Here is a 72,089-nt window from a genome sequence, read left to right as displayed (position 1 = left end):
GAAGAAAATGGACTGAGCACGCGGATATTTATAGACAATTTGCGATGGTTTTTGTTTAAACCGTCGCTAATCTGAAACCATCCCTATTAGCTCCGGATCTTAGTAAACCGTCGCTAATTTAAACAACAGTCGCAATTTTGAAAAATCGTCGCTAATTTGAAAATACGACGGTTTTATGAAACCATCGCTATATTCAGTGACGGTTGAAGAAAAACCATCGCTAAATAAACAGTTCCGCTTACTTCTTCTAGTAATACGACAAGGTTGTCTTATGCCCTAAAAATGTATATAGACAACGATTTTATAAATTGTTATCGTAGATACTAAAAAAATCGTTGTCTTTCACCGACGTTAATAGACAACGATTTTTAAAACCGTTGTCTTAGCTACATAAAAACGCGCTCATAGATTCTTTGTCATAGCTACTAAAAAACCCGCTCATAGACAACGGTATAAAAATCGTTGTCGTAACCCATAAAAGACAACGGTTCTAACAAAAATCGTTGTCTTAGCTAAATAAAAAACAAGCACAAAGACAATGGTTTTGAAAAACGTTGTCTTGACAACCAAAGACAACAGTTTTTAAAAAACGGTTTTTAAAAAACTGTTGTCTTTGACAAGGAATAAATTCACAAAGACAACGGTTTTTGTTAAAACCGTTGTTAAAAGGAAAAAAGACAACGATTTTTGATAAAACCGTTGTCTTTTAAGTGTGGTTGAATTTGGAATATCTTGTAATGTATGCATATTCATGAAAAGATATTTTAAGCAAAAATATTTTCACTATTGCATCTAGATGTATATGTATTACTTCTTATCATGGTTAAGGTTTGCTGAGTCAATAGACTCACTATGTGTGATCGATGTAGGTAAGCATGAGATCGATGTTAATGGAGGTCTTGATGGTTTATCTAGATGGACTGAAAGTGCGTACAACCCGAGGACCGTCGCTAGTTTTCCGCACTTATGTTTATGAGTTATGCTAATGATTTAAGTTACTTTTAAGACTTTATGGCTTATGATGCTTTTGAGAGGTTTTGAGAAGATATTTGAGTTAAGTTTATATTCTAAAAAAAGTTAGTTTAGGTTGGTTGACGTTTTACGATTTATGTTTTGAATTACGTTCTTTTTTATTTTCAAATAACAGTTGGTGGGTTGATTTTAAATGGTGCAACTTATTCATATTTTAAATGTTTAGTGTTTTGGACAAATGAATTAGAAAGAAAAATAATTTTCTAGTATATTTTAAACAAAAACGAGTAGTGTCAGTTTCGTCTGAAATCATATCAAAAAAGGATTTGAGCAAAATTTTCTTTTCCAGATCTGGATCCATATAATATCCAAAACTTTAAACAATCTCAATGATTCAAGCATGAGTGACTCTGATACCACTTGTTGGAAAAACGCATAAACCGCAGAATCTATTACATTAAATTATTAAGAATTTGACTGGAAAACTTAAGTGGAAGCGTACCTGAAGCCATATTTCTTAATTCTTTATAACGTGCCGTGATTTTCCAGATCTACGCGCTCTTTTCTTGAGAGAAACTTTTAGTTTCTCTTCTAAACTATTTTTTTAATGGAGAAGAGAATATGAAACATGATAAACCGAGATCAAGGGACCATGATATATATATATAGATAATATTTATCATTATTTTCTGATATTTCTGTTTTAGCCCATAATGAAAACAGAAATTACACTTTTGTCTCTACACATTAAAGGTCACAACCTATTAGATACATTAAAGCCCAATAAACTGGAACCCTTAGTTGATCACTTTATTCTTGTTTTAACTTAATAGACAACTCACGACACGTAATTACTCACATATAAGTCCGTATAAATGAAATTGATCTAAGAGCACAAACCTTTAGAAATCCTTAATTTAGGAATTTATACGTTCAAGAATTCATGTATAAAAAACTCAGTACTGTAAGTATATTGAGAATGTGAGGGAACAAGTAAAAACTGTAAGAATGGTGGTTCGGAAAACAAAAAACCGATAATATAAGGTTTCGTTTCAAATAGATCAGAAGTTTCTGATTAGTATTACAAAATACGTAAAATTACGAGAATAAATATGCCACATAAAATATAAAAATACATTGCTGACAATCCTAAAATCTGTGTCAAAAAATTTTTTTGAAACTAAAAATACACAGAAAAAGGTTGTCGCCATATTCTTGTGCTGTGAGAAAAAATCAAGCAGATTGCGTAGCAGCAGCAGAAGCAGGGACGCACAAGGGTGGATTCTGTTTGCCAGTCAAGCTAGGCTTTACGTTGCTACACTTGGTGGTGATAGGGCCGAGTCTTCCGTCGTATGTAAGATCGATGTTGCCCACCTGAATATTTTCACAAGGCTTATTCCTGCTGCAGATAAGTGTCACCGCGACAGGATCATTTGTCGTGCCCCTGATTTTGTCAATTTTTACGTTGCTGATCTTAACGAGGGATGGGGTCTGTATATAATCAATAAAGGAAAAAGTGAATTTTAGCGTGATGCGCGTTTGTTAAATAAGTTGGCGATGGAATGAGATGAATTACGTACGTCGAGTTTGCACAGGTTGTGTGGGCAATATTCTTGATCTATGACAATCGGGTACGTAACGTTGGTCATGATAAGATCTTCGAATTGCAGATTGGTGACCTGCAAAGTTGCAGGAGCCGATGGCCAAGTTTTGATCCTAACCCCAGTTCTGCGTGCCGAGGAAGGTGCAGTTCTTGACGTAGATCCCCACAACATCCTTCTCTGTCGTAAACTTGCCCAAGCTTCCGACGCTGATACCGTGACCAGGCCCACAGATCACGTTTTGGACGTGGACTTGCTCGGTTCCATCACCAATTGATACACAATCGTCTCCGGTTTTTATAACTGAGTCAGGTGACGTTCACAAGTTTGGAACGTGCTATATGGATGCCGTCGGTATTTGGGCTTTCTCCGGGTGCAGAAATCGTGAAGCGGAGGAACGTGACGTTGTAGCAGCCTATCACGTTTACGTGGAAGTTCTTGCTGTCCTTGGTGGTCACGTCGCGGATGGTTGAGTTGGTGATGAAATTGAAGCTCAAGTTCTGTATGCATTCAGAAAATTAAAACTTGTTGAACAATGTATCCTCTCTGTGATTTTTATAAGCCCTAAAGACACTGAATAATAGCCATCAAATTAGGTGTGATGCGTCAATAGAGTGTCTCAGCTTACAATTTATAGATGTTTTTGATCATTAACGAATAAGTGGGACGCATGGACTCTACCATATATAAAAGACAACATAGAACACTGTTTTCAAATTTAAGACCAGGCACGAGCTAGCCATCTCACCAATGGAAGTTTTACGCAGTTTTGGTTCTTGTGACAGTCATTCCTCTTCCAGGCTTCATGTCCTTGGCCGTCAAAGACTCCACCGCCTGAAAGAGTGAAATTATCGAGATAATTGATGGTCACCCACTCCCCTTGTTTGTTAGGCATTTGAGTTGGATCCAAAGGAGCTTTCAAAATGCCTTCGACCTTAAGCTCAATAGAAGCCTTATTAGGTCCATCCAATTTTGCTTGCTTCAAAGACCATGTCCCTTTTGGGATCCAAACTGTGCTTGGAGTTGGTGATGCACATGCTTCCTTCCAAGCAGCCAATAAAGCCTGCATTAAAATCAATTTTTATGTCCTCTTTATCACCAATTCGTTCATTTTTTCATACAAATTTAGTATCTAGAGCGATCCGATATTTTTGTATATACCTGACTTATATCTGCATTCGCCTTTGCACCAAACGTCCTCACGTCGAATACTTTCGTCTGTGCGTTGGCAATGCATGCCAAGAATGACAAAAAGAAGAGAACTTTGCAAATGAATGTTGGAGCCATTTAGTGTTTTGCTTTTTCCTGCTTCTTTTGTACAACTATATGTCTTTCCTTGAATATTAAGCAAATTTATAATTATATTGAGGTAAAGTGGAGAGCCACAAAACATGCCCTACCATTCATGTAATATGTGTTTTTAGGATTCTGAGAATATTTATTGGTCGAATATATTTTCTATTTGGGTCTTGTTTATGTTATCCACCAATAAAATATTGATGGGCTCAAGTTCCATGAATTAGGCTATATATGGTTAAAAAATTTGTGGTGCCAAGTTTTCTTGTTATTAAATATATATGTTATAAGTGATATTATGGATATTAATGTTAGAGTAAATTTCATGTAAGCCAGTTGTTGGCTAGGTAATTTATTGACTCATTTGTAATAAACAATCTTTATTTTAATATAATATCTTATTTCATGTTTTGTTATTTTTTATCTGTATAATCATGTGATCAATATAGATAAAAACCTTGATTATACTTTAATATAAATGAATCATAATTCGATGTTAAAACACATTTGTAAACACTGTATAACTAAATTCGTTCCTAGTCGATTTAGCCACCTAAAACATGGATAAAGGTCGCTTGATCTCGAAAATAACATATGTGATATTGTGTACCGCGTTTCTTGGTAAGGGCATATAGATGTCTAAACATGCATATGTGAAGTCATATGATGATTATACCGAACTACCGTCCTTAGAACTTTCCAAGTGGTTATCTATAAAGTCCCAAAAATTCGTGTTTGAAAATTTGCGAAAAAATTAAAAATTTTCTCTTTAACTAATTAAAACGCCTCTTTAAATAAATAAACTGATAAAAAGATTCAGTGTTTAAATATTCGAAATAGCAGCGGAAGTAATTTTTGTTTGCAAAATAACTATTTAAAAATAATCCAACAAAAGATAAAATGTTTTAGCATAAAAAATGGTAAATGCTGAAATGAGGTCCTCGGGTTCCACTACTGCTGACCCAAGATGGCTCACTGGTCCCCCCCTTCGATCCCGACCTCATCAGTACCTACAACAATCAAGTCTAGTGAGTCTAAAGACTCAACATGAATACATCGTAAATAACAAGTAAATATAGTAAAATTTCATGCAACATGAAATTATCATGAGACTGGCAAAACGTGTAAATATCATGACATGAGTAATTATAATACGTGCATAACTGAACTAAAAATCTTAAGTAAAATGTTTGCTCGGGAGAGCCCTGAAATAAAATGGCATATCATAATTTTCTGTTGAGATTATGTTCTACGCTAGTGGCCCATGAACTGAACTGAACTGAACCGGTAAGTGACCACCGGGTGAAGTAATAATCGTCTGATCAGACTAATGCCACAGTATACTGGGTGGAACTGAACTGAACTGAACCAGTAAGTGACCACCGGGTGATACAATAATCCCATGATAGTGAAATGGCCAAAAGCAATATCGCATAAATCTAAAAAATGAATATTTTATATTTTTATGCATGTAACATAATTAAATGGCCTAATTAAATATCTTGTAATATTTTACCACATGGATTGGATCGTTCCCAAGCTCGCTGCGACCTAAATCTAACATGAAAAATATGCAAATGATTTAACTTGACCAAACTTTGTAATTGACTCCAAAAATGAGACAATTACGCCCAATGACTTAGTATTTAATCATGACTCCGTGCCAAATCGAACCACACCGAACCCTCATTTAGTCATGATTGAAATACACCTAAAATGATAAAATAATGCTCCTAAAATGATACAAGTCGAAATTTTGGTGAATGGAGAACAAAACATGAAACGCTCTTTCGAGAGTCAATTTGGCACATCGCACCGTAATTTCTCGTACGACCTCTAAACTTGACCAAATCACAAACGGTCAAAAACATGACCTTCCTGACTCGATGAGGTACTGTCCAATCCAAGACCATAGGCTAAAAGCCAACTAAGAACTCGAAACACACCTCTGAACCGCAGCACACTTCCTGTCAAAAAAAAAATTACAGCAGCTGCGCTGCGTTTCCTTGCGTCGTTCTCAAGACTATTGGCCAATGGGGGTTGCACCACTGACCAAAGCCTCTTACCAACATCCTAGGGTATGATTTGAACCATGGCTAAGGGCCCTAGGCTAGCCACAATTCAACCCAACCCTATGACACCCGAAACTTGCATTCGAGAGCCCCAAAAATCTGTACCGTGATGCTTCGGTTTACTTGACGTTTTTCATCGTCCCAGTGGCCATTTAATTGACCATGGCATTATCTAAACATGCAAAGGGTATGGTATGAACCGTGGCTAATGGCTAAAGAGCCAACCAAGATCCACGCCAACCACCAAAACCGAAAGTACACACACACATGCGAAACCAAAAAAACACGAACCCATGAACACTTGCGTTGTTTTGTTTTAAAACGGAGAGGACCTTGAACCAAGCCATGAAAGGACATCTTGGTCACGTCCCAGACATGTCAAGGAGAGGTTCTAATCATGGCTATAGCCCCTAGGGCAGCCAAGACCAGAAAACTTCTCCTTTGACAGCAAGACAGAAAATCGAATGCAAAGGGACATGCTTGGGGAGTTGCTGTATTTTATCGATTCCAGCAGGCATGGGACTTGGACGAATGGACCAACATGATACCAATACACCCTAGTACATGCCTAGGTACAGCCTTGGGAGCCTGGACATGAGTCAACCACCTGTACCCACAAAAACAACCAAACCGTGAGGTAGCAATGAAGAGGGCCGAAAATCTGCATGTTCATTTTCTGAAATTTCTTGATATATTTCGGTTTTTGCTAATAACATCCGGAACAAATATGGTTTAAAAACATGTATATGACTTGATTGAAGAGAAAGGAAAGATATAAACATGCCTTGGTTTGTTTTGAAAGAAAAAAAAGATTACGACGACGCGGCGCGACGGAGACGGAGTCGCTTCTCTTGTTTTTTTCTTGTTTTTCTCTCTTGTTTACCCTTGGCTACCTCACGATTTTTATTTTTTTTCTGAAATACTCTCAGATTTCGGTGGTAAGGTGAGGGAGAAAAATGGTTAGGGAGATGAGGGAAAGTCTACAAATAAAGTGGGATAGAATGGCAAGGTCATATCTTGCTTATTTTGAATTTGTGAGATATGGGATGATATGTGATATGATTTGATTTGAGGGATAAATTGTGGGATGAGGGGGCCGATTTCTTGCTCACAAAATAAGGGAGGATATTGCTTAATTGTTAATTAGTGATGAATAAAAGTGAAGGGAATCATCTATCATGTAAAGAATAAGGAAAGAAATTAAAAGATGGAGAGTTGACAATATTTTTAAATTTCCTAATGGAGGTGGCCTATTTTATCATTTAAAATATGGGTAGGAAATTGCTTAATTATTAATTAAATGAGGATTTAAAGTGAGGGGATTAATTATCAAGAAAAGGAGTAGGAAGATATGTCAATGAAAATGAGTTGGCAAATTTTAATTCAAATCTTTTATCAAGGTAGCCGAATATTTGAATAAAAATGGAAGGGAAAATATTTCTTAAATATGGTATTTTAAATCTTTAGTGCTTTATCTACTCAATACATATTTTAGTAAATTAAGAAATTAATTATGGAACTTTATTTACTACTTAACTCAAATTATTTAAATAATTCCTCAAGCTTTCTTTTACATTAAATTAACTTATTATTTTACTTAAATAAATTCTAGGAATGATTTCTTAATATTAAATTTTATCTCAAACTCCAACTCCAGTCCGGCCTCACTCAATTAACTGAAAAGATAACAATTAAACTACTGAAATAAAATAATTAAATTTAAAGAAAAGAATTTAAATTCTAAGGCAATAAAATCATATTTAAATACTAGAATTATGCATGGCTTATACGTAGTTTAATTTACGGGTTCTACAACCCTCCCCCCTTAAAAGAAATTTCGTCCTCGAAATTAAAACTCACCGAATAACTCGGGGTACCGACTCCTCATCTCTGGCTCAGACTCCCACGTAGCTTTCTCCTATGAATGGTTAAGCCATTTGACTTTCACTCGCTTAACCAGCTTGTTCCGAAGCTTCTTCTCCTGGCTATCTAAGATCTGCATTGGTCTCTCTTCATAAAACAGGTTCGGAGTAAGCTGCAACGGCTCAAAGTTCAAGACATACGAACATGCGAAGGATTTGCCATATACTTCCTCAGCATAGAGACGTGGAACACATTGTGTACTCCGGCCAGATTCGGCGGAAGAGCCACACGATAAGCTAGCGTCCTAACTCTGTCGAGGATCTCAAATGGTCCAATGAATCTCGGACTGAGCTTTCCTTTCTTCCTAAATCGCATGACACCCTTCACAGGTGCTACTTTCACAAAGACATGGTCGCCAACGGTAAAATCTAAATATCTCCTCCTCTGATCTGCATAGCTTTTCTGTTGACTCTGAGCAGTCCTCATCCTATCACGGATCTTGACTACTAAATCGGCAGCCTGCTGAATAATCTCTGGACCCAACTCTACTCTCTCCCCTGCTTCATCCCAATGAACAGGAGATCTACACTTATGGCCATACAGTGCTTCAAACGGAGCCATATTTATAGATGACTTGAAACTGTTGTTATAGGTGAACTTCACTAATGGAAAGTTCGACTCCCAACTCCTTGAGAAGTCGATAACACAAGCACGGAGAAGATCCTCCAAAATCTGAATAACTCGCTCTGACTGCCCATCTGTCTGCGGATGGAAAGCTGTGCTAAACAGTAACTTCATACCCATGGTCGAATGCAAACTCTTCCAAAACGAGGAAGTGAATATGGGGTCTCTGTCAGACACGATAGAAACGAGAATGCCATGAAGTTGGACTATCTCTCGGATATACAACTCTGCATACTGAATCATGGTGAAAGCCGTCTTAATAGGCAAGAAGTGAGCTGATTTGGTAAGACGATCTACAATCACCCAGATGGCATTTGATCCTCTGACTGACTTCGGCAAACTGGTCACGAAGTCCAGGGTAACATTCTCCCACTTCCACTCGAGAATAGGAAGAGGCTTGAGCAAACCTGCTGGTCTCTGATGCTCCGCCTTCACTAACTGACAAGTCAGACACTTGGATACAAAACGTCTGATATCCTTCTTCATTCCGGGCTACCAATACAATAACTGCAGAACTCTGTACATCTTCGTACTCCCAGGGTGAATAGAGTACGGCGACATGTGGGCCTCTGATAGAATATTTGCTCGGAGAAAATCACTGCAAGGAACCCACATCCTGTCTCGATATCTCACTATACCGTCGCTCAGTGTATACAAGACACTGCCCTTGGCCTCATCTCTCTGCTTCCACTTTGCCAACTGCTCATCTGCTGACTGACCACTGCGAATACGATTTAGAAGAGAGGACTGAATAGTCAAGGTAGATAGACGGGGAACTCTACCTCGAGGGTAAGTCTCTAGACAAAACCTCTACATCTCAGTCTGAAGAGGTCTCGAAACTGTCAAATGAGCCATCACTGCGACTTTTCTGCTCAATGCATCCGCGACTACATTAGCTTTACCCGGGTGGTGGCTAATGTCACAATCATAATCCTTCACAAGCTCCAACCAACGCCTCTGACGCATGTTCAGCTCCCTCTGCGTAAAGAAATACTTGAGGCTCTTGTGGTCGGTAAAGATCTGACACTTCTCTCATACAAATAATGCCTCCAAATCTTCAAGGCAAAAACTACGGCGGCCAACTCTAGATCATGGGTAGGATAATTTTTCTCATGGATTTTTAGCTGACAAGAAGCATACGCTATCACCTTCCCATGCTGCATCAATACTGCGCCCAAACCGAGCTTCGAAGCATCGGTATACAACACAAAATCTCCGGGCCTTGACGGCATGGCCAAAACTGGTGCTGAGATAAGAGCTTGCTTCAAAGTATCGAAACTCTTCTGACACTCCTCGCTCCACACAAACTTAGCATTCTTCTTGGTCAATGATGTGAGTGGAACGGAAATAGAGGATAATCCCTTAATGAACTTCCGATAATATCCTGCTAGCCCAAGAAAACTGCGGATCTCTAATGCATTCTGCGGCACAACCCAATCTCTGACTGCTGCAACCTTCGCTGGGTCTACCTCAATACCGCTGCTAGAAACAATATGGCCTAAGAATGCCACCTTCTCTAACCAGAATTCGCACTTACTGAACTTTGCAAATAACATATGCTTCTGCAAGGTCTGCAACACTGTGGTCAGATGTCTGCTGTGATCCTCTTGATTATTGGAGTAGATGAGAATGTCGTCTATGAATACTATCACAAACCGGTGAAGATACGGCTGAAATACGCGATTCATGAAATCCATGGAGATCATTGGCGCATTCGTCAAACCGAACGGCATCACAAGGAACTCGTAGTGGCCATAACGAGTCTTAAAAGCGGTCTTGGAAACATCGGCATCTTTCACTCTCAACTGGTGGTAACCAGAACGCAGATCAATCTTGGAGAATAACGAAGCTCCCTGCAACTGATCAAATAAATCCTCAATCCGCGGAACTGGATACTTGTTCTTTACTGTCACCCTGTTCAACTCCCGGTAATCAATGCAAAGCCTCATAGAGCCATCCTTCTTCTTCACAAGCAAGACTGGCGGGACCATAGAGAAAAACTCGGGCGAATGAACTCCTTGTCAAGAAGTTCATGTATCTGCTTCTTAAGCTCGGCCATCTCTGTCGGTGCTAGTCGGTACGATGCTTTTGAGATCGGAACCGTACCTGGCATAAGCTCGATAGAAAACTCGACCTCTCTCTCGGGTGGCATACCAAAGACATCCTCAGGAAAAACGTCTAAAAAGTCTCTAACAATCGGAACATCTGAAGCTGGCTGACTAGGTGCTTTGGGGACAGATATAAAAGTTGCTAAAAATGCCCGACACCCTATATGCATGAGCTTCCTAGCCTGGACACAAAGAATAATGCGTGGTAGAGGAAAGTACCTGTCTGGCTCAAATAAGAACTGCGTCATCCCAGGCGGTCGGACTAGAACAGATCTCCCCTGGAAGTCAATCAAAACTCTGTTCCGCAATAGCCAGTCCATCCCTAGAATGATGTCAAACTCTGGCATCAGCAGTACAATAAGATCCGCATAAACAAGATTGCCATGAAGCTCGAGGTCTATGTCTCGGATCACATTAGTAGCTGTCATCTCCTCTCCAGAAGGCAGTACTACTGAATACGCCACATCTAACCCAACGGTCTTGACCTTGAGGAAATTAGCAAAGACCTTCGAAATAAACGAGTGAGTAGCCCCTGAATCTATCAAGGTTTTCGTAGCAGAACCGGTTATAAAAATTCTCCCTGAAAGATTGGAACTCTAAGTTGAACCCAATAGTTACAACAACTAAACTTATAGACATGCAAGGGTCAAAGTTCTTCTAACCTAATTCCCGAATATAATACTGAGTAGAGCATGCAATCTTATCGTAATTCTAAGTTCAAAATATTAACCTAGATTCCCAAAACATCGAATTTCAAATATAAACTTAAAGCTGTAAGATACCTGTCATAAGCATGGTGTCTGGTTCGTCTCTACTGCATGGAGAGCAAAGACTCTGCCTTGGGTAGGAAGACTTCCCTGTGGGCATTGCGGTAGCAAGTGGTCTGGACTACCACACTTGTAACACTTCCTGGAACCATACATGCATGCTCCAGGATGGCGGCGTGAGCACTTGGGACAGACAGGGTGCTCAAAAGTCTTCGGGGCTGGGCGTCCCTGCTGCCGCCGCTGCTGCTGCTGCTGTTGACCTCTGTTTCTGGGTAGGCCGTGGAAAAGCCTCTTATTCTGATGCTGCTGCTGAGATCTATTTCTGGGTGGGCCGTGGAAAGGCTTCTTATTCTGATGCTGCTGCTGAGGAGGAGGAGGGCGATGTGGTACTGGAATCGATCGCTTCCCCTGGCGATCCCTCTCAATGTCACGCTGGTCCTGCTCTGCAGCTAGAGCTCTGGAGACGGCAACATCATAAGTAGTAAGGCCAGCCACCCTAGCATCACGGCGCAAGATCGGCCGTAGTCCGTCCAGAAAGTTTCTCAACTTTGCTCCTGCATCATTCGCAATTAGAAGCATAGAATGGCAACCCCTCTCAAACTTACGGATGAACTCCGTAACAGTCGAGTCTCCCTGTCTCAGGGTCATGAACTCCCTGGTCAACGTGGAACGTACTTCGTCAGTAAAATATTTGGAGTAAAATACCTCCGTGAAGCGTGTCCAGCTCAGCGTAGCCAAATTCAGGGCTACTGACGCTCCTTCCCACCATAAGCGGGCATTTCCTCCGAACAGATATGTGGCACAACGAACTCGGTCCGCATCTCCAAGCTCCATGAACTCGAAGATGACCTCGAGGGACTTGATCCAGCCCTCGGAAATCATGGGATCCGTCGTCCCTGAAAACTCCTTAGCACGCATCTTCATGAATCTCTCATAGACAGCCTCGGGCCCTGTCGGCCTGGCGGCTCCAACATTGTTCCCCGCAAACTGCGCGAAGAACTGAGTCATCCCAGCCAGCATATGGGTATTCATGTATAGTGGAGGGGGTGGAGGTACATCCCTCTCCTGCCTCTGGTCCATGCCGTTCTCCTGGCGAGGCTCATCATCTTTAGTGCGCTCAAGAATGCGTCTAGTGGGCATACTGTTCCATACATAACCCATACGTAACTAACATGCATAATTCCATAATTTATTTAAATTTAAATAAATACTGAACAATTAAAAATCAGGACGTAAAAATATTCCATGAGAACATGCAGTTAAAATAATTCATGCTTTAAATAAAATGCGTAAATGTAAAACTTACAGACCGAAGAAGTGACTTCATGAGCTTCTAGTGGTCAGTAGTAGTACAACCCTTTACAAGAACATAGGCTCTGATACCAGCTATAAAGTCCCGAAAATTCGTGTTTGAAAATTTGCGGAAAAATTAAAAATTCTCTCTTTTTTAAAACGCCTCTTTAAATAAATAAATTGATAAAAAGATTCAGTGTTTAAATATTCGAAATAGCAGCAGAAGTAATTATTGTTTGCAAAATAACTATTTAAAAATAATCCAACAAAATATAAAATGTTTTAGCATAAAAATGGTAAATGCTGAAATGAGGTCCTCGGGTTCCACTACTGCTGACCCAAGATGGCTTACTGGTCCCCGCCCTGGAACCCGACCTCATCAGTACCTACAACAATCAAGTCTAGTGAGTCTAAAAACTCAGCATGCATACATCGTAAATATAGTAAAATTTCATGCAACATGAAATTATCATGAGACTGGCAAAACGTGTAAATATCATGACATGAGTAATTATAATACGTGCATAACTGAACTAAAAATCTTAAGTAAAATGTTTGCTCGGGAGAGCCCTGAAATAAAATGGCATATCATAATTTTCTATTGAGATTATGTTCTACGCTAGTGGCCCATGAACTGAACTGAACTGAACCGGTAAGTGACCACCGGGTGAAGTAATAATCGTCTGATCAGACTAATGCCACAGTATACTGGGTGGAACTGAACTGAACTGAACCGGTAAGTGACCACCGGGTGATACAATAATCCCATGATAGTGAAATGGTCACAAGCAATATCGCATAAATCTCAAAAATGAATATTTTATATTTTTATGCACGTAAAATAATTAAATAGCCGAATTAAATATCCTGTAATATTTTACAACATGGATTGGATCGTTCCCAGGCTTGCTGCGAAATAAATCTAATATGAAAAATATGCAAATGATTTAACTTGACCAAACTTTGTAATTGACTCCAAAAACGTGACAATTACGCCCAATGACTTAGTATTTAATCATGACTCCGTGCCAACCCGAACCAACACCGAACCCTCATTTAGTCTTGATTGAAATACACCTAAAATGATAAAATAATGCTCCTAAAATGATACAAGTCGAAATTTTGGTGAATGGAGGACAAAACATGAAACTCTCTTTCGAGAGTCAATTTGGCACATCGCACCGTAATTTCTCGTACGACCTCTAAACTTGACCAAATCACAAACGGTCAAAAACATGACCTTTCTGACTTGAGGAGGTACTGTCCAGTCCAAGGCCATAGGCTAAAAGGCAACCAAGAACTCGAAACACACCTCTGAACCGCAGCACACTTGCTGTCAAAAAAAAAACAGCAGCTGCGCTGCATTTCCTTGCGTCGTTCTCAAGACTATTGGCCAATGGGGCTTGCACCACTGACCAGAGCCTCTTACCAACATCCTAGGGTATGGTTTGAACCATGGCTAAGGGCCCTAGGCCAGCCACAATCCAACCCAACCCTATGACACCCGAAACTTGAATTCGAGAGCCCCAAAAATCTGTACCGTGATGCGTCGGTTTACTTGCCGTTTTTCATCGTCCAATGGCCATTTAATTGACCATGGCATGATCTAAACATCAAGGGGTATGGTATGAACCATGGCTAAGGGCTAAAGAGCCAACCAAGATCCACCTCAACCACCAAAACCGAAAGTACACACAAACATGCGAAACCAAAAAAAAACGAACCCATGGACACTTGCGTTGTTTTGTTTTAAAACGGAGAGGACCGTGAACCAAGCCATGAAAGGGCATCTTGGTCACGTCCCAGACTTGTCAAGGAGAGGTTCTAATCATGGCTATAGCCCCTAGGGCAGCCAAGACCAGAAAACTTCTCCTTTGACAGCCAGACAGAAAATCGAATGCAAAGGGACATGCTTGGGGAGTTGCTGTATTTTATCGATTCCAGCAGGCATGGGACTTGAATTAATGGACCAACATGATCCTAATACACCCTAGTACATGCCTAGGTGCAGCCTTGGGAGCTTGGACATGAGTCAACCACCTGTACTCACAAAAACAACCAAACCGTGATGTAGAAATGAAGAGGACCGAAAATCTGCATGTTCATTTTCTTAAATTTCTTGATATATTTCGGTTATTGCTAATAAGATCCTGAACAAATATGGTTTAAAAACATGTATATGACTTGATTGAAGAGCAAGGAAAGATATAAACATGCCTTGGTTTGTTTTGAAAGAAAAAAAAAACGATTACGACGACGCGGCGCTGCGGAGACGGAGTCGCTTCTCTTGTTTTCTTTCTTGTTTTTCTCTCTTGTTTACCCTTGGCTGCCTCGCGATTTTTTTTTTTCTGAAATGCTCTCAGATTTTGGTGGTAAGGTGAGGGTGAAAAATGGTTAGGGAGATGAGGGAAAGTCTACAAATAAAGTGGGATAGAATGCCAAGGTCATATTTTGCTTATTTGAATTTGTGAGGTATGGGATGATATGTGATATGATTTGATTTGAGGGATAAATTGTGGGATGAGGGGGCCGATTTCTTGCTCACAAAATAAGGGAGGATATTGCTTAATTGTTAATTAGTGATGAATAAAAGTGAAGGGAATCATCTATCATGTAAAGAATAAGAAAATAAATTAAAAGATGGAGAGTTGACAATATTTTTAAATTTCCTAATGGAGGTGGCCGATTTTATCATTTAAAATATGGGTAGGAAATTGCTTAATTATTAATTAAATGATGATTTAAAGTGAGGGGATTAATTATCAAGAAAAGGAGTAGGAAGATATGTCAATGAAAATGAGTTGGCAAATTTTAATTCAAATCTTTTATCAAGGTGGCCGAGTATTTGAATAAAAATGGGGGGAAAATATTTCTTAAATATGGTATTTTAAATCTTTAGTGCTTTATCTACTCAATAAATATTTTAATGAATTATGAAATTAATTATGGAACTTTATTTACTACTTAAATCAAATTATTTAAATAATGCCTCAAGCTTTCTTTTACATTAAATTAACTTATTATTTTACTTAAATAATCAATTAACTGAAAAGGTAACAATTAAACTACTGAAATAAAATAATTAAATTTAAAGAAAAGAATTTTAATTCTCAAGCAATAAAATCATATTTAAATACTAGAATTATGCATGGCTTATACGTAGTCTAATTTACGGGTTCTACATTATCATTCATCTAGAGGGTAAGTCCGTGGTTATGATTGTATATCATTTTCCTTACGAACCGGGACAACACTGATGCTCTATATGCTAGGACTGTGCTTTGATTCGTTTATCGGCTCTAGGAGGGTCATCAGGTGGCGAGATTGGGTACAGTTGTGACACATGTAAGAGTCAGTGCATTGTAGTCGTGAATTCAGCTCTCACCTACGGGTGTGGATATCCTGTGTGATCTGATGAAATATTAGTGCATGAAATCTCTGGTCAGATTATGAGATATACGTTAGAGAAGGAGTTCTCCAATTTTTCATGCGATGCCACTAATTATTCTCAAATATGTGTCACACAGTTATTGGATTTTTATGCAAACCTCGATGAAATAATGGTTGGAGATTCGATCAGGATATATAAGATGACAGTATCTTACTGTACGTTAATCATAACCGACTATTTCTTGCAGGCACTATCATTGATACTTAGGAAATCATGGGGCGATGATAGTAGACGCACTTACCATGATTCGAAGGGTTTAATCAGAAATAAAACTTTTGACATTATCATGATCAATTGTTTATACATAGAATGAGGCAAATTAAGGTAAGCTCGAATAAATGATTATGTCCTGAATCACAAAGAGTTGTGAACCCACTGCTAGCTGTATCTCTGAACCATTGATGGTCACACAAGTATTGGATTATTTTGTCCCCGTTGAGTTAATAAATTCAAGGAGTTGAATTTAAATAAAACATTGAGAAATAAATTCAAGGAGTTTAATTTATGACTATTAAATTTTGAAGTGATAAATTCAAGGAGGTGAATTTGTAATTTAAATATTAAATTCAAATGTTAAATTTATAAAACATTTAAATTAAATATAATGGGTATATGTATAATGGGCTTGTAGGAGTACATGACCAACATACATATTATTAAAGTTCTTAATTGGACTTTAAAATATTATTTAATTAATTAAATTTGTTGGACCAGAGTAATTAATTGATTAAACTAATTAAGTACTTAAATAAATTAATGGGCCCTAAGTTTATATATATGTGTATTAGGTTTAGGGTTAATTCATTCATTCCAACATATGTTTTTCGAAAAACCCTAACGTCGAGGCCAAGGAATTTTCGAAAAAACCACCTCCTCGTAACTCTCCTTGTTTTCGCCCTCCTCATATCAATCTCTACGTAAAATCCTTCTAACTCTCAAGGGCAAGTTAGAAAAGGAACAAGTAATCTGGTAGTGGACCTGATTTAAAGATTGAAGAACATACATGGGATTTGCAACAAAAGTTACGTTCGCTTATAACGGCGTAGTTGGAGGCAAGTGAAAAATCACTAACGGTAAACATTCAAACATCCTATGTATGTTTATTCATTCCAAACCATAAAATTGTCCAAATAATTTGATCGTCAAAATAAAAAAATAATTAAAACTTCTGTGGTGTTTGGGCACGAGAGAACACGAATCACAACAGTGGTATCAGAACAAAGTTCTCTATATCGTATGTTTTAAATATTTAATAATATATTTCTAACCTCACAAGAAAATTTTTCAGAAAATTGTTGCGCCATAAAATTTGATTTTAATTTTTTTTTAAAAATCGAATTTACCCGGAACTGTTCCGGAACCCCAGCTCGCAGCACGTGCGGCGTCGAGCACGCGCGGCATCCAGCACGCCTGTCATTCACTGCCCGATACGATTAGGCAGCGGGCGGCTATCCGGGAATGTCTCGGGCACTGTGCTGGATAATGTGCTTGAATAGTTCGGACTTTGTTTGCGATTTTCTGATTTTTCAAAGTTTTGGACGAAATTGATATTTTATGAAAATAAGTTTAATTTTTATTTTTAAAATTAAATTTTAAAAAATTAATAATTTTCTTGTAAAATAAATAATTAGAATATGATTTTAATTATTTATGGTAAAAGTTAGTTATATATAAAAAAAATTATTATTGAATTTATTAGAAAATAAATAAAAGGTGTTTATTTAATTTGTTTAATTCTTTAATAATTGTGGTGGTTAATAATAAAATTATTAGATAATTATTAAACGTCAACTACTCGTTTTTTACTAAAAATATTTTTTTTCTCTACTCTATTAGTTTCGACCGATACATACATATACATAATTTAAAATACCTTGACACCATTTTAAAATTAAAACAATCAGCTATGTTTGAAAATTCAAAGATAAAGAGTTCAGAACATAAAATCGTCAAATGTTAACAACCTAACTTAACAATATTTCAAAATAAGACTAACTCTAACAACCTCTCAAAACCACTCAAAAAGAATCATAAAAGTCGTAAAAAATTTATAATAACCTAAACAAAAATCATAATCATACTCATAATGCAGAAAATCTAGCGCTGGTCCTCGGGTTGTGTGCACCTTCAGTCCAACAAGATCAAACATCAAAACCTCCATTATCATTAACATCATGCTCACCATCATCCATCACACCTTGTGAGCTTAAGGACTCCGGAAGCCAAAATCATGAAAACAAGTAATATATATACATTCGCATTCAACAGTGAAAATACATTTCTTAAAATAACTTTTCATTAACATGCATAAACAGAATCATTTTTCCTTTCACCATTTCGGATCATATAACATTATATCATAAACATTTTCCTTTTCCTCAAAAGCCTCTACGTTCCATTTATTGAATTCAGATCATTAATTGTGACTTTCGTTTTATCATAAGGTCGATAGATCCATCTACATGTATCCACAGTACTGGGCGGCGGGGACATCAGCGACACTCTCACCCGTCAACTGAGCCTTGGTCTATCATCATCATACGGAAATACGATCTTTGGGCTTTTTCTGGGGCCTTCTGCTATCTACAGGCTCTCTCTGAAGCCTTCTCCCGTAAATGGGCTCCCTTTGGGCCTTTTCCCGTAAATGGGTTCCCTCTTGGGCCTTTTTCCTCATAATATCCCCAATCATATCCTCATAAGATCATAACAATCACAATTACATCACCTCCTCAAGCGTTTCATATTTTCATCATTTATAAAAATCATGCATTAAAATATAAATTTTCTTTTAAAACCAAACATGCAACATATCTTTTAGTTTCAACACTTTATCATAAAATTCCTTAACATTTAATATAATCATTTTATCATATATTACAGCATTCGTGGTACTTCCATGACGTTTACTATTTTTCAGGTGTAAAATGATTGTTTTTAACCCAAAACGAAAAGTTTCTCGATTTTGACTTTTTCTTACTTTCGTTGACATTATACCCTGCCAAATAATTATTTAAGCTTAAATAAATTTTCTAATATTTTTATTTTGCTTAAATTTGAGGCTTTTCATTTATTTCGTAATTATTAATTCCCTGTGCGTTTTAATCTCGAATTAAATTCAAAATTTATTATAAAATTCCCAAATATTAAAAATAAGCTTTTTATATTTAAATTACCCTCTTGAACCATGATTTGACCCCCTTTTGAACCACGTTCGAATTCTTTAACCATTTAAAACCCTAACTCGAACCCTAACAAGGTACCCTTGAGCCACCAAGCAATTTCTTCGAGCCAAGCCTGAGCAAAACTGAAGAGGCCCGTATTTCGTATTTGAAAATTTGCGGAATTATTTAAAATTTTTCTCTTTAAATAAATAACATACATCATTTATGAAATAATCTGATAAATAGATTTAGTTTAATGTAACAGCGTAAGCAAACATTGTTTTCAAACCACAACTTAAAAATAATTCGTCAAAATAAAAACTGAGTTTGAGCATAAATAGTAAATGATAAAAATGAGGTCCTCGGGTTCCCACTACTGCCGGCCCAAACTAGCTCACTGGTCCCCACCCTCGGTCCCGACCTCATCAGTACCTACAACAATCAAGTCTAGTGAGTCTAAAGACTCATCATGCATATATCGTGAATAACATGTAAATATAACATAAAATTTCGTGCAACGTAAAAATATCGTATCATAAAGCGCAAGGGGGAAATCATGTCATGAGTAATTATAAATACGTGCATATCTAAAAATCATACGTAAAAGCTTTGCTCGATAGAGATCTTTCATAACTTATCATATCGTAATTTTTGGTAGAGATAATGTTTCTACGCAAGTGGCCCATAACATAACATAACATGCACGTCTGATCAGACTAAACCACAGTATACTGGGTGGTAGAGATCATCACAACCCATGGACTGGATATCCGTACCCTTACATAATCGTAAACCGGTCGTAGGTCACCTGGTGAAGCAATCCCATAAGCATAATGTGGCCACAAGACATATCGCATATATCTCAAAAATAAACATTTTATATTTTATGCATGTAATATAATTATAACTCTGTTTTACCGAATGAGTTGGATCGTTCCTGGCTCGCTGCGACCTAATTCTAACATGAGAACATGCAAATAAACTTAACTTGACCAACACTTCATAATCGAACTAGAAACGAGACAATTACGCCCAAACTTAGCATTCAACCATGGCTTCGTACCAACCCGAACCAACACTGAACCATCGCTTAGCCATGATTAAAATACTCCTAAAATACTGGAAAACATAACCCTCGGACTGAAATACACGAAAATAGTGAATGGAGTCCAAAATTGTAAAACGCTCTTTCGAGAGTCACTTTGGCACATTGCACCGTAAATTCTCGTACGACTTCTAAACTTAACCAAATCACAAACGGCCAAAAACATGACCTTTGTAACTCATTGAGGCACTGTCCAGTCTATGGTCATAGGCTAAAAACCAGCCAAAAACTCGCACCAGCCTCCTGAACCGAACCCAAACTGCTGTCCAGTTACAGTAGCAGCACTTGTGCTTGTATCGCTTCGTTTACGAGGCTATTGGCCTTTGGGGCTTGAACCACCGACCAGAGCCTTTTCCCAACATCCTAAGGTGTGGCTTGAACCATGGCTAAGGGCACTAGGTCAATAAAAATCCAAGCAAACACCTAAGACAACGCGACACTCCCACCCGGGAACCTTGCTGCACGCGTGGTGTGTAAAGCTTTACTTGCTGTAATTTTCATTCAAGTGGCCATATGGTCGACCATGGCTTGATCTAGACATTGTGAGGTATTGTGTGAACCATGGCTAAGGGCTAAAAGCCAACCAAGATATACACAACACCCTAAAAATCAAAACTCACTCACCCAAAACAGAAAAAAATTGAAACCGAGGGACATGTGTTGTGTTGGTGAAAAATATCGATGGAACCGTGAGCCAAGCCATTGAAAGGTCACTTGGTCACGTCCTAGGCACGCTAAGGGAGGGTTCAAACCTATGGTTACAGGCCCTGAGCCAACCATGATCCAAAGTCTCACCTTAGGCAACCAACAAGAAAAATTGATACTCAAAAATTGCAACTATGGAGAGTTGCTGTCAAATTCGTGTTGCTGGGGTGAATGGACTTAAAACAATGGACCAACCCCTTCCTAATACACCTATATTGTGTCTAAATTCAGCCTTGAGCGCCTGGAACCGAGCCAATCCCTAAAATCACAAAAACAAGACTACCCGTGAAGCACAAGGAAGTGGCCGAAAATCTGTGCAGAATTTTTTTGAATGTTGATGTCATGATTTCGGTTTGATTCATGATTTATGGACATAACATGGTTTAAAAATATGTATATGACTTGATTGAAGAGAAAAGAAACGTATAGCCATGTCTGGAAATTTTTTTTTGAATAAAACAAACACTACGACGAACACGGTGCGGCGGAGACCGAGTTTTGTTTCTTACTTGTTTTCTCTCTTGTTTTTCTTGTGCAAACTCACGATTTTTCTGCAGGTTATCCTCTGAAATTTCGAGATAAAAGATGGAGGGAATGGCTAGGGAATGAAGGGGAATGTTACTAATTAAATGGGGTGGTAGAATGGCAATTCAATTCATTCCATCCTAGTTGCTAGTGAGATATGGAATGAAGTGTGCTATCAAGGGATTGAGGGAGATTTAATGGGATGATGGCTGATTTCTTGCTATCAAAATATGGTAGAAATATTGCTTAATTATAAATTTTTGGTGATTAAAAGTGAGGGAATTATCTACCAAGAAAGGATAAGGAAATGAATCAAAAATGGTGAGTTGCCAAACTTATCAAATCTTTAAGGTGTTGGCCGAAAATTGCTTATCAAAATGGGGTAAAATATTGCTTAATTATTGAATTTTAACTCCTTAAGGTTTTTAAACACTTATTATGTTTTTTAGTGAATTAATAAATTAAGTTAGGATAGCAATTTTTCTTGCATGCATGGCTAGGTCTTAAAATAAATTACTAACATGTTTAGTTACAATTTCTTAAATAGAATAGGTCTTGATTAATTATCCCCCATTGTTTACACATTTTAATTTTGGCTTTTAATTAATTATTGGACAAAAAGGAACTTATTTACTAATTTAACTTCAATTAATTAAATAAATCCTTAAACATTCTTTTACATTAAAATAAATTATTTCTTGGCTTAAGTTAAATTTATGAATAATTTCTTATTATTAAATTTTATCTCAATACTCCAACTCCAGTCCGGCCTCGCGTATTTAACCGAAAAGATAAAACTAAACTTCTGCGATTTTAAAAAAAATGATCATGACTTAACAAATTTTAAAATGAACTAAACACTCAAGCATGTATGAAAATCATTTTAATTAAAATAATAGTAATTATGCATGGCTTATACGTAGTATTATTTATCGGGTTCTACAACTCTCCCCCCCTTAAAAGAAATTTCGTCCTCGAAATTAAAACTTACCGAATAACTCGAGATACCGACTCCACAACTCTGGCTCAGATTCCCACGTAACTTCCTCCTCCGAATGATTAAGCCTTTTGACTTTCACTAGCTTCACCAGTTTGTTCCGAAGCTTCTTCTCTTGTCTGTCTAAGATTTGCACTGGTCTCTCTTCATAAGACAGGTTCGGAGTGAGCTGCAACGGTTCGAAGTTCAAGACATGCGAAGGATTTGCCATATACTTCCTCAGCATAGAGACGTGGAACACATTGTGTACTCCGGCCAGATTCATCGGAAGAACAACACGATAAGCTAACATCCCAACCCTGTCGAGGATCTCAAATGGTCCGATGAATCTCGGACTAAGCTTTCCTTTCTTCCCGAACCGCATGACACCTTTCATAGGTGCTACCTTCACGAAAACATGGTCGCCAACGGAAAACTCTAGATCTCTCCTCCTCTGATCCGCATAACTCTCCTGTCGGCTCTGCGCAGTCCTCATCCTATCACGGATCTTGACTACTCCATCGGCAGTCTGCTGAATAATCTCCGGACCCAATTCTGATCTCTCTCCTACTTTATCCCAATGGATAGGCGATCTGCACTTACGACCGTACAGTGCTTCATACGGAGCCATACCTATAGACGACTGAAAACTGTTATAGGTGAACTCTACCAATGGCAACTTCGACTCCCAACTCCTTGAAAAACGATGACACATGCACGGAGAAGATCCTCCAAAATCTGGATAAATCTCTCTGACTGTCCATCTGTCTGTGGGTGGAACGCTGTGCTAAACAACAACTTCGTACCCATAGCCAAATGCAAACTCTTCCAAAATGAGGAAGTGAATCTAGGATCTCGGTCAGACACTATAGAAACGGGAATACCATGAAGTCTGACAATCTCTCGGATATACAACTCTGCATACTGAATCATGGTGAAAGTCGTCTTAATAGGCAAGAAGTGCGCTGATTTGGTAAGACAATCAACAATCACCCAGATAGCATTTGATCCTCTGACTGACTTCGGCAAACCAACTACGAAGTCCATGGTAACATTCTCCCACTTCCACTCGGGAATAGGAAGAGGCTTGAGCATACCTGCTGGTCTCATATGTTCCGCTTTCATCAGCTGACACGTCAGGCACTCGGATACAAAACGTCTGATATCCTTCTTCATCCCAGGCCACCAATACAATAACTGCAGATCTTTGTACATCTTCGTACTACCAGGGTGAATAGAGAACGGCGACGTGTGGGCCTCGGATAAAATATCTGCTCGAATAGAATCACTGCTAGGAACCCATATTCTGTCTCGATATCTCACAATACCGTCGCTAACTGTATACAAAATACTGCCCTTGGCCTCATCTCTCTGCTTCCACTTTGCCAAATGCTCATCTTCTGACTGACCACTGCGAATACGGTCTAGAAGAGAAGACCGAATCGTCAAAGTAGATAGACGGGGAACTCTACCTCGAGGATACGTCTCTAGATCAAACCTCTGCATCTCAAACTGAAGGGGTCTCGGAATCACCAAATGAGCCATTATTGCGACTTTCCTGCTCAGTGCATCCGCAACTACATTAGCTTTGCCCGGGTGGTAGCTAATGTCACAGTCATAGTCCTTCACTAGCTCCAACCAACGCTTCTGACGCATATTCAGCTCTTTCTGCGTAAAGAAGTACTTGAGGCTCTTATGGTCGGTAAAGATCTAACACTTCTCTCCGTACAAATAATGCCTCTAATTCTTCAAGGCAAATACTACGGCTGCCAACTCTATATCGTGGGTAGGATAGTTCTTCTCATGGATTTTCAACTGACGAGAAGCATATGCTATTACCTTCCCATGCTGCATCAACACTGCGCCTAAACCGAGTTTCGAAGCATCGGTATACGAAACAAAATCTCCGGGCCTGACGGCAAGGCCAATACTGGTGCTGAGATAAGAGCTTGCTTCAAAGTATCGAAGCTCTTCTGACACTCATCGTGAAACATCTGCCCTTTTTATTGCTTAAAAAGTACTAGAATTTTTTTTAACACTCAATTTTCGGCCATACACATAAACCTTATGAAAATATTTTTATAAAATATTTTACCCTTTAAAATAAAACATCATCCAACTAGCGTTTTAAAAAATCAAGTGCAATAGTCATAAAACTGAAATCGTCTACTGTTATTAAACCTAAAAAGCAATAAGTTTGAAAAGTAAAGCCATACTAAACCTCTCAATAGTCTCTCAAAAGCATAAATAAATATTCTTAAAAATCTTTAACATAAATCATGAGTCATAATTCATAATGCGGAAAAAGTAGAAGCGCTGGTCCTGGGTTGTGTGCGCCTTCAGTTCAGTCAAATCACCCGTCAAGTCCTCCCTCAAACTCACCTGTATCCATCACACCTATTGAGTTTAAAGACTCAACACACCATCATCTTTATAGCAAGTAATACGTAATACAGTCAACATATAACAGTGAAAAATATTTGTACTTAAAATATCGTTTTCATGAAGATGCATAAACTTCGAACATGAACATTTTCGTAAATCTTTTATGATGCATGAACTTAAATAGAAACATTTTCATAATGATGCATCAACCTTAAGCATAAACATTTTCATGACATGTACAACATAAACCTTAACCTTTTCCTTTTTTCTCAACATGATATGACATAAAACCTTTTTAACATGATCATGAACATTTTTCCTTTTCCTTTTCTTTTTCCTTCGTTGAATTCAGATCGTTAATTGTGACTTTCCTCAAACCTCAAAAGTCGATGGATCCATCTACATGTAACCAAAGTACTGGGCGGCGGGGGACACCAGCGACACTCTCACCGGTCAACTGGGCCCTGGCCTATCATGATCGAATAGAAATACGATCGTCGGGGCTCTCTCTGGGGCCTTCTCCCATAAATGGGCTCCCTTTGGGGCCTTCTCCCCTCACAATATTCCCATTCTTACCTCAAACCTCATATCCTCATAACCTCATATTCGTAATAATGGAAACACGATCGTCGGGCTCCCACTGGGACCATCACCCTCACGACATCGCCATCATTAACGAATTAGTCACAATCACTTCACTTCCTTCAACATTTACATTCTCATCACTTTATAAAAATCAAGCATAACATTTTGTTTTTGAAACCAAGCATGCAACATGTCTTTTAAATATCTTCCTTAAATCATAAAAACGCCTTAGACATTTAAAAATCATAAGTTAACAATGAACATTTCATAAACATTTAAAAATAATCATAATATCATAAAAATAGTATTTAGGGCACTGCCATGACGTTTACAAATTTTTAGGTGTAAAAATACCGTTTTACCCATGGACTTGACATTTTACGATTTTGACTTTTTCTTGATTTCTTGACTCTAACATATCCCAATTTATTATTTAAGCCTAAATTAATTTTTCCATAATTTTATTTGGCTTAAAACTTAGACTTTTTCATTTATCTTTAATTAATTGTTTTGACGGTGTTTTAATCCCGAAAAATCCCAAACTTTAATATAACATTCCTAAATTCTAAATTTAGTTTTTTTATATTATTTTAGCTCTTAGGGACCACGACTTGACCCCCGTGAGCCGTTTTCCACTTTTTCTTTATTTAAAACACCCTATTTGACACCTAAACTTCGACCCCGAGCCAACTTCCGATTTTCACGAGTTACCCCCGAACCAGGTTGGTCCAAAACTTGCCCAACACCATAAATTAGCCTACTGGACCCTAAGTTTACCATGAAACAAAACCAAACCCAAAAACAAGCCCCTCCTAAGAGACCCTATGCTGGCCGAGAGTTTCCACTTGCATGGACTCTCTGTTTTGGTGGCTAGACCCTAAGCCGACGCCGCAGCCCTTGAACTATCACCTTCTCCACCTTCTTAGGACCCTATCGAACCACCCTAGCCTAGCCCGTGCCCCATGCATCGAGCCCCTGGACTCCCACAGCCGTGCGAACCTTGCGTACTTTCGGCTGTGCACTCGGGTAAAGTATTAGCGTGGCTAGGACTCTTCCCCAGCCCTGACCGTAAGTCCTAGCTTGGCTAGGACTCTCCCCCTGACCCGTGAAAGACTCTAGCCGAGCCCTGGCCCAAGCCAAGACCAAGCTCAACCCTCCCTCATGAAACCCGATCACCCTATCCCCAAGAAAGTCGTGTACAATTTTCTTCTTGTTTCCTTTGGTTTCTGCCGATCTTGGGTGTGTGTGTGGGACATTGTTTTACTTGAAAGCTTTGCTTAAACATAATATGGCATCATGGCAGCCCCTTAGCATGCAAAGAACAAATTATTTGAATCAAAAGTCAACTTCCCTCATGCCTACATGCAATATTACGAAAATTCTTAAAAATATTTCATGTTCTTCATGCATACTATAATTCTGATACGAATCTGACCTGGTGTTACGTGCTAATGGTTGAAAGGAGATTTAAGATGCGTTGTTGCCTCGGACTTTCAAGCTTGATTGTGATTAAAGATGAAGAATCAAGCATATTCAAGCAAGTGGTGGCAGTTCAACAAAGAATATACCGAAGGACCTATAACGAGGGGACGTATCAAGAAGTTTAAAGAAGCAATTCAAGGATTCATGGTGAACTACCAAGGAAGTTCAACAAATGGGGTGTCTAAATTAGAGGAGTTTGGGGAACATGGACACAACAATGGAAGTGTTTGGAATGTTATTCAAGTGCTAAAAGACCATGAAGACAGCAGCAAGCGCGTACCCACGACAGAAACGGCGCAGCCGCGCGCACGAACCAGGAACAGGCGCGCCACCGCGCCACAAATGGCGCCACCGCGTGCACCCATGCGCGCGCCACCGCGCGGAAACCCGCGCCACCGCGTGCCTTGGCCGAACTACGCGCGCCCCTGTGCGTGATCTTGTGCTATCGCGCGACCTGCCGTGTAGAATTTGTTCACAACTTTCTTTTTGACTTTTTACACTACTTTTTGCATGTTTGCATTGTATCAACCAAAAACTTGATGATTCAGATTGATAAAAATATTTTGAGGAGTTTCTCTCAATTCTCAAGGCTTTTAAAGCTTTGTTCAAAATCAAATCAAACTTATCAAAGATTGTATCTTTGTGGCGCTTGTCGATTGTTTTTCGCACGGATTGTCAAAACAAGTTCTTTGAAGGTTCGTTTGAAATTCGATTGTTATCATCGTTGATATTTGTTGCTAAGTGTTAATCGCTTAGAGGTGAATATCACAAATCTTTGCTTGTTTCAAAAGATTGGGACAACACAATCAATCCTTGTTCGACATTGAATTGAGGGCACGATTTTAATAACCGTGTTTGCTTTCATTCGTACGAGGATTCGTATCATTTGATATCAGAGCTTCTGGTTCTGTTTGATTCAAGTAAGTTATCGTTGTTGTTGTTATTTTCAGATATGTCTAAAAATAAAAAAAATTCCGTTCTGTTATCAGATCTGTGTTATCCTTTTGTTTCTATTTTCAGATCTGTTTAAAATTTCATTATGTTCTCAGATCTGTGTTATCTTTTCGTTTTTTTTCAAGATCTTTCTAAAACTTCGATCCTGTTTTCAGATCCGTGTTATCCTTTGTATTGTTGTAAGATCTGCGTTATTCTAGTTGTTCTTTGTTTTGTGCAGTCCAAGTGAGACAGTTGCGAGTGTCCACGAGTTGAATTTTGTTAGTTTGATATACAAGTACAAAGCTTGAGCACATCTTAGAGAGAACTATGAAATTGGAGTGAAAACACTTGAGTACGAGCGTTATTTCTTTGGAGTGACCGGTGAGTATTTTGTAGTGAGTAAAAAAAAAACGAGGAGTCGAGTGAATTTTCATTTGAGTGACCGGTGAGGATTCGTGGTGAGGAAACTTTATCTTTTATTGTTTTATACTAACCTCTTTCTTGAAGGTATAATGATTGACGAACGTCAATTTCAAACCATGTTAGGAGGGTTGGATAAAATATGGGAGAAAGAGTTTAAGCCTCTACGAAAAAAATATAGGAGGTGCGAAGAAGAGGAAATACATGATAGGCAATATGATGAGGATAGGCGACGTAGAAGATTTGGAGGGAATAGATCATTGTATTTACAAAGTGATGATGATAGGGGATGTGAGGAGAGTAGTGGGTATAGAAACCGGGGAGAGATAATCATAGCTAGGCCAAGAATGAGTCGAGAGTTGAAGCTAGCAAATATGAATATCAAGGTACAAGTAAAAACTCAAATTCTAGTACTTGTGATATTATATGTTGTTGGTGTTTAGAAATTGGTCATGATATCAATCAATGTCCACATGATAAGGTGACCATAGTAGAATCATCTGTTGAGCCTGAATCTGATGTTGTTGCTGAACCTAAATATGAAGTTGAGGTTGGGGAGATTGAGGATGATAATACTACGCTGGTTCTTGACATGAGTGTTGAGCAGTATGTGGTGGAAGGTGAATTGTTAGATGATGGTACTTCACTGGTTGATGATACGAGTACTGTTAAACAAAACCTTGTGGACAGCGAATCATTGAGTGGTGCAAGAAGTTTCTATTTTGTCTACCATGGGAGAGGAGAGTAGGCAAGGAAAAGTTATTATACATAAATTCGTTGAGCAACGAAATACTTCATTTGTTCAATTAAATCCAATTGTTGTTCTTGAGAATCAATTGAAATTCCTTGAATTGTGCGAAAAAGAAATTAAAATGCCCGAAAGAAAGAGATAACAAAAGAGTGAGATGGCCATAGAAAAAAAAGAAGAGAGAAAAGAACAAGAAAAAGAGGCCAAAGAAAATAAAAAGAAAAAAAACTTTATGGCCCAAAAGAGTGAGATGGAGAGATGTTAATTTTTCCATAAATCATTTCATGTACCTTTGTACAAAGTGGTTTATTGTTATGGTGATGATATATCCGGTTCAATCCCGAGCATTGCTATTTCTTATTTGTAGGTTCTTGGGATTGTCATGCCAAGGAGACAAGTGAGTCTTACTAAAGGGAGAACCCAAGGGTCCGAGCCTCGAGAATGCAAGTACCATCGCGATGAGGTAAGGTTAGTTGCCAACACAACAACCATGAGGTATGACTTTCGTCCTTATCTTACTTCGTTGTTGTGTTGTATTCAAGCATTTGGTGAGATAGTTGAGAGTGGGATGTCTAAAGGGTCTAACTGTGAATTAACCTTTGTGCCTAGAATCATAGATTTGAGAATTATGACATATTGAATAGATCAAATTTAAATGTTAGTGATTGTGATTTTTCAAGAGTTGTCAAATTGATGAGTTTTAGTCATGACAATGAATTGTATGCAATATGTTCAAATCTTTGTGAAGAATTAAATGTTTACATGGGTAGTACATCTAGTATGTTCTATTTGCATGATTCATACTTGTTTGATGATGGCGTTGGAAAGAGCATGAATGAATATCAGAATTTTTATGTTCATAATGAATACAATTTTAAGGAGAATAAATTATTCATTCTTTATTCATTGCATGAGTTACGTACTAGTGATGCTTATAGTGGTGATTTTATCTTTGATAAAATGCATGATTATACGTGTTGGTTGCATATGAAGAGGTATGTTGTGTGGGATTGTGAAACATGCATTGCATATAAGAGATTGACATTTTGGCTAGATTCTTATATCGTGCATGAACTATGTCTTATTCCTAGTGAGCTATGGTCGTACACGTGTATGGATTTCATTTGTGTGTTAACTAGGTCTAAGAAGGGGAGAAACCTTATTTTTGTGATACTTAATGGTAATTTATCATTTGGTGTCATTTATTATTTGGTATGTGGTAAAGTTGATGAGTTTATATGAAAGGCAACGGGGATGTTGGGATTTCCAGTGCAAAAGGAGCGAGCAAACAATAGCACCTACAAACTTGAACCTGAATGTAAGCATGTTGGTCATATAAATTTTGTTATTACTAACTTGCTTCGTTTTTGCGTAGGTAGACAAGATTTGAGGACAAGTATTTTTGAAGAAGGGGAGTATGATACGAATCTGACCGGGTGTTACGTGCTAATGGTTGAAAAGAGATTTAGGATGCATTGTTGCCTCGGACTTTCAAGCTTGATTGTGATTAAAATGATGAATCAAGCATATTCAAGCAAGTGGTGGAGTTCAACAAAGAATATACCGAAGGACCTATAACGAGGGGACGTATCAAGAAGTTTAAAGAAGCACTTCAAGGATTCATGGTGAACTACCATGGAAGTTCAACAAATGGGGTGTCTAAATTAGAGGAGTTTGGGGAACATGGACACAACAATGGAAGTGTTTGGAATGTTATTCAAGTGTTAAAAGACCATGAGGACAGCAGCAAGCGCGCACCCGCGCGCACGAACCAGGAACAGGCGCGCCACCGCGCGCACCCATGCCACCGCGCGCCTTGGCCGAACTTCACTCGCCCCCGCGCGTGATCTCGTGCTATCGCGCGACCTGCCGTTTAGAATTTGTTCACAACTTTCTTTTTGACTTTTTACACTACTTTTTCTTGTATTTTATTGTATTTATATGCATTGTATCAACCAAAAACGTGATAATTCAGATTGATAAAAATATTTTGAGGAGTTTCTCTCAATTCTCAAGGCTTTTAAAGCTTTGTTCAAAATCAAATCAAACTTATCAAAGATTGTATCTTTGTGGCGTTTGTCGATTGTTTTTCGCACGGATTGTCAAAACAAGTTCTTTGAAGGTTCGTTTGAAATTCGATTGTTATCATCGTTGATATTTGTTGCTAAGTGTTAATCGCTTAGAGGTGAATATCACAAAACTTTGCTTGTTTCAAAAGATCGGGACAACACAATTGATCCTTGTTCGATATTGAATTGAGGGTGCGATTCTAATAATCGTGTTTGCTTTAATTCGTACGCGGATTCGTATCAAATTCAGACCATAATATGATATGATGAATGAGAAAAGAAAGATTTAGGCGTGCCTTTGCGTATTTAACGCACGAAAAACTGTTGACGTCGAAGAACGGATCGAAACCAAGGCTTGAATTCTCTAGACCCCTTAGAGTTTCCCTTCAAAAAGCTGTGCAAGTGTGCTGCCGTGTGCTTGAGAGAGGTGGAGAGTTTTCAGAAAATAGAATTAGGTGGCCGATAGTTGATGTTAGGAGTGTAGGGTTTTGGGAGACTAAATCATGTATTATATACTAATTAATTGCTAACATGGCTTTAGGCCCATTAAGCCAACAATTAAGCCCATTAGCCTTTAATTAGAATTAAATAAAATATTAACAAGGTTTTTGTTTAAATAAATATATGAATTTATTAGCCGGGTTGCCAAATAGCTCGTATTTTAGTTGAAAAACCAACACCAATACAATTTTCGTCCCAGCGTATAAAATCACCTCAAAACCATTTAATTTCAAAAATACTAAAAGCAACCACCCTATTCTTAAATAATTAAAAATAATTATTTAATAAAAATATTTTTCATTTTTCAGCCCTCGGTCCCCGTTTCTCGATCATCACTTGAATATTCCTTAAAAATACCATTTTATGCATGATGACAATAAAATCTCATTTAAATATAAACATGTATGTCACATAATTAATTAGCAATTAAAATCAATTAATTACTCATTTTTCATATTTCCTAGATTTGCATGCAGTTGGATTACGTCATCTTAATTTTGAACCTTACAATTCTTCCTCCCCTTAAATAAAATTTCGTCCTCGAACTTAGAACTTACCGAATAGATCAGGATAGCGACTCTTCAAGTCTCTCTCGGTTTCCCAAGTAGCTTCCTCTTGCGAGTGATTCATCCACTTGACCTTGACCATTGGAATGACTTTGTTCCGCAATCGTCTTTTTTGCCTTGCTAAGATTTGGATTGGCCTCTCTTCATATGTCATATTTGGAGTTAGTTGAAGAGGCTCATAATTAAGCACATGTGACGGATTCGACTTGTACTTCCGCAGCATTGAAATGTGGAACACATTGTGAACTCCTGCAAGCGCTGGTGGCAATGCCACTCTATAAGCTAGTGTCCCAATCCTCTCCAAAATCTCGAATGGACCAATAAATCTTGGATTCAACTTGCCTTTCTTGCCAAAGCGCATAACTCCCTTCATAGGTGCTATTTTAACAAATACATGGTTGCCCGCTGCAAACTCTAAGTCCCTTCGTCTTTTGTCTGCATAACTCTTTTGTCAACTTTGTGCGGTCTTCATTCTCTCACGGATTTTGACTACAAGCGCGGCCGTCTCTTCAATCACATCCGGACCAATATCTCTTCTTTCCCCAACCTCGTCCCAATGAATAAGAGATCTACATTTCCTTCCATAAAGTGCCTCAAAAGGAGCCATCCCGATTGATGATTGGAAACTATTGTTGTAGGTGAACTCCAATAGAGGTAACTTTGGTTCCCAACTTCCTTGGAAGTCAATAACGCAAGCTCGCAGTAGATCTTCCAAAATCTGTATAACTCTTTCTGACTGGCCATCGGTCTGAGGGTGGAACGCTGTATTGAACAATAACTTGTTCCCCATTGCTGCATGCAGACTTTTCCAGAAAGATGACGTGAATCTCGGATCCCTGTCAGAAACGATGGATACCGGAATCCCATGCAACTGAACTATCTCCGGAATATACAAGTCGGCATACTGAATCATGGTGAATGTCATTTTAATAGGTAGAAAATGTGCTGATTTGGTAAGACGATAGACTATCACCCAAATGGCATTCAATCCCTTAACAGTCTTTGGCAGTCCCACAACAAAGTCAATGGTGATATTTTCCCATTTTCACTCGGAAATAGGGAGTGGCTTCAATTTTCCCGCTGGTCTTTGATGCTCTGCTTTGACTTGCTGACAAGTCAAACACTCGGATACATATCTCAGAATGTCCTTCTTCATGCCTGGCCACCAATATAACAACTGCAAATCTCTATACATTTTTGTGCTTCCCGGATGAATGGAATATGGTGTGTCACGGGCTTCCTTCATAATAAGATTTCTCAAGGAATCGTCACTAGGAACCCATAGACGGTCTCGATAACGGACCAAGCCATCAACTACTGAATATAAATTCCGGCCCTTGGCTTCATCTCTAGCTCTCCACTTTTGCAACTGCTCATCAGTAGACTGCCCATCACGAATTCTGTCTCTCAAATTCGACTGTACTGATAATGTGGCAAGATTAGGGGCCTCGCACCTAGCATACACTGTAAGCTCAAACCGCTGTATCTCGGACTGCAACGGTCTTTGGAGTGATAAATGAGTGATAACAGCTGCTTTTCTACTCAATGCGTCTGCCACTACATTAGCTTTCCCCGGATGGTAGCTAATGTCACAATCATAGTTCTTTACCAATTCAAGCCATCTGCGTTGTCTTATATTCAACTCCTTTTGGGTGAAGAAGTATTTCAAACTTTTATGATCGATGAATATCTTGCACTTCTCCCCATAAAGGTATTGTCTCCAAATTTTTAGTGCAAAGACTACTGCTACAAGCTCAAGATCATGAGTAGGGTAGTTCTTTTCATGAATTTTCAACTGTCTTGATGCATAGGCCATAACTCGGTCGTTTTGCATCAGAACTGCGCCCAAACCAAGTTTATAAGCGTCGGTATAAAGAACATACTCCCCTTGCCCTGATGGCATAGATAACACTGGTGCTGATATCAAGGCTTGCTTTAACTTGTCAAAACTGTCTTGACACTCGGATCCCCAAATAAACTTAAGCATTTTTGTTCGTCAAAGATGTCAAAGGCACTGTAATAGATGAGAACCCCTTGATGAATATGCGATAATAGCCAGCTAGTCCCAAGAAACTGCGAATCTCGGTGACACACTTCGGTACTGGCCACTCTTTTACTGCCTCAACTTTACTCGGATCAACTTCCACGCCATCACTAGAAATGATGTGGCTCAGGAACGCCACTCTGTCAAGCCAAAACTCGCACTTGCTGAACTTTGCATATAGCTTCCTGTCTTGTAATACCTGCAGTGCGATCCTCAAATGACGGCTCTGCTCCTCTCTGCTCTTGGAATAGATCAATATGTCATCAATGAAGACAATAATAAACTGATCCAGATATGGCTGAAATACGCGATTCATGAGATCCATGAAAATCGCTGGCGCATTGGTCAACCCGAATGGCATGACCATAAACTCATAGTGCCCATATCTCGTGCGAAACGCTGTCTTGTGAACGTCAAACTCTTTGACTTTCAACTGATGGTATCCAGATCGCAGATCAATCTTAGAAAATATCGATGCTCCTTGCAACTGATCAAATAAATCTTCAACTCTTGGCAGTGGATACTTATTTTTGATAGTGACCCAATTAAGCTCTCGATAATCAAGGCAAAGACGCATGCTGCCATCTTTCTTTTTCACAAACAATACCGGAGCGCCCCATGGAGAGTAACTAGGGTGAATGAAACCCTTGTCTAGCAATTCTTGAATTTGATCTTTCAACTCTTTCATTTTGGCAGGTGCTAGACGATATGGTGCTTTTGATATAGGAACAGTTCCCGGCATAAGATCAATAGAGAATTCCACTTCACGATTGGTGGAATGCCAGAAACGTCGTCGGGAAATACGCTAGGAAAATCTATCACAATATCAACATCTTCTAACTTCTGACTGATGGATTCATGTGTAGTAGTGACACATGCTAGATAAGCTTGACATCCACGCTTAATAAGCTTCCTCGCACATAGACAAGAGATAATGTGTGGCATTTGCTTGTTTCTCGCCGCCTCAAAGACAAAAGATTTACCACTAGGTGGTCTAATAGATACTAATCGCTGACGAAAATCAATCGAAGCTCCATTTGCTGATAACCAATCCATCCCGAGTATAATATCGAATTCGGGCATAGGAAGCACAATAAGATCTGCCCGAACAACATCTTTGAATAACTGAAGCTCCAGATTCTTAACCATCTTAGACGTGAGCTTCTGTTCGCCGGATGGAATAGAAACTTCGAAACCCAAACCCATATCTTGAGGAGTAATTTTCAGTCTTTCTATGAAGGTTTCTGATATGAAAGAGTGTGTAGCTCCTGAATCTATCAAAGCATAGGTAGCTACACCTAGAATGATGATCCTCCCTGCGGTGAAAAATGTCTTTTAAATCTTTTCGTGTTGAATCTTAAGGATTTACTATCATTAATTCCCAAAGTTATATGAAGATTGCTCGTTGAACTTAAACATTTCTTGGATAAATGGCACTTTAGTCCTTCAACTTATGAAATTTGCAATATTGACCCCAAAATTTCCGTATTGTTGCAATTAAGTCCCTATATTATTCGAAATTATGATTTAGCCCTTCATGTTTCCAGAATTGCATTTTGATCCTTAAGATTTCAGAAATTGTACTTAGGTCCCTTATTTTCGAATTATTGCATAATAGTCCCTTTAATTTTTCGGAATTGCACAATAACCCCTCCAAAAATTCGAGATCTTTCCTAAACCCATTAATTATGATTTTCTTTAATTTGGGCCCTAAAACTTTTTATTTGGAACCATTTCATCCTTCACATAAAATAAGGCACAAAATTCAAATCATTTTCTATGGTTTCTTGAATCATAAATTAATTCTAACTAAATAGAACATGCAACCTCATCTTCACTAGGTTAATTCTAGATTCCCAAAACAATTCTATTAACCAATTTAACATTTCATGCAATAGTAAGCAATATAAAAATGTTAAATGACTAGGTTACCCGTGATGAGTGTAGTGACTGCTTCTTCCTCAACTTCCTCGGCATTCATAACATAAGCTCGTGCCGTAGTAGCTGCTTTTTTCTTTGGGCAGTCATTGGCTTTGTGTCCATACTCCTTGCAGTAGAAACATTTAAATGATCCCCATTCACACTTGCCAAGATGTGGGTGGTTGCACCGTTTGCATAGTTGCCTCTCAGCAGGCTTTGGTGCTCCCGGATTTTGTGGCTTTTGTGGCGGTGGCTTCTTGACTTGACCTTGGGGCTTTTGAGGCCCTTGAGGTCTAGGAGGACCAGTATTTGGCTTCTTATTCGGCTGATTGCTATTCTGGTAATGCTGCCTCTTGCGCTGAATCTCGAAATCAATGTCCTTCAAGGACTGCTCAGCCTGATATGCATAAGTAACTGCCATAGCATAATTCCCCGGTCGCATCATCCTAACTTTGTCCCGAATGGTAGGTCGTAGGCCATCCATGAAATGCCTAAGCTTTTCTTCCGCATCCCCAGCAATAAGGGGTACAAAGTGGCAACCCCTATCAAACTTCTTCACAAAATCAGCAACAGCTACGTCTCCCTGACGGAGAGTCATAAATTCCCTATTTATCCAGCTACTGACATCAGCAGTAAAGTATTTCTCATATAATTTTGTCTTGAACCGTGCCCAAGTGAGTTTAGTAAGGTCAACACCATGTTCGGCTCCTTCCCACCATAAAGAAGCGTCATCCCTAAGCAGATAAGTAGTACACCTCACCCGGTCAGCATCTCCCATGTCCAGATAGCTAAAATGTACCTCGAATGAACGGATCCAACCCTCAGCAGCAAATGGATCGATGGTGCCAGAAAATTCCTTCGGCCCTAGCCTCCGGAACTGCTCATAGATATCCTGCTGTGGCCTAGGTGGCTGCTGCTGCTGCATCTGCTGTAACTGCAGCTGTAACTGCTGCTGTTGTAACTGCTGCTGCTGTAATTGCTGCTCGAAGAGACGAGCAATACCCTCTAATGCACGAGTAGCAGGATCCCCTGGAGGAGGGGGTGGTGGCGGTGGTGCATTTCTTTGACTATTTCCTCGATGATTAACACTGTTCTCTTCCTGATTCTCGATAACGGGTGCACGTCTAGGAGGCATTTTATCTGAACGTTTTTTAAATTCTAACGTAACCAACATGCATTTAAATCTAAGTTCTCTAATCATGTGACATATCCTAATTCATTTAGCAATTTAAGCATGCAAAGCATAATTATTCAAAAAACTAGTAAGCATGTATCATAAACATAATATTCATATCATCATGCAGGTAACAACATACTGAATCACATAAAGCATGTTAAAACATACAACTTTGAGGCTTGACGACTGATCTTCCCGGCGCTGATGGTGGCAAATCCCTTAACAGGACCTTTGCTCTGATACCAACTGAAACGTCCGCCCTTTTTATTGCTTAAAAAGTACTAGAAATTATTATTTTTTTTAACACTCAATTTTCGGCCATACACATAAACCTCATGAAAATATTTTTATAAAATATTTTACCCTTTAAAATAAAACATCATCCAACAAGCGTTTTAAAAAATCAAGTGCAATAGTCATAAAACTGAAATCGTCTACTGTTACCAAACCTAAAAAGCAATAAGTTTGAAAAGTAAATCCCATACTAAACCTCTCAAAAGTCTCTCAAAAGCATAAATAAATAGTCTTAAAAATCTTTGACATAAATCATGAGTCATAAATCATAATGCGGAAAAAGTAGAAGCGCTGGTCCTGGGTTGTGTGCGCCTTCAGTTCAGTCAAATCACCCGTCAAGTCCTCCCTCAAACTCACCTGTATCCATCACACCTAGTGAGTTTAAAGACTCAACACGCCATCATCTTTATAGCAAGTAATACGTAATACAGTCAACATATAACAGTGAAAAATATTTGTACTTAAAATATCGTTTTCATTAAGATGCATAAACTTCAAACATGAACATTTTCGTAAATCTTTTATGATGCATGAACTTTAAATAGAAATATTTTCATAATGATGAATCAACCTTAAGCATAAACATTTTCATGACATGTATAACATAAACCTTAACCGTTTCTTTTTTCCTCAACATGACATGACATAAAACCTTTTTAACATGATCATGAACATTTTTCCTTTTCCTTTGTTGAATTCAGATCGTTAATTGTGACTTTCCTCAAACCTCAAAAGTCTATGGATCCATCTACATGTAATCACAGTACTGGGCGGCGGGGGACACCAGCGACACTCTCACCGGTCAACTGGGCCCTGGCCTATCATGATCGAATAGAAACACGATCGTCGGGGCTCCCTCTGGGGCCTTCTCCCATAAATGGGCTCCCTCTGGGGCCTTCTCCCCTCACGATATTCCCATTCTTACCTCAAACCTCATCTCCTCATAACCTCATATTCGCAATAATGGAAACACGATCGTCAGGGCTCCCACTAGGACCATCACCCTCACGACATAGCCATTATTAACGAATTAGTCACAATCACTTCACTTCCTTCAACATTTACATTTTCATCACTTTATAAAAATCATGCATAACATTTTGTTTTTGAAACCAAGCATGCAACATGTCTTTTAAATATCTTCCTTAAATCATAAAAACCCCTTAGACATTTAAAAATCATAAGTTAACCATGAACATTTCATAAACATTTAAAAATAATCATAATATCATAAAAATAGCATTTAGGGCACTGCCATGACGTTTACAAATTTTTAGATGTAAAAAGACCGTTTTACCCCTGGTTTTGACATTTTTACGATTTTGACTTTTTCTTAATTTCTTGACTCTAACATATCCCAATTAATTATTTAAGCCTAAATTAATTTTTCCATAATTTTATTTGGCTTAAAACTTAGACTTTTTCATATATCTTTAATTAATTGTTTTGACGGTGTTTTAATCCCGAAAAATCCCAAACTTTAATATAACATTCCTAACTTCTAAATTTAGTCTTTTTATATTATTTTAGCCCTTAGGGACCATGACTCGACCCCCGTGAGCCGTTTTCCACTTTTTCTTTATTTAAAACACCCTATTTGACACCTAAACTTCGACCCCGAGCCAACTTCCGATTTTCACGAGTTACCCCCAAACCATGTTGGTCCAAAACTTGCCCAACACCATATATTAGCCTACTGGACCTTATGTTTACCATGAAACCAAACCAAAACAAAAAACGAGCCCCTCCTAAGAGACCCTATGCTGGCCGAGAGTTTCCACTTGCATGGACTCTATGTTTTGGTGGCCAGACCCTAAGCCGACGCCCCAGCCCTTGAACCATCACCTTCTGCACCTTATTAGGACCCTAGTGAACCACCCTAGCCCAGCCCGTGCCCCATGCATCGAGCCCCTGGACTCCCGAAGCCGTGCTGAACCCTGCGCACTTTCGGCTGTGCAGTCGGGTAGAGTCCTAGCATGGCTAGGACTCTTCCCCAGCCTTGACCGTGAGTCCTAGCTTGGCTAGGACTCTCCCCCTGAACCTGTGCAAGACTCTATCCGAGCCCTGGCCCAAGCCAGGACCAAGCTCAACCCTCCCTCATGAAACCCGATCACCCTATCCCCAAGACAGTCGTGTACAGTTTTCTTCTTGTTTCCTTTGGTTTCTACCGATCTTGGGTGTGTGTGTGGGACTTTGTTTTACTTGAAAGCTTTGCTTAAACATAATATGGCATCATGGCAGCCCCTTAGCATGCAAAGAACAAATTATTTGAATCAAAAGTCAACTTCCCTCATGCCTACATGCAATATTACGAAAATTCTTAAAAATATTTCATGTTCTTCATGCATACAATAATTCAAACCATAATATGATATGATGGATGAGAAAAGAAAGATTTAGGCGTGCCTTTGCGTATTTAACGCACGAAAAACCGTTGACGTCGAAGAACGGATCGAAACCAAGGCTTGAATTCTCTAGACCCCTTCGAGTTTCCCTTCAAAAAGCTGTGCAAGTGTGCTGCCGTGTGCTTGAGAGAGGTGGAGAGTTTTCAAAGAATAGAATTAGGTGGCCGATAGTTGATGTTAGGAGTGTAGGGTTTTGGGAGACTAAATCATGTATTATATACTAATTAATTGCTAACATGGCTTTAGGCCCATTAAGCGAACAATCAAGCCCATTAGCCTTTAATTAGAATTAAATAAAATATTAACAAGGTTTTTGTTTAAATAAATTTATGAATTTATTAGCCGGGTTGCCCAAAAGCTCGTATTTTAGTTGAAAAACAACCACCGATAAAATTTTCGTCCCGGCATATAAAATCACCTCAAAATCCTTTAATTTCAAAAATACTAAAAGCAACCACCCTATTATTAAATAATTAAAAATAATTATTTAATAAAAACATTTTTCATTTTTCAGCCCTCGGTCCCCGTTCCTCGACCGTCACTTGAATATTCCTTAAAAATACCATTTTATGCATGATGACAATAAAATCTCATTTAACATATAAACATGTATGTCACATAATTAATTAGCAATTAAAATCAATTAATTACTCATTTTTCATATTTCTTAGATTTGCATGCAGTTGGATTACGGCATCTTAATTTTGGACCTTACACATCACTCCACACAAATTTCACATTCTTCTTTGTCAACGATGTGAGTGGAACTGCGATAGAGGAGGTTCCTTGAATAAACTTCCTATAATATCCTGCTAGCCCAAGGAAACCACGGATCTCTGATGCATTCAGCGGCACAACCCAATCTCTGACTGCTGCGACTTTCGCTGGGTCTACCTCAATACCACTGCTAGAAATAATGTGGCCTAAGAACGCCACCTTCTCTAACCAGAACTCTCACTTAATGAACTTTACGAATAGCTTGTGCTTTTGCAAGGTCTGCAACACTCCGGTCAGATGTCTGCTGTGCTCTTCATGATTCTTTGAGTATACGAGAATGTCGTCTATGAATACTATCACGAACTGATCAAGATACGGCTGAAATACACGATTCATGAGATCCATGAAGATCGCTGGCGCATTCGTCAAACCTAACGGCATCACCAAGAACTCGAAGTGGCCATAACGAGTCCTAAAAACAGTCTTGAGAACATCGGCATCTTTCACTCTCAACTGGTGATAACCATAACGCAGATCAATCTTTGAGAAAACTGAGGCCCCCTGCAACTTGTCAAATAAATCCTCAATCCTCGGGAGTGGATATTTGTTCTTCACTATAACCTTGTTCAATTCCCGGTAATCAATGCATAGCCTCATCGAACCATCCTTCTTCTTCACAAATAAGACTGGCGCGCCCCATGGTGAAAAACTCGGGCGAATGAACTCTTTGTCAAGAAGTTCCTGAATCTGCTTCTTGAGTTCTGTCATCTCTGTCGGTGCTAATTCGGTACGGCGCTTTTGAGATAGGTGCGGTACCTGGCATAAGCTCAATATAAAACTCCACCTCTCTCACAGGTGGCATAACAAAGACGTCATCAGGAAAAACATCTAGAAAATCCCTGACAACTGGGACATCGGAGGCTGACCGACTGGGTGTCTCGGGAACAGATACAAAAGTCACCAAAACGCTCGAACACCCTCTATGCATGAGCTTCCTATTCTTGACACAAGGTATTATACGCGGTAAAGGAAAGTACCTGTCTAGCTCGAATAAGAACTGCTCTCTTCCAAGAGGTCGGACTAGCACTGATCTTCGCTGGAAATCAATCAAAACTCTGTTCCTCAATAGCTAGTCCATCCCAGAATGATCTCAAACTCTGGCATCGGCAATATGATAAGATCCGCATAAACAAGGTTACTATGAAGTTCGAGTTCTATGTCTCGGACCACATTAGTAGCTGCCAGCTCCTCTCCAGAAGGAAATACTACGGAATATGCTACATCTAGCCCAATGGTCTTGATCTGGAGAAAGTTTGCAAAGGTCTCCGAGATGAACGAATGAGTAACCCCTGAATCTATCAAGGCATTCATAGCTGAACCAGCTATAAAAATTCTCCCTGAAAGGTTGGAACATCACGCTGAACTCAATAATTACAAGAACTACACTTATAGACATGCGAAGGTCAAAATTCTTCTAACCTAAATTCCCGAAATTAACACTGATAAGAGCATGCAATCCTATCATCAATTCTATGTTCAAGATCTCACCCAAACCCTCGAAACAATAACTTTCAAATATAAACTTAAAGCTTTAAGATATCTGTCAAGAGCATAGTCTCCGGGCTCATCTCCGATGCATGGAGAGCAAAAACTCTGCCTTGGGTAGGCAGACTCCCCTGAGGAAAATTCTTCAGTAAGTGCTGAGGACTCCCACACTTGTAGCACTTCCCTGAGCCATACATACAAGCTCCAGCTTGACGGCGTGTGCACTTAGCACAGATTGGATAATCCGTGGCCCTCGGGACTACACGTCCCTGCTGCTGCTGTCCTCTGTTCCTGGATGGGCCATGCAAAGGCATCTTACTCTGGTGCGGCGCTTGGACCGGTCGCTTGCTCTGGAGATCTATCTCAATATCATTCTGGTCCTGCTCTGCAGCTAGAGCTCTGAAGATTGCGACATCATAAGTAGTAGGGCCAGCCACCTTAACATCAGGGAGCAAGATCGGCCGCAGACCATCCATAAACTACCTCAACTTGGCTCCAGCATCATTTGCAATCAGTGGTACGAAATGGCAACCCCTCTAAAACTTACAGATGAACTCCATAACAGTCATGTCTCCCTGCCTCAGGGTCATGAACTCCCTAGTCAACCTGGAACGCACCTCGTCAGTAAAATATTTAGAGTAGAATACCTCTGTAAAGCGCGTCCAGTTCAGAGTAGCCAAATTCAATGCTACTGATGCTCCTTCCCACCACAAGTGGGCGTCTCCTCCAAACAGATAGGTCGCACAACGAACCCTATCCTCGTCTCCGAGCTCCATGAACTCGAAAATAACCTCGAGGGACTTAATCCAGCCCTCGGCAATCATAGGATCTATCGTCTCTGAGAACTTCTTCGGCCTCATCTTCATGAACCGCTCATAGGTAGCCTCAGGCCCTGTCTGCCTGGCTACCCCAGCATTGTTCCCCGCAAACTGTGCGAAGAACTGAGTCATTCCGGCTAGCATCTGGGCGTTCATGTCTGGTGGAGGGGGTGGAGGTAAATCTCTCTCCTGCCTATGATCCTCACCGTCCTCATGACGATGCTCATCGTCTCTCATGCGCTCGGGAATGCGTCTAGGAGGCATACTGTTCCATACATATAACCCATACGTAACCAACATGCATAATTCCATTATTTCCTTAAATTTAAATAAATACTGCATAATCATAATCTTGACATAAATCATTTCATGAAAACATGCTGTAAAAATATTTCATGCTTTAAACGAAATGCGTAAACATAAAACTTACATACAGAAGACGTGACTTCGTGAGCTTCTCGAGATCAGTAGTAGTACAACCCTTTACAAGAATATTTGCCATGGATATTTATTTGTAAATATTAGAATAGTGGAAGATCAAGATTGGAAGATGGTGGCCTTGATGATTATGAAGATCGAAAACATGTAAATATTGGAAGCTTATGTAATAGTTCCATTTGCATCTCTTGCATTTCCCTAGGATTGGACCCAGGCTCGTGCTTAGCTCACACGGGCCTATTAGTATTGGGGCGATTGATCATCCTTGTTTTTTTACTGTTTATAATATATGCATGATATGTTATAAATAATGAGTATGTGCGTTATTATTATGATAATAACAAAGTTGCATGAATCCGGCAAACATACGATCAAACAAGGCGAGCTTTTAAATAAAATTAATGATGAGACCTTTCAAAATTACAAACCCTCATTTTGAATAAGATTCAAAATTAATATCAAGCCCGAAAAGGTGAATTATAAAGTTGTTTATAATTTCCATGTCTTTCATCGAAAATGGGTGCATGATGAACGCTACCCGTGCTCGGGGCTCGGCTCATATTATTGGAGGGGCCCTGGGTGCCGAAAAGCTGTGACATCCATTGACATGGTGATGTAAACTACGTGGAACTCCCATGATTTCGGCTCATATTATTGAGGGAACTCATGGCGACCGTCCATTAAGGTTTAACATCGAAGGGTAAGGCTTGACACGTAAAGATGAACGACGTCATATTATTGGGTCCTAATCAAACGTGAGACAAAAGTTCACGTAGAGGGTTGCATGGTGATGCAATTTGAAACTACCTTTTAGGAATTGTGATTGGCTGATATTATTCGGGATCATAATTCGCTAATTGGAACTTGCGTACCTACTGAGGAAAGGAGTTTCCCGTTTTCACTAGAGGGTAGTGAAAGATGTCAAAATAGTGGGAGTAAACATTTATAAAGTAAAAGTCCATACTTTATATCTTATTAAATATTTTAAAATAGTCATTAACATTTATCTGTTTTACTTTTCAGTACAAATTTGACAATGTCATCGATTCGCAATCCGTTATCTGCTATACTCGAAAAACACGTTTTAACCGGACCTAATTACCTCACTTGGATAAGAAACCTAAAGATCGTCTTGAATTCGGAAAGGATAGCATATACACTGACTGAGTCGCCCTCTGTTGAGGCTCCGACTGACTGCACTCCTGAGGAATTGCAGACTTACAAGGAATGGTGTGACCATGACTTGAAAGCCAGGTGTTATAAGCAGGTTTCTATGAATGATGAGCTGCAGAGGCATTTTGAGGATGCAAAGAGTGCTGCTGACATTCATTTGCATCTCAAGGAGCTCTTTGGTGAGTAGACGCGGCCTCTTAGGCATGCTACCGTCAAGGAGCTAATCACTTTGCGCATGCGAGATGGGGCCTCGGTCCATGAGCATGGCCTAAAGATGATTGGGCTCGTGGACAAGCTCGTTGGCATGGATCTGGTGTTGCCTTCGGAATTGACCACCAACGTGTTGCTTTTGTCACTGCCTAGCTCATTTGATCCTTTTGTGGTGAATTTCAATATGAACAAGATGGAGCCGACCCTTGAGGAGTTGGTGAACATGCTTGTGACATTTGAGTTCACCATCAAGAAAGAGAAGCCAGTTCTTTATGTGGGTTCTTCATCTGGTACAAAGACCGATCCACGTGGGAAGGGAAAGAAGCGTTCTTTCCAACGTCCCAAGAAGAACGCGCCCTTGAAGAGGCAGACTCCGATTCCCACTGTGGTAGCCATACCAGTGAAGGCTGACAAGACTGCTGATATTTGTCATCACTGCAAGAAGCCTGGACATTGGAGGCTTAATTGCAGGGAATATCTTGCCCAGAAGAGTTCTGGAAACAATATGTTCTATATTGAAGTAAACATTTCAATTAACTCTACTTCTTGGGTATTGGATACCGGCTGTGGCTCATATCTCTGTAATGATTTGCAGGTGATGGGAAGAAGTAGAAGGCTTAGGGAATGTGAGACCTTCTTGAGGATGGGTAATGGAGCAAGAGTTGCTGCCAAGGCCGTAGGAGATGTTTACTTATTGTTGAACAATGATTTTAAGTTGATTTTGAGAGATGTTTTGTTTGTACCAGATTTGGTGAAAAACATTATTTTCATTTCTATGCTTGATAAAGATGGATTTTCTTGTTTATTTAGCAAAGGTGTTTGCAACATTTACAAGAATGAATGTTTAATTGGTACTGGAGAACTTGAAAACGATCTCTAAACCTTATAATACAAAGATATTCCACTAAACATTGTCCAAGCAATAACAACAACAAACAAGCGAAAACAAGATACTCTAAATTCGGCACAATTATGGCATGCACGATTAGGACATATTTTCCTAAGAAGGATGAACAAGTTAGTGGGAGTAGGCATGTTTGATATGTCTGATATTAATGCTCTCACGACTTGTGAATCCTGTCTGAAAGGAAAGATGACAAAAATTCCCTTTAGAGGCCATGTGGAGCGAGCCAAAGGGTTATTGGATTTGATCCATACCGATGTGTGCGGTCCGCTTAGCATCACCACTAAGCATGGACATGCCTACTTCATCACCTTTACCGATGACGTTTTGAGGTATGGATATGTGTATTTGATGAAATACAAGTCTGAAGCCTTTGAAAGGTTCAAAGAATTTAGATGTAAAGTAGAGAAGCAGTTGGGACGAAGCATCAAGACACTTCGATCGGATCGAGGCGGTGAGTACTTGAGTGCCGAGTTCCAAGAGTATCTTAGGAGAATGTGATTCTCTCGCAGTGGACTCCGCCCACTACACCATAGTTGAATGGTGTTTCGGAGCGTCGTAACCGGACTTTGATGGACATGGTTCGATCTATGATGGGTTTCACGGAGTTGCCGCCATCCTTTTGGGGATATGCGCTTGAGACAGCGGCACTGTTGTTGAACAATGTCCATTCAAAGGCAGTTTATAAGACACCATATGAGATATGGGTGGGTAAGCCTCCCAAGTATTCTTATCTTAGAATATGGGGGTGCTCTGCTTATGTGAAGCAGGTAGTGGGAGATAAATTGGATAGTCGATCCATTTTATGTTACTTTGTGGGATATCTAAAGAATTGTGTTGGATATTATTTCTATCATCCCCTAAGAAACAAAGGTGTTTGTTTCTAGGAAAGCAACTCTTTTGGAAAAAGAGTTTCTATTGGATAAAAAAGGGGAGATGATAGAACTCAAAGAGGTTCGAGAGACACCCACAATTATAGAACCCACACCCGAAGAGCCAAGAGTGGAGATACAAGCTCCTAGAAGATCCGAGAGAGTCTCGAGACCACCTATGAGGTATGGTCTGCTTCTTGAAGAGGGCCATGATGAGCCTAACCATGGATGTGATCCAAGGACCTTCAAGGAAGCGTTATCTGATGCTGATTCATCCAAGTGGCTTGAAGCAATGGAATATGAGATGAATTCCATTCATTCAAACCAAGTGTGGAATCTCGTGTATCCACCTGAGGGAATTGTTCCCATAGGGTGTAAATGGATTTACAAGAGGAAACTTGGGGCGGATGGGAAGGTATTGACCTTCAAGGCGCGATTGGTGGCAAAAGGATATACTCAAAGACAAGGAGTTGACTTTGAGGAAACCTTTTCTCCAGTTGCAATGTTCAAGTCCATAAGGATATTGCTAGCTATAGCTGCATGGTATGACTATGAGATATGGCAGATGGATGTAAAGACAGCCTTTCTTAATGGGGATATTAAGGAAGAGATTTACATGTCTCAACCTGAAGGGTTTACATCTATTGGAAGTGAGCATATGGTATGCAAACTTCAAAGATCTATTTATGGTCTAAAGAAGGCATCTAGGAGTTGGAACCTTAGATTCGACAGTACAATGAAAGAGTTTGGTTTTACTAAGAATCCGGAGGAACCCTACGTGTATAAGAAGGTCACTGAGAGTGCTGTGACATTCCTGGTACTTTATGTTGATGACATTTTAATCAATGGGAATGATGTAGGAATGTTGCAATCAACCAAGATATGGTTAGCGAGTAAGTTCTCGATGCAGGACTTGGGTGAAGCATCTTTTGTATTGGGAATACAGATCTATAGAGATAGATCAAGAAGATTACATGGTCTCACCAAGTCCACATACATTGATACCATCGTGAAGAGGTTCTCGATGGATGAGTCCAAGAGAGGACATCTACCAATGTGTCATGGCGTGTCCCTATCCAAGTCTATGTCTCCCAAGACATGATGCAGAGATAGAGGCGATGACACGCATTCCATATGCATCTGCGATTGGTAGCATCATGTATGGGATGATATCTACACGTCCTGACGTGGCTTTCGCACTAAGTGTAGTGAGTAGATATCAATCGAACCCTGGTCTTCCACATTGGAAAGCTATGAATGACATCATCAAGTATTTGAGAAGGACCAATAAGTTGTTTTCGGTCTATGGGCGTGGAGAACTGAAATTGGAATGCTATACCGACTCTAGATTCCAAAGCGATATCGATGACTCGAAGTCAACCTCTGGATTCATATTCATGCTCAATGGTTCTGCTGTCTCTTGGAAGAGTTCCAAGCAAGACAGTACAGAGGATTCCACCACTGAGGCAGAATACATTGCTACATCAGCTGCAGCAAAGGAGGCTGTTTGGATAAGGAATTTCGTCCAAGAGTTGGGCGTCATTCCTAATGGAGTTGCTTCTGTCCCGGTGTTTTGTGACAACACGGGAGCCATTGCTCAAGCAAAGGAGCCAAGGTCTCATCAGAAGTGCAAACATGTATTGAGAAAGTACCACATCCTCCGAGAGATTGTGGAAAGAGGAGATGTCTCGATTGACAAAGTTGGCTCCGCAGATAATGTTGCTGATCCGCTTACTAAGCCTTTACCTGTGTGGGGACCCGGGCTCTAACTCAATTATCTTTGGGATTAATTGGATCTTTGCTAGAAAATGTGGGTCAAAATTTTGCTTTTAATATCAAAACAATTGTATTTAAATCATACACCAATCATACCTCTCTTTTTATTTCAACCAAGTAGATACATGTATTGTTTCATTTCCTACATAAACAAACTAGTATTTAAAATACATTACATATCAAATGTAAAAGCTACTAGTCCATCTTCTACGCCTGTAATCACCACGCTATCTCGATCTCTCATCTTTGTCTCGACCCTGATCCTGTCCCATCTGTTGTCATGCACACATACAGACACAACAACAGCCGGAAACTCCGGTGAGAACAAATCCCAGTATAAAACATGTACACATGCATATACACCATATAAATCTTGAACATACTATCATGAATGAAATCAATATAAGGCAAGCATTTAAATCAAAATCATATCTTTGACTCGACTCGTATCTAAGTCTAGGAATCCCGGTGTGAATAAGACGTAACAAGTCTCTCACCTACTCTCCCAATCGGGGTGGCGGTACGTCTTATTCCTAGACTTCGGTCCTGTCTGTACCGAATATCTACAATCGGAGTCAATCTTCTCCTATGCCACGATACCACCGAACGTCTAGAAAATTGGCATATCTGCCAATGACACTCCTATCTCAATGCTTGTATATAAATCAATATAAAGCACAACATAACAAGGTATAGGAATATAGTATGTGATTTGTGTGAAACTCAAACCGGATCTTATTCGAGTTATATCTCCCCAATCAGACATTGAATTATACCTTTCGTTGTTTAGTCTTTGTCAAGATCGGAGTCTAGAAGTCAAATCTTGCCGATATCAATCTGAAATGGCAATGTCAAATAGCACCATATCAATTCACAACTCAAACCGATACATGTACATATCAATATTCAATCTTGGTACATTTCGACGGCATAACAACGTAATCTCGCGATACCGGTCATCTCAAACAACAATAATCAGTCACAATAACTCACAATCTTCATCACAAACACATATCAATGCTGAAATCTGCATATCTTAAATTTGATACATGCTGAAAATTAATAACAATATCATACGATTTCCCTTCTTCGATCCGTTTGCGAAGATACGTATCTCGAAATCTCGATAACATATTTTAGAGTTCAAATCATAATTTCCATCCATACATAAAATCTGAATCATACTGAAACTTAAACAAACTTACATCCTCTTGTAGCCTTTGATGCAAGGAGCAAGAATCTAAGCTCGAATGGAAAATTGGTTGGACGGATCGTTCAAAACCAACAATCTAATCTAGGATGAAATTTGAAAGAGTTATGAAGCTTTTCCGAATTTTCTCTCGTCCATGTCAAGTTGGAATGAAGATGACTACATGTTAAATGCATGGCAATCACAAGTGTCTTATTCTTCATTCTGCACGTCCCACCGCGGGTGCGCTACACATTGCACCGCGGGTGCGCTGAGCATACTGTAACACTTCCAAAATTTCAGAAGAACGACCGCGGGTGCTGAAACAACTTCACTCCCATGACAATTAATTTAAATAAATAACATATGCGGAATCATTACAATTTAAAGGAAAGAATACTATTTGCACCAAAAACATTTCAAACTTTTAACCATAACCATTTACAAAATAATCATCAACATATTTTCAAAAATCCCCCCACATTTTCTCACAAGATTCAAGTTACACAATACATGATATTTTAAACTTTCAATGTTCACCAAAATAATGGTTACATAACAAAAGTTCAAATATCTTCCCCTTCAACTTGCTATATGACTTCTCCCCCCCTCGGACAATCCACTTCAATCCTTTTTATCACCTGTATCACATGACATTAACTGGAATGAGATAAAACTCAGTAAGCCGAAAGCTGTACATAACAAATACATATACATGGCTTGGCTTGAAACATGGCTATGGAAATGGCAATGAAAATCGAACAATACTATCTTCAATCAAAAATACAAAATCAAGGCAACATAGATGGTATAACATGGCATGAATTAAAGGAAAGGAAATGATAGTTCTGTGACTTGTGACCTGTGACATGTGGATAGTATCTCTTTGATATATAAATATGTCAAAACTGTGTGAGATACTCATAATCATGTGATTGGCCAATGACATGCATGAATTACTATCATTCCTTGGCTTTAATCATAGGAAACTTCATTGGGATATTTTAGCAAACACTTGGTAAGCAACAATAGAGTACTAGCTCCTTATCAATGAATTCAATGATATTCTTGGCTCAATGAACAAATAACAATACATACATCAATAATCTAACAATGGAAGGAGCTAGACATCAATAAACATGGCTTATATACATATATATCATGTGAGCATTAGAAGGAAAAGCTTCTACTTACAACCAATCAAATATATGGTGGCTATGATGATCTCAAAGGATTCCTACAACTATAAACACAATAATAACTATGAATCATTAACATTAATCCAAAGAATCCATCAATTCAACTTAACCCTTCACATAACCTTAATAATAAAAACCCTTCCAACTCCAATACTATAATCCTTACCTTGTAGCTAGGAGGAAAAAGTGGAAACAACTAAGAATACAAATAAAATCCTTGAATTGGAGTGGAATATATAATTTGGAGAGAAAACTTTGAACGGAAAAGAAGTAAGAACCGATGCAAGGGAATGGGAGGAAGATAGATTATGATAGAAGCCTCTAGAATCAAGTTATAAGCCATCAAAATCCATCAAAAACGTGTTTTCTATGCCATAGACACGAACCCTGTGCCCCCCTCCATGTATAGGTCCGTGTACACTCGGGAAATCACTCATTTTGCATGGCCAGACCCGGACCCCGTGTAGGGTCCGTGTACCCTCGGTCCAAGGGCTAAAACTGCACTGTTTCTTCCGAATTAGCCAAAGTTGTAAGCATGAAAGTTGTAGCCCTATGTCTTTTCTTGAATCTCCCCAAATTTCAGGTCATTTTGAGGTTTGAGTAAAAAGTTATGCCCATTCTACCAACATATGTCAGTGTAGGAACAACAAAACACACGACACACTTCGGGCCACTTTTGGCTCGTCTTCCCTAATGATTTAAACAAAACTCTAAACATGAACGTTATAGCCTTATATCTTATCTTTCTAATGGAAGTGGCCTCACATCAATTGGATCAATATACAAAACATTATACTAAAAACCACAACTACTGTCACATTTTTCATACCGTTCCTGCACTTCCATTTCCTATTTGGCTTAAGATCAACTTTCTATTCTACCCATTCACTTCCATAATCATCACCAACTATGAACATGATTCCAAAACAATAACCATATAACAATCATTCCGATAAACATATTTCCTAAACACCCAACCAAAAATAATATTATAAACAATAAAATGCTAAAAGATTGGGATATTACCATTTCCCCTCCTTATAAAAACTTCGTCCCCGAAATTTGCTTACCGTTGAATAAATTGGGATAACGATGTTTCATCTCTTCTTCCGGTTCCCACGTGGCCTCTTCAATTACTTGATTCCTCCAAAGAACTTTGACAAGGCCAATTTCTTTATTCCTCAACACTTTAACTTTGCGATCAAGAATTCGAACCGGCATTTTCTCGTGGCTTAAATTAGGCAAAAGTCTAATGATTCATGTCGAAGAACATGCGATGGATTGGGAAGGTATTTACGTAGCATAGAATCATGAAATACGTTGTTAACTCGATCCAAGTCCGGTGGCAATGCAAGACGATAGGCTCAGTCTCCAATCTTATCAAGAAGCTCAAACGGCCCAATATATCGAGGACTTAACTTACCTTTCTTTCCAAATCGCATAACTCCCTTGAGAGGAGCTATCCTAATAAATACATGATCACCAACCTCGAATGATAAAGGTCATCGCCGAACATCGGCATAACTCTTCTGTCGAGACTGAGCGGTCCTCATTCTTTCTTGGATCAATGCCACAACATCTGCTGTTTGTTGAACCAACTCAGGGCACAACATCTTCCTTTCACCTACCTCTTCCCAAAACAAAGGAGATCGGCACTTTCTTCTATATAAAGCTTCATAAGGTGCCATGCCTATAGAAGAATGGTAGCTGTTATTATACGTGAACTCCACCAAAGGCAACTTGGAATCCCAACTTCCCGGGAAATCAATCGTACAAGCCCTTAGCATATCTTCAAGAATTTGGATAACCCTTTCTGATTGACCGTCGCTTTGAGGATGGTACGCAGTACTGAAAGCTAATTTCGTTCCTAAGGCTCGATGCAAACTCTTCCAAAACTCTGATGTAAACCTTGGATCACGATCTGAAACTATCGATACCGGTATCCCATGAAGTCTCACAATTTCTTGAATATAAGCCTCGGCATACTGATTCATAGAATACGTCGTTTTGACAGGAAGAAAATGAGATGACTTGGTTAATCGATCCACGATCACCCAAATAGAATTGAAGCCTTTCTGCGTCCTTGGTAAGCCGGTAACAAAATCCATGGTTATGTGCTCCCACTTCCATTGCGGTATAGGCAAGGATTGCAACAATCCCGCTGGTCTCTGGTGCTCAATCTTAACCTGCTGACAGGTTAGACATTCAGAAACAAATAACATGATATCTTTCTTCATACCTGGCCACCAATAAAGACGTCGAAGATCTTGGTACTACCGGGATGTACAGAATATGGCGTTGTATGAGCTTCAAGAAGTACATCTTTCCGAATGTCATCACCTATAGGAACACATATTCTACCTCGAAAGGTCAATAACCCATCACGATTCGACCCAAACTCAGAAACTCCTGTCAGATCACTTTTTCTCTTCAACTCTAATAACTGAGTATCCAGCTGTTGTTCCTTCAAAATTCGATCAAATAAGGTTGAGTGGAGAACCAGTGCAGATAATCGAGCAACTGTACCTGAAGATACCAAATTGATCTCATTTTTTTGCAAATCAAACAACAAAGGTTTAGAAATCATGGAACCCAATAATGAACTCGATTTGCGACTCAAAGCATCCGCAACCACATTAGCTTTACCAGGATGATAGCTAATGGTGCAATCATAATCCTTTACCAGTTCCAACCATCTCTGCTGCCGCATATTCAATTCCTTCTGCGAAAACAAATAACTCAAACTTTTGTGATCTGTAAATATTTCACATTTCTCACCATATAAATAGTGCCACCAAATCTTTAAAACAAAAACCACAGCTGCCAACCCCAAATCATGAGTGGGATAATTCTTCTCGTAGTCCTTCAACTGACGAGAAGCATATGCTATCACTTTCCCACGCTGCATAAGTACTGCACCTAACCATTGCTTTGAAGTGTCTGTATATACAACAAAATCTTCAGTACCCACAAGGAAGTACCAACACAGGGGCATAAGTCAACTTATCTTTCAATGTTTGAAATGCTCGTTGACACTGAATGGTCCATTCGAACTTTGTTGCCTTCCTTGTCAAACTCGTTAATGGCAAAGATATCTTCGAAAAGTCCGCTATGAAACGTCTGTAATATCCTGCCAAACAAAGAAAACTTCTTACCTCTGAAACTGTCTTTGGAATGGACCATTGCTTTACGGACTCAACTTTGGATGGATCAACAGATATTCCTTCTTTCGAAACGATATGGCCCAAAAATGCCACCTGCTCCAACCAGAACTCACATTTCTTTAACTTGGCATACAATTGCTTATCCCTCAACAGCTGCAACACAATCCTCAAATGCTCACGATGAAGATCTCGTGTCTTTGAGTAGATCAAGATTTCATCAATGAAAACAATGACAAAAGTATCCAAATACGGCTTAAAGACATGATTCATCAAATCCATAAAAACTGAAGGAGCATTGGTTAGTCCAAACGACATCACCAAAAATTCATAATGACCATACCTTGTTCTAAACGCAGTCTTTGGTATGTCCTCCTTTTTCACCTTCAGTTGATGGTAACCGGACCGAAGGTCAATCTTCGAAAATATTGCTGCTCCTTGCAATTGATCAAAGAGATCATCAATACGTGGCAAAGGATATTTGTTCTTCACTGTTACCTTGTTGAATTCTCGGTAGTCAATACATAATCGCAATGATCTATCTTTCTTCTTTACGAACAAAACTGGAGCTCCCACGGTGAGGAACTAGGTCGAATAAAACCTTTATCTAATAGCTCCTGCAATTGAGTCTTCAATTCTTTCATTTCAGTAGGAGCCATTCTGTATGGAGCCTTGGAAATTGGATCTGTACCTGGAATTAAATCAATAACAAACTCCACCTCTCGATCAGGTGGTAATCCAGGCACATCATCAGCAAAAACGTCAGGGTAATCCTGAACCACATCAATATCCTGTAATTGCAAATTACATTCCTTTTGCACATCAACCACTGAAGCTAGAAAACCCATACAACCTTTGTGCAACAACTTATTAGCTTGAAAGAAAGAAATAATAGGAATACCCATCGAAGAGCCTAGACCCACAAACACATCACTATCATGGTCATCAGCTAAAAACTTCACTATTTTGCCCACGCAATCAATTACCGCACGATACGCAGATAACCAATCCATCCCCAAAATAACATCAAATGCAACCATTGGAATAACAATAAGATCAGCAAACAGTAATCTATTACCCACTTGTACGGGACATGCCTTGATAATACTAGTGGCGCAAATTTCTTCCCCAGAGGGCAACACAATATTGAAGTGTAATGGCATAACAGTAGGTTCAACAGATATAGAATGCATAAACACTTCAGACATAAAAGAATGGGTTGCACCAGTGTCAATCAATGTAATTGCTTCTTTGCCATAGATTGAAATATTACCTGATATCATAGAAGAATCAGGATTAACACTTTCCTTCGTCATAGCAAAAATTCTGCCTTGGACTTTTCCTTTGCCTGAGGAGAGAGGACATTTCAATGCCTTGTGCCCCATCTCCTTGCATCTAAAACATCGTCCACTACCCACCAAACACTCACCCTTGTGTGGCTTTCCACACTTAGGACATACCTGTCGTTCAGTATCAGAAGAAGGCACATGAGGTTTAGAGCGCTGCTCTATCTTACCCTTACCTTTGTGGCCACCACGAACATTTGCGCTTGCACCTTGTCCTCTAGCTTGGAAAGCTTGTCTTCTTATCGTTCATCGTGCTTGGCTAGCAAGGCCCTCTCAACAATATCCTGGTATGTGACCACCTTGGACATATGCACATCTCTTCGAATCTCTGGATTCAAACCCCGAAGGAAATGTTCTCCTTTATCCTTATCGTTCTCAGCAATAAAAGGAACAAAAACACATCCTTCCTCAAACTTCAACGTATATTCAGTAACAGACAAAGCATCCTGCCTCAATTCCAGAAATCCTTGCACCTTCTTGGCTTTTACTTCGCTCGAGAAATATTTGGCGTAGAATAAATCTTTAAACTCGTTCCACTTTAATTCTTGAACATTAGCTGTCACCTTGGTGGCTTCCCACCAGATACGAGAAGCTTTGACCAAAATAAACACAGCACAAATTACCTTTTCTTGGTCAGTGAACTTCAAATAATCGAATATGGCTTCCAACGATTTGATCAATTCAAGAGCCACTAAGGAATCAGAGCCTCCAATAAAATCAGGAGGATTCATACGTCTGAAACGATCATAAGCACCCTCAACAGAACTTTCAGTTGTACTTAAGCCTCTTCCACTACCACGACCCTGGCTCGAGGTATGCATGCTCAATAGCTGTTGAATTTGTTTGCCATGGACCTTTGCTTGCTCCTTCAATAACTTATTGAATTCATCTACCACCTTTGCAGTCTTATCAGGGGTCCTATCATCCCCTTCAATATTCTTTCTCTTGGGAGGCATATCCTACACAAATGCTCACTTTAACATAGATAGGAAGAAATGATACATCAATGGAAATGAAATAGAATCAACTCTCAATGTTAAAATCAATAGATGTAGGATCGAAAACATACCGGATTTTCCTAGATAGAAGAAGTCATATATGGTCCAAAGAACTTTCGCTCTGATACTAATTGAAACAACCCCACTCCCATGACAATTAATTTAAATAAATAACATACGCGGAAGCATTACAATTTAAAGGAAAGAATACTATTTGCACCAAAAACATTTCAAACTTTTAACCATAACCATTTACAAAATCATCATCAACATATTTTCAAAAATCACCCCATATTTTCTCATAAGATTCAAGTTACCCAATACATGATATTTTAAACTTTCAATGTTCACAAAAATAATGGTTACATAACAAAAGTACAAAAGTCTTCCCCTTCAACTTGCTATATGACTTCTCCCCCCCTCAGACAATCCACTTCAATCCTTTTTATCACCTGTATCACATGACATTAACTGGAATGAGATAAAACTCAGTAAGCAGAAAGCTGTACATAACAAATACATATACATGGCTTGGCTTGAAACATGGCTATGGAATTGGAAATAAAAATCGAACAATACCATCTTCAATGAACAATACAAAATCAAGGAAACATAGATGGTATAACATGGCATGAATTAAAGGAAAGGAAATGATAGTTCTGTGACCTGTGACATGTAGATAGTATCTCTTTGATATATAAATATATCAAAACTGTGAGAGATACTCATAATCATGTGATTGGCCAATGACATGCATGAATTACTATCATTCCTTGGCTTTAATCATAGGAAACTTCATTGGGACATTTTAGCAAACACTTGGTAAGCAACAATAGAGTACTAGCTCCTTATCAATGAATTTAATGATATTCTTGGCTCAATGAACAAATAACAATACATACATCAATAATCTAACAATGGAAGGAGCTAGACATCAATAAACATGGCTTATATACATATATATCATGTGAGCATTAGAAGGAAAAGCTTCTACTTACAACCCAACAACAAAAAGATGGCTATGATGATCTTGAATGATTCCTACAACAATAAACACAATAATAACTATGAATCATTAACATTAATCCAAAGAATCCATCAATTACAACTTAACCCTTCACATAACCTTAATATTAAAAACCCTTCCAACTCCAATACTATAATCCTTACCTTGTAGCTTGGAGGAAAAAGTGGAAACCACTAAGAACACAACTAAAATCCTTGACTTGGAGTGGAAGATATAATTTGGAGAGAAAACTTTGAAGGGAAAAGAAGTAAGAACCGATGCAAGGGAATGGGAGGAAGATAGATTATGATAGAAGCCTCTAGAATCAAGTTATAAGCCATCAAAATCCATAAAAAACGTGTTTTCAATGCCATAGACACGGACCCCGTGCCCCCCTCCGTGTATAGGTCCGTGTACACTCGGGAAATCACTCATTTTGCATGGCCAGACCCGGACCCCGTGTAGGGGTCCGTGTACCCTAGGCTCCAAGGGCTAAAACTGCACTGGTTCTTCCGAATTAGCTAAAGTGGTAAACATGAAAGTTGTATCCCTATGTCTTTTCTTGAATCTCCCCAAATTTCAGGTCATTTGGAGGTCTGAGTAAAAAGTTATGTCCATTCTACCAACATATGTTAGTGCAGGAACAACAAAACACACGGCACACTTCGGGCCACTTTTGGCTCGTCTTCCCTAATGATTTGAACAAAACTCAAAACATGAAAGTTATAACCTTATATCTTATCTTTCTAATGGAAGTGGCCTCACATCAATTGGATCAATATACAAAACATTATACTAAAAACCACAACTACTGCCACATTTTTCATACTGTTTCTGCACTTCCATTTCCTATTTGGCTTAAGATCAACTTTCTATTGTACCCATTCACTTCCATAATCATCACCAACGATGAACATGATTCCAAAACAATAACCATAAACAATGACCATATAACAATCATTCCAATAAACATATTTCCTAAACACCCAACCAAAAATAATATTATAAACAATAAAATGCTAAAAGATTGGGATATTACAGGTGCGCTGGCTCTTTTACCGCGGGTGCGCTCCTGTCTCGGTGCATCTACCGCAGGTGCGGTCCTGTTCTTACCGCGGGTGCAGTCGAGCTACTGTAAACCTTCAAAATTTCAGAAGACCTACTGCGGGTGCACTGTCTTTTGAACCGCGGGTGCACTGTCTCTGCTGCCCAAACAATATACTTTGCAACTAAACTCAAATCGCCACGTCCCTTCTTCGTGTCTGTTCTTCCATTCCCATATTCATAATACCTAGTAACTCAAACGTATTACACAAAATCTTGGGCGTTACATTTCTTCCCCTCTTAGATATGAGTTCGTCCTCGAACTCGCATGCAATCAATCAAAGCTGAATAAAAGAAGCAATATCATCAAAAGCTAAATAAATACTCACATCAGGGAAATAACTCTAGATATCTCTGTCTCATCTCTGATTCTGTCTCCCAAGTTGCTTCTTCAGTGTCATGACGACTCCACTGGACTTTCACTAGCGGAATAGTCTTCGTTCTGAGTTGTTTTTCTTTCCAATCAAGAATCTGAATTGGATGTTCAATATAACTTCAAAGTGTCGTCAAGCTCGGTTTCATCAGGCTGAATAACATGAGAAATATCGGGCATATATCTAAGCAGCATCGATAAGTGAAAGACATCATGTATGCCAGATAGAGAAGGAGGAATGGCGAGTCGATAGGCACGATCGCCAATCTTCTCAAGAATCTTGTATGGACTGATGTATCTAGGAGACGACTTTCCACGTTTGCCAGATCTGACAATGCCTCTAAATGGAGAAATCTTCAAAAATACTATGTCTCCCTGTTCAAATACTAACGGTCGACGACGTACATTTGCGTTGGCTTGCCTATCCTGCACTGTCTTCATTCTTGTCTGAATTAGTTTTACTTTCTCAGTCATTTCACGAATCATATCAGGTCCAAGTTCTGATACCTCTGAGATGTCATCCCAATACAGCGGAGATCTGCACTTCTTTTCGTATAAAGCTTCAAACGGTGCCATCCCGATGCTCGTCTGATAGCTGTTGTTGTACGAGAATTCACAAAGTGGTAGTGAATCTTGCCAACTAGTGCCAAAATCTAGCACTACAGCTCTCAGCATATCCTCTAATATCTGGATAGTCCGCTCTGACTGTCCGTCTGTTTGGGGAAGGTAGGCAGTACTCAGGATGCAATGTCGTACCTAGAGCCTGCTGCAAACTATGCCAAAAGCGTGAAGTGAATCGTGGATCATGATCTGATACGATAGATTTCGGCACACCATGTAATCTAACCACTTCTCTGACATATATCTCCGCCATCTGATCATGTCGGTACGTCATTCTGTACGGAATAAAGCATGCTGATTTGGTCAATCTGTCAATCACGACCCAAATCGCATCGCAGCCCCGGGATGATCGTGGTAACTTCGTAACAAAATCCATGGAAATGTGATCCCATTTCCATTCAGGAATAGATAAACTCTGAATTAAACCTCCGGGTTTCTTCCTCTCGGCTTTCACCTGTTGGCAATTTAGGCATTTAGATACAAATTCTGCAATGTCTGATTTCATCTTTTTCCACCAAAACTGTATCATTAGATCGTTGTACATCTTTCTGCCACTAGGATGAATACTGAACCGACTACAGTGCGCTTCTGATAAAATCTGTTGTTTCAACTCGGAAACATCTGGTACTACAAGGAGATTATTTACGTACAAAACATGATCATGTACCTGATACTCTTAATGATGTCCTGTTCTGACCATTTCGATCGAATTTTGAACATTCTGATCTTTTTTCTGTGCTTCTTTAATGCGAACAATCACATCTGGTTCCATTTGAATCGTAGCAAGTCGCAATGGTCTACGATCTATATCAAATGCTAGTCCAGACAAACAGCAATCTTCAATCAAATTCGAAACACCTATCGTCGATAAGGATAAAGAACATACCTTTCGACTCAAGGCATCTGCTGCTGCATTTGACTTCCCTGGATAATATTTGATCACGCAATCAAAGACTTCCAGTTGATCAAGCCATCTTCGCTGTCTCATATTCAACTCTGACTGAGAAAATAGATACTTTAGGCTTTTGTGATCAGAGTAGATTTCAAACTTCTCGCTGTAGAGATAGTGTCACCATATCTTTAATGCAAATACAATGGCCGCCAATTCAAGATCATGAATTGGGTAGCGAGTCTCGTGGGGTTTCAACTGTCTCGAGGCATATGCAATCACATGTCCTCGCTACATAAGAATACATCCTAGCCCTCTGTGAGATGCATCACAATATACAATGAAATCACCCGTACCTGAAGGTATCGTCAACACCGGAGCACTGGTCAGTCGTTTCTTTAACTCCAAGAAGCTAGACTCACAGGCTTCAGACCACACAAATGGTGCATTTTTCTATGTTAACTGGGTAATCGGCTTCGCAATACTGGAAAAATCTTTAATAAATCGCCGATAGTACCCTGCCAAACCCATGAAACTGCGTATTTTTGGTACTGATGTCGGTCTAGGCCAACTAATCACAGCTTCAACTTTACTTGGATCGACAGAATTACCGTCTCCAGATATGATATGCCCCAAAAAGACAACCTGTCTCAGCCAGAACTCACACTTTGACAGTTTAGCATATAATTTCTCATTTCTCAGTGTCTGCAGCACAGTTCTTAAATATTCGGCATGCTCAATCATATTCTTGGAATAAATCAAAATATCATCAATAAAAACAATCACAAACTCATCCATATATTTCTGAATGACACGATTCATCAATCCCATAAACACTGCTGGAGCATTCGTTAAACCGAAAGGCATGACGATAAACTCATAATGTCCATACCTGGTTCGGAATGCTGTCTTTGGTATATCAACATCTCGAACTCTCAGCTGGTGATATCCAGATCTCAGATCGATCTTGGAATAGACAGAGGATCCCTGCAACTGATCAAATAAATCGTCGATACGAGGCAAGGGATATTTGTTCTTTACTGTCGCTTTATTCAATTGTCGATAATCGATGCAAAGTCAAATCGAACCATCTTTCTTCCTAACAAACAGTACCGAAGCACCCCAAGGAGACACACTCGGTCTAATGTAACCCTTGGCCAATAAATCTTCGAGATGTTCTTTCAATTCAATAGGTGCCATTCTATAGGGAGCTCGAGATAAAGGCACGGTACCTGGTAGAAGATCAATACTGAAATCTACCTCTCGGACTGGAGGTAACCCTGGGATCTCATCTGGGAATACATCCGCAAACTCACATACCAATGGCAGATCTGCCAATGCTGGGCTCGGTTTCAGTAGATCTACTGAATATACAAGGAACCCGGCTCATAGAAAACACATATATCAAGGGAATCCGAGCTCTGGAACCCTTACCATAGAATTTCCACTCATCAGCCATCTCTGGTCTGAATCTGACAATCTTCTGGAAAAAATCTACAGTGGCTCTGTACTTTGTTAACATATCGATACCGACAATACAATCAAAATCAGACAATCCAAGTACAATGCAATCTAAGTCAATCTCATGACCATCGAACTGTAGCATACAATGTCTAACCGAAGTCACGATATAAGACAACTTCCAACGGAGAAGAAATAGACATTACCGCAAATAATGACTCGACAATTAAAGCATGCATCAATGCAAAGCGCTCAAAAATGATTGTATGAGATGCACCTGTATCTATCAATACATAAGCAGGATAACCGCAAAGAAAACAGTTACCTGCGATCACATCGTCTGGTGCATCTTGGTCCTGCTCTTCTGTCAGTACAAATACTCGAGCCTGCTGTCTGGGAGGTTGGCTCACTGTCAGGCTACCTCTGGCTCTGGGCTGGGTCTGTGTAAGGGTTGGCTGAAAAGAATGAACAGATGAAGCTTGCCTCTCAGGCTGAGTTACTGAACCAGATGCTCCTACACTCTGAGCTTGCTATACCCCTTTATATGGACAGACTCTGGCGAAATGTCCTGGCTGTTTGTAGATATTGCAGCGTCTCATCACACCCTGACACTACTCTATGGCATGTCGGCCTCAACAAGAACTGCAATACACACCTGTATACTCTGTACTCTGACCAAGACCTCTCTGTCGTGATCCACTGGAGCTTGACGAACTGCTCCCTGATCTCTTGAATTGTTTTCCCTTTGCTTTCAGCTGGTCTTTCCTCCCGCTGCTGCTACCACCGCTCTCAAATCTGGGAAGGGGTTGAACTGAGGGTGGTGGCGGTCTAGGAGTCGGAGCGACATAGAAAGTGCTTCGTTGCCTAAGCAATCCAGCTTCTGCCCCCTTGGCACGGTTCAATGCATCGGCAAAGTTGTTGGGTCTACCGGTATTCACCAAGGTAAAGATATCAGGATTCAAGCCATTGATAAACTGATCTGCAATGGCCTCGTCATTTTCTGCCACGTGAGGAGAAAATCGAAGCAATGTCGAAAACTTTGCCACATATTCTTCGTTTTTCAACTGTCCCCGTTTCAAATTTTCAAATTCAGCACCTTCGTCTTTTCGGTAGGACACGGGAAAGAAGCATTGATAAAACTCTGCTTTAAAAACTTTCCAAGTGATCTCTGTGCCACAATGCTCCAATGCTTTCTTCGTGGTAAGCCACCAGTTCTTTGCAACTTCTTGCAATTGATGCCCAATGAGTTTAACTCGTTGCTCATCCATGTAATCAAGAGACTCAAATAGCATCTCGATGTCATCGAGCCAACTTTCACACTCAATTGAATTTTCTGTGCCCTTCAGTGTCGGTGGTCGAAAAGACTGAAACCCTTTCAGCTAAGTCTCCATCGGTGTAGCGGTCACATCCATCGGATCATTGGAACTACTGCCCTGTTCTGGTGCCCGACCTGCTACTAGGTTGCGGTACTCGTCGAGGAGGCATATCTGATTATCAAACGGATTAGTACACAATCTATACAATCTGTCTCAGTCCTCCTCTGATCATATACCTCTGATCCAGAATCGGTTCTGATTCAGTCTTTGCAATTACATGTTGTAATCAACTCAGATAACAATACAACATGTAATAGGGAAAACAATAAATCATGCTAGAACAATAAAAGCAAGGAAGACGACTCGATTTACCACGCTCATTCTATTCTATCTCAATCTAAAGGATCTATCGCTCTGATACCACCTGTTGTGGGGACCCAAGCTTTAACTAAATTTTCTTTGGGATTAATTGGATCTTTGCTAGAAAATGTGGGTCAAAATTTTGCTTTTAATATCAAAACAATTGTATTTAAATCATACACCAATCATACCTCTCTTTTTATTTCAACCAAGTGGATACATGTCTTGTTTCATTTCCTACTTAAACAAACTATTATTTAAAATACAATACATATCAAATGTAAAAGCTACTAGTCCATCTTATACGCCCGTAATCACCACGCTATCTCGATCTCTCATCTTTGTCTCGACCCTGATCCTGTCCCATCTGTTGTCTTTCACACATACAGACACAACAACAGCCGGAAACTCCGGTGAGAACAAATCCCAGTATAAAACATGTACACATTCATATACACCATATAAATGATGAACATACTATCATGAATGAAATCAATATAAGGCAAGCATTTAAATCAAACTCATATCTTTGACTCGACTCGTATCTAAGTCTAGGGATCCCGGTGTGAATAAGACGTAACAAGTCTCCCACCTACTCTCCCAATCGGGGTGGCGGTACGTCTTATTCCTAGACTTCGGTCCTGTCGGTATCGAATATCTACAATCGGAGTCAATCTTCTCCTATGCCACGATACCACCGAACGTCTAGAAAATTGGCATATCTGCCAATGACACTCCTATCTCAATTCTTGTATATAAATCAATATAAAGCACAACATAACAAGGTATAGGAATATAGTATGTGATTTGGGGGAAACTCAAACCGGATCTGATTCGAGTTATATCTCCCCAATCAAACATTGAATTATAACTTTCGTTGTTTAGTCTTTGTCAAGATCGGAGTCTAGAAGTCAAATCTTGCCGATATCAATCTGAAATGGCAATGTCAAATAGCACCATATCAATTCACAACTCAAACCGATACATGTACATATCAATATTCAATCTAGGTACATTTCGACGGCATAACAACGTAATCTCGCGATACCGGTCATCTCAAACAACAATAATCAGTCACAATAACTCACAATCTTCATCACAAACATATATCAATGCTGAAAACTGCATATCTTAAATTCGATACATGCTGAAAATTAATAACAATATCATACGATGTCCGTTATTCGATCCGTTTTCGAAGATACGTATCTCGAAATCTCGATAACATATTTTAGAGTTCAAATCATAATTTCCATCCATACATAAAATCTGAATCATACTGAAACTTAAACAAACTTACATCCTCTTGTAGCCTTTGATGCAAGGAGCAAGAATCTAAGCTCGGATGGAAAATTGGTTGGCCGGATCGTTCAAAACCAACAATCTAAGCTAGGATGAAATTTGAAAGAGTTCTGAAGCTTTTCTGAATTTTCTCTCGTCCATGTCAAGCTGAAATGAAGATGACTACATGTTAAATGCATGGCAAGGACAAGTGTCTTATTCTTCATTCTGCACGTCCCACCGTGGGTACGCTACACATTGCACCGCGGGTGCTCCGAGCATACTGTAACACTTCCAAAATTTCAGAAGACCGACCGCGGGTGCGCTGGCTCTTTTACCGCGGGTGCGCTCCTGTCTCGGTGCATCTACCGCAAGTGCGGTCCTGTTCTTACCGCGGGTGAAGTCGAGCTACTGTAAACCTTCAAAATTTCAGAAGACCCACTGCGGGTGCACTGTCTTTTGAACCGCGGGTGCACTGTCTCTGCTGCCCCAACAATATACTTTTCAACTAAACTCAAATCGCCACGTCGCTTCTTCGTGTCTGTTCTTCAATTCCCATATTCATAATATGTAGTAACTCAAACGTATTACACAAAATCTTGGGCGTTACAACCTGGACCATTATTCGAGAAGCATCGCGAATCGATGGGTTTGAAGCATATGGGTAGTTGGCTTTAGTGCAAGTGGGAGATTGTTAGAGTAAGTGCCCGTCGAGCCAAGTGTTGGCCGAGGGTTCATGTTTAAACTCTATGTATAAACAATCTTTATTTTAATAATATTTGAAATTATTGTATTGGCACTTCTTTATCTGTATATTCTAAACAGTTCCTAGTCGATTCAGCCGCCGCTAAGAAGGATATAGGCCGCTCGAATTCGAGACTAGTATCTGCGATGTGAGTACCATGTTTCATTGGTAGAGGACATTATGATGTCAGAACATGCAGATAGGTGCTCCTTGTAGAGTGCACTGAACAATCCTCCATAAAGGACTTTCCAAGTGGTTCTCACTTATCGAGTGGAAACGTCCTAGCTTATGGTTGTACACCATTAGTTCTTATGACCCGTGACATCATTGAGACTCTATGTGCTAGCATTACACTTTGAATTGTTTACCGACTCTCATGGGGTCATCAGGTGGCAAGGTTGGGTGTTTTGTCGAAACATATAGGAGTCAATGCATTGTAGTCGGAGATTCACCGCTTACCTTGGGGTATGGATATCCTATGTGATCTCATGTGTGTGTAGTTTGAAATCTCTGATCAGAGTATGGTGGTAATTATGAAAGGGATTTCATAGATTACACCATCGATGCAACTACGACATGACACATAGTACCGATTCATTGACAACTCTCGATATACCAATGGTTGTCGAATCGTTCGGGATATATGAGATGAAGGGACCATACTGTACGCTAGCCATAATTGAATGGTTCTTGCAGGCACTATCATTTGATACCTAGGGAATCATGTAAGCGATGCTGCTAGGCGATTAACATGATTGGTTGGGTACTATCAGACTTGAGTTCTAACGTTCTTGTTATCAAGGAGTTGATAAGTAAGAATGGAGCAATTGGGGTATGCTCATATAAGGACATGTTTAGTCCGAATCACATGGAGATGTGAACCCACGGCTAGTTGTATCAATGAACCATTGAGTGCCACACAAGTACTAGCTTTCTAGATCTCGTTGAGAAGTAAAATAGTTCAATGTGTTGAACGGCTTATAATGGAGTTTATAAGTGTAAGGAAAAATAAAAATATGACTTCTATGAGGGAAATGTAACTTTTAATTTGTGGAAGTGTTCCTAAATTAAAAGTTGGCCAAACAAATAATGTATTTGAAAATTGTTATTTTCATAAACATTATTATGGACTAAATTAAATTAATTTAAGTGTTGAATTAATTTAACACTAGTGGGCCTAGTAGAGTCCAAAAAATTAAATTAATTCAAGTGTTGAATTAATTAAATCACATTGGGTCTTGTAGAGCCCAATTGAAATAATTATTTATACTAGTGGGCTTGAGTAAATTCAAGTAATATTTAAATGGTCTCAAACATGTTTAGGACATTTAAATAAAAGTCCATGGGCTTTGTAAATGTTACAAGCCCACTTACATTGCATGCTTGGGAGGTGAAGAGTTGGAAAATACTTTTTATTAAAAAATTGCATGGCATGCAAAAAGGTGGTCTTAAGCTTTTTCACACATCAAGACAACTCATTCACTCCTTCCCTCCCATCTCACTTGGCCGAAATATTGCACCATTTTTCTCTCAAAATTTTGTTCTTCAAGTTGTTGAGGAATTCATATACTTCTCAAAGAAAATGCCTAACATTTTCTAGTGCAAGTGTAAGGTGGTTCTAGCTTACAAGTGGTGGGCTTGATTTTGAGCAAGGAGTGCTCATTGGAAAGCTTGTAGATTGGGTCATCCCTTTCAAGAGCTTAGTTTTTAAAACTAAGTTGGAGCCATCATCATTCCTTTGTGATTGATAGGTAAAATTTTCTTAAACACCCTATGAATGTCATTTCGTTTTTTTCGTATTTGCTAAACATTATAGGCTTAGGGTGTTCGAAATTTTCATGCTAGAAAATTATTTTGAAACTTCCGTTGCGCATTTGAACACCTTAATCGATCCTCTTTCACTAGGACCCTTGCCCTCGATCCACCTCCGAGCCCAGCCCCTCGTAAACATTACTAACTCTCTTTTGAATCCCCCTGATGCAGCCCCTACGACCCATGCATGTACAAGTTCCAGCTTCGTCTCCTATGCGCAGCCGCAGCAAGGAAGAGTCCTAGCCGTGCACGCTTCTCTTCCAGCCTTTCCAGCTTCACGTGGACCCTTTTGGCTCGAGACTAGGACCTTCACGATCCCAGATCTTCACCCTCAAAGTGTCCCGCACAGCCTCCCTTCCTAATTCTCTCAAAGCCGAACCCTTGTGAACCTTAACAGCTATAATGCGCTCAAGCCTAGTTCCTCACTTATGCAGCCATAGTGTGTGCTTTTCTAGGCCCTTAAAGATCAAGTAAAAACGTCCCTCTATTATCCTTTAACATGGCAGTCCCTATATGTAATAATATATCAAGTTTTTGGAACATAAATCATACCTTATTACTGTGTCTATGCATAAAAACAAAAATTTCCATAAGGCAATCAAGTTTTTCATGCAAAAAATAATTAAACACATATTAGGGTGTGATAGATGATAAAAAATAGAATTTTTACGTGCCTTTGCATATATTACGCATGAAAACGAGTTGGCAACGCGAAGAACGGCGACGTAGGAACCTAGGCTGAAATACCTTGGAAAACTACGGCTATTTCCTCTTCAAAGTGGCGTGTCTGCGTGTGTCTTCTAATGGGAGGATTCGTGTGTTTTGTGTGGGGAGGGGGGTGTGAGTTTTAGGTTTAAGTGGGAGGTCTAGGCTTTTAAATATTTGATAATTATTAAGTGTGCAAGCTTAGGCCCATTAGTATGGTATACTTGGCCCATTGAGCGCATTAGTGCATATTTAAAATATTTTGTTGTCAAAAAGTTCGTGAAATTATTAATCGAGTTGTCAAAAATTTCATGTTTTAATCGAAAATCGAATACTGTTAAAAGTTACGTCTCGGCGTATAAAATCACCTCAAAACTCCTTATTTTCAAAAATATTATAAAGCATCAACCTTATTGTAATTCCCGAGATTTTGATTATTGTAATCTGATATGATTTTTTGATAAATTGATGTGATTATAGACAGAACGGATCAGACCGGAAAAACCGGAAAGAAGATTGGATTATGTGCGAGGATGAGCCCTCGCGCATATGCGCGACCCCGCCGGGCGCATATGCGCAAGGTAGGCAGAGAACCTCGCGCATATGCGCAACTTGGATCCGCGCATGTGCGCGAGGGTGGCCGAGAGTTGTGAAGGACTTCGCGCATATGCGCGGAACAGGTGCGCGCATATGCGCGAGACGTGATGAACCAAGAATGAGCCACTTTGTCTCTACATGCAAAATATATATAGAAAAGTTCATTTCCTTCTTCAGAATTTCCGAGAAAAGGTCGAGGAAGGTTACGAAAATTCCTTACGCCTTTTTATATTTAGATTTGTGATTGTGGAAGATCCGCCAGTCAGAATTTCAATCCGACTTCAGTACCGTGTTCTATCGACAAGAGCTTCAACTGGACGTAATTTTGAAAATATGATATTGAAGGAATCGGATATGATTCATATATGGTGTTCCTGACATAGTAGACATCGCATAATTGAAATCAGGATTGAAGATTGGATATCGTATGGAATTGTTATGATTTTCAGAGTTGAATTGATTGAGATGTGATATCAGATTTGTATCGTTATTGATTTTGAGTTGTGGGAATTGATATCTATTGGTTTGTATTGCTGGGTATATTGAGATTGTGCAGTTATGCTGTTGAAACAGAATTTGATTGAGTTCTGATTATATCCAGTATTGATTTGAGTTGTATATTGATACGATACCCTCGATATTGTCATTGCAAGATTGAGTATTGGCAGACATTGAGTCCGAGACTTTGACAGAGTCAGATTGACAGAAAGAAAGGTATAAATCAATGTTGATCCGGGATTGCACAACTCGAGTTTGATTTAACTTGAGTTTCCCAAAATCACATACTTAATTGTCATTGCCTCGAAATGTTGCAATATTTGAGATTGATATGCTTATTCTATTGATTTATAGCAAAGCGTGTATTGAGTCCTAGGCGGAGATGCTTAGTCATTGGCAGGATATGCCAAGTCTTTGGCGGATATGCCAAGACACTGGATGTTGGATTTATATCGATGTTGCATAGGAGCGGATCGACTTCTATTGCGGAGATTCGATATATTGTAATATCCAGGAACCGGGATCCCTAGATTAGAGATGAGTCGAGTCAGAGATGATGAGTCACGAGTTATTTACAGTGTTATATCATTCATGTTTTCGGATTCGATACGTGTTTTTATTGGTAACTGTTATTTGCTTTTATATATGGTTTATATGATTGCATGTTTACATTGTTTATACTAGGATTATATTCTCTCCGGAGTTATCCGGCTGTTGTCTTGTTTGTATATGTGCATGACAACATGTGGGACAGGATCAGGGTCAAGAAGAGAATGAGAGGACAAGTTAGCGTAGAGATCCGGACTTAGAAGTTGCATGTTTCATTACTTGACGTGTAGTGAGTGAACAGTAGTTTTTATGATTTACTTATGTACAGGACTTGTACTTAGATCTGGATATTGATCTTGTAAATCAAATAAGATTTATTTCATATGTTGCGTACTCTTGTATTTTTAAAAAAAATTTATGTCCCACATTTCTTAATTGTTATATTGAATCTTAATAATGATTAAGAAAACGAATTAGGTTCGGGTCCCCACACTTATATTAAATAATTAAAGACAATTATTTAATAAAAATATTTTCCTTTTTTTCAGCTCTCGATCTCCGTTCATCTATCACATCTCGAATAAACTTTCGAAATACATTTTGTGTATTCTAATTAAAAATTCCTATTTTTAACATGAAATCAGGCGTGACACAATTAATTCAAGCCATTAAAATTAAAGTCATTTAATTAATCATTTTACAATCTTCTAGATTCCCATGCAGTTGGATTACGTTTTCTTATTTTTGGATCTTACACATGATTTATCAATTAATTAAATTTGTTTAATTAATTGATGTTAATATTTGATGTTAAATGCATGAAGGATGATCGAGAGCCTTGACCAATGTGTAAGGTGTATGTTATGATATTTTATTGTTTTATTCTTTTTATTAATATTTGATATTAATTAAGTGGGCCTGGTTTATGGCACGATCCCGCCCCATGAGATGTATCCCTTATGTGACATAGCTATTTAAATGTAATTATTATAAATAGTGGGAGATCAAGACTGGAAAATAAAGACATGTAAAATATTAGAAGTTCTTGAAATAAGTTACATTTGCATCCCTACATTTACCTAGGTTTTGGACCTGGATCCATGTCTGGCTCACATGGATCTAATAGTATTGGTGATCGATCATCCTTATTTAATGTTTTATGTCATTTTATGATATATATGCGATATATAGTAGTATGAATGTACGTATATTATTAGATAATATAGTTGCATGAATCCGAAGAACATATTAACTAGTGGCACGAGATTTTAAAAGAAAAACGATGTGACAGTTTAAAAAAAATATTAAAATATCTTTTTGAACAAGATTCAAAATTTATATCAAACCGCATAAGTAAAAATTAAAAGAGTTTAATTTATTCTTGTCTTTTATCAACCATGGTTGCATGTTGAACGCTATCCGCGGACAGTGTCTGGCTCATATTTTTGGGGAGGTCTTGAAGCCAGAAAGCTTTGACTTCTACCGGACATATGATGTAAATTGAGTGGAACTCCCATGACTTCGGCTCATATTATTGGGAGAACTCATGGCGACCGTCCACTACAATTCAATATGATATGTCGGTCTGACACGTGAAAATAAACGGTGTCATATTATCGGGTCCTTATTAAACGTGTGGCGAAACACGGAGAGGTTGCATAGGGATGCAATTGGATCCTACCTTTCAGAAATTATGATTGTCTGATATTTTTCAAGATCATAATTGTCTAATTGGGCTCTACATGCCCAATAATGAAATACGATTTTTCTTTTTCATCAGAGGGCGTTGAAAATGTAAAAATAGTGGGAGGAAAATGCATAAAATAAAAATCTATAATTTTTTATATCTGAAAATTATTTTAAAATAATTAGCAACCATTATTCTGTTTCATATAAGTATATTTACGATTTCGTCACCTAATCCATTTATGTCATTGGCAAGCTAACTAAATCTAGTTTTCAAGACTGGTTGGAAAATTGTTATGAATTCGGAGAAAATGACATACACAATAATGTCAATATTGCTGAACTAACAATGCATGCAAGATGGTGGGACCATAGTATGAAAGCTAAAGTGTAATATTTTCTCTTCTTTATCAAATGAACTGTAGAGACAGTTTGAGGAAATGTTGAATGATCTTGATATTCGAATACACATGCAAGAGTTGCATGGTGCATGAAACTCGTATAATGATGCATACCACTTTCAAGGGGCTCATGACTACACACATGCAAGATGAGTCTCTGGCCCTTGAGCGTGGTATACCTATGATTGGGCTTATTGAGAAGGTGGTGGGCCTGGAATAGATGATTCC

At 39.1% G+C, this 72,089-nt stretch overlaps 2 protein-coding genes and 1 pseudogene across 2 annotated transcripts; all 3 read right to left on the bottom strand.

The window, feature by feature from the left end:
• Positions 1-2,007: 2,007 nt before the first annotated feature.
• Positions 2,008-3,896, bottom strand: LOC142548108 (polygalacturonase-like; annotated as a pseudogene).
• Positions 3,897-51,852: 47,956 nt separating this feature from the next.
• Positions 51,853-55,498, bottom strand: LOC142550112 (uncharacterized). The gene is made up of 5 exons (XM_075659350.1): positions 54,715-55,498; positions 53,192-53,478; positions 52,861-53,138; positions 52,023-52,183; positions 51,853-51,917 (listed from the first exon to the last, which is right to left on the bottom strand). The coding sequence occupies exons 1-5, from the start codon at positions 55,496-55,498 to the stop codon at positions 51,853-51,855; spliced, it is 1,575 nt and encodes a 524-aa protein (XP_075515465.1).
• A 200-nt stretch (positions 55,499-55,698) lies between these two features.
• Positions 55,699-56,415, bottom strand: LOC142550111 (uncharacterized). Its single transcript, XM_075659349.1, has one exon. The coding sequence runs from the start codon at positions 56,413-56,415 to the stop codon at positions 55,699-55,701; it is 717 nt and encodes a 238-aa protein (XP_075515464.1).
• Positions 56,416-72,089: the final 15,674 nt, after the last annotated feature.

This window comes from Primulina tabacum, chromosome 6 (genome assembly GCF_025594145.1).
Source record: "Primulina tabacum isolate GXHZ01 chromosome 6, ASM2559414v2, whole genome shotgun sequence".
In the NCBI taxonomy this organism is placed as follows: domain Eukaryota; kingdom Viridiplantae; phylum Streptophyta; class Magnoliopsida; order Lamiales; family Gesneriaceae; genus Primulina; species Primulina tabacum.
This window is presented reverse-complemented; position numbering and strand designations above follow the sequence as displayed.

Excerpts from the sequence above, each read along its gene's own strand:
- LOC142550112 (XM_075659350.1), bottom strand. The coding sequence starts at position 55,498 with ATGGGGCACAAGGCATTGAAATGTCCTCTCTCCTCAGGCAAAGGAAAA. Across the intron at positions 53,479-54,714 it reads GCAGGAGCTATTAGATAAAG|GTACAGTTGCTCGATTATCT; the intron begins GTTTTATTCGAC and ends TGGTATCTTCAG. Across the intron at positions 53,139-53,191 it reads ACGTCTTTATTGGTGGCCAG|GTTAAGATTGAGCACCAGAG; the intron begins GTATGAAGAAAG and ends ACCTGTCAGCAG.
- LOC142550111 (XM_075659349.1), bottom strand. The coding sequence starts at position 56,415 with ATGCCTCCCAAGAGAAAGAATATTGAAGGGGATGATAGGACCCCTGAT.